Genomic DNA, 60,948 nt, shown 5'->3' with positions numbered 1-60,948 from the left:
TGTGCTCTCTGTCGCGTCGTCTGTTTAACTCCATGTCAGTCTGCATTATTCTGTTACCTGGTATTCATTCTGCGTCTCTCTGCCATCTCTCTTTGTGCATTTCGCTCCTCCTCCCGTGAGTGTCTGGTTTAAGTTTTGTTCTTTAGTTTTCCCAGTTTAGGTTTGTTTACTCCCCGCTCTGCTCTTCCTGTTTTGTCACTTTATCACCTCTGCAAATAAATTTTCACTCGCACCCCAGTCAGTGCCTGCATCTTGGATCCTTTTCTCAATTCACCACACGACTGCTGTGCAGCCGTGACACATTCACCATTAAAATGATATTTCCACATATAAAATAACTAGATTTAGCTTTTCTCTTTTTTTCAAATCATTGAGAAAATCATTATTTCAGTTACAGTACATTATAGTGTATATAAAATCAAGTACAAACTGGTGATTTAATCTATTTCACATAAAATAATTGTATTTAATAGGTATAAGTGTTAAATGTTGTTATTTACTAAACCATTAACATTACTTTAAAAACAATATCACTCCTTTAATGCAATACTACTGTATTACATTTGAATTAAAAATATTTGCCTTTAAAAACACTTTGAATTTTAAAATTTTACTAAATACACACACACACAGACACACGCACACACACACACACACACACACACACACACACACAGACAGATAGAAATAAGTTATAGAATGATGAGATTTAGCTTGGCACTGTTCAGTGAAAGTGCTCTGATGCTAAATGGCTTTTAAAGAGTCACAGAAACAAAATAAAATGACAATTAAAAGCCTCTAGCTTTTAAAACAAGAGAAACCTGGAGCAATCCCCCTGGAGCTGCAGACACTCTAGAAGAAGGGTCACAAAACAGTGTTTCACTCCAGTGTGCCAAATATATATTTTCTTCACTGAGCACAGAATGAAAGAAAACACCTTTTCACAGTCATACCTACTAATTCTTGCTTCACATAAACTGCAATGAAAAGCTACAGATTACAAGTTACATTAAAATAACGACTTTGCTATTGCCATTTCACTGCTATACTAATGGTTTATATAAAGATATGCATTTTTCTTAGCTTTAGGATCATTGGGGGAAAACTTAAACTTTAGCTACACCCACTTATTCCTGCCACTAAAACAGTGTCGTATTTCAAACCAGAGCTTTAATCCAAAGAGCGATCAGTGGACTGAGTCATCTGACCATCCATTTCATCTGTCAGAGCTCTTTTATAAACTCTCATTACACTCTGCCTGAAACCCTCTCTCGCTTTTAGACCTAAGCAGAAGTACAATAGCGGGTTCACACAGCTGTTAAAGTAAGCAACACCTTTTGCTACAGGGTACCAGATTTTCACTACTGCATTTTCATTGTCCACCATCTTCACCAGTAAGAGGCAGTGGTAAGGTGCCCAGCACAGGAAAAAGGCAATCACCAAACAGGCTAGTATACGCAGAGGGCGGGACTTTCCTGAGAGGCGGGTGCGTCGGATTCCCACCCCAGCCAAGGTGTAGCAGATCAGAATGATTGTGAAGGGAAACATGAAGCCACACAGGAAGCGGATGGAGTAGAGAGCTACTTTGGTGCTGTTGTAGCCCTCTGCCTTCTCTTTCGGGTCCACAGAACATTTAGTCAGGTTGTTGTTGTCCATGTACATTTGGCGATGAATGAAGTAGGGAATGCTGAAGAGGATCGCTGGGATCCAGATGCAGACTGCCACCACCCTCGCTGCCCACAGGGTGCGACGACGCTTTGTGAGGACGGGCTGCCAGATGCAGAGCACTCGATCCAGACTAATCACAGCCAGCAGGAAGACAGAGCAGAACATGTTGGTGTATTTGAAGAAGCCGTTGAACTTGCAGAGAAAGAGGCCAAAAGGCCAGTGGTCGAAGAAGAGCATCTGAATGAGGGAGGAGACTCGTGTGAAGCAGAAGATCAGGTCTGCTATCGCCAGATTCACCAGCCACACGTTGGTGACACTCAGCTTTAAGGAGGAGAAAATAAAACGAGATGGAAAAGAGAAGAATGGAAGAAAAAAATGTATTTATATGAAGCAAGTCACCAGATTGTGATATTATCAGCGATATTAGCAATTTTAAAATATTGGCCTTCATCTTAATCTTGTATCAAACTCAGTAGGTTGTTATTATCAGTAGCATCAATAAACATCTAGTGTTTATGTGAAAAAATACATTAGAAGAAATTGTATCACAAGGCAATTGCTAAGTGAATTAGCAATTCACTTAGCAATTCAGCTAAGTGAAATAAACCTCTGCCCAGCCTCCAAGTGGGGATTTGTGTTCCTATTTTAACTTGCAAACACACCATCCATTACTACCTCTGAGAGGGTGACCAGCTCTCAGTAGGAGGAAGAGGTGAGACAGATATTGACTGATAATGATCACTCATTGGGCTGATAAGGCCAAAGGCTGATGGGGATGTACTTATTAAATTTAGCCACACTGTGCACATTGAGACCCAACACATTGTGTTTCAACTTGTACAGTCATAATCAGTGCTTTAACTTATTAAGTCTTGGTCAAAAATAAGTTTAATCACACCAAATCAATGGATATAAGAAGTTTATTAACAGCTGGATTTCCTTATATGCTGATATGACTAGAAACGATGACAGAAGGGGTTCATTAACAAAAGAGAAGAAAAAAGAGGGTTATTTGGAGTTATTTAAGCCAAGGGTTAGTGGGTTTATTTATCAAGAAATCACTCAAGGACATTCACAGAGTGGTATCGAAGCCACTCCTTAGTTATCTTGGCTGTATGCTTAGGGTCTTGTTCTCTTGGAAGATGACCTTTCACTTGTGTCTGAGGTCCAGTCGCTGTTGAGCAGGTTATTAGCAAGGATGTCTCTGTACATCATGATGAGCAGTGCCCGGTTTATTACAGACATGAGGCTTGGCATTCAGCCCAGTGAGTTCAATCTTTCTTTTCAGAGAACCTGATCATTTTGTGTTTCATGGTCTGAGACTCCTTCAGATACTTTGGGGGAAACTTCAGGTCGGGTATAATTCCCTGGACTTCCTGTCTTGGTTTGCGCTCTGACATGCACTGTCAGTCTGGGGCTTAAATCTGACAGCTGATCAGTGGAAACAAGATGCACCTGACCTCAAAGGCTGTAAATATTTATGCACATGTTATATTTTTGCTTCTTATCTTTAATAAAGTATTAAGATTTTCAGACAAACTCAAATATCTGTACTTCTACTTAAGTGATGAATGTATGTTCTTTTGCCACCTCTGCATTTTGGCACGCAAAAGGAAATATTTCACTAAGAGGTGAATGATAAATCTACCATTGAGTATTTTGTAATCAGTATACTGGTTGCATTCATGCACTGATATGTAACATTAAAAAAACCCCAAAAAACACATTTACTGAAGCTGTCTCAAAAACTCTTGCCTATAAAATATTGTACAAACTAAATATGAGAATTTCACAGAGATACTTAAAACCTCAGAAGGTATTTGAAATACATGTTTCACTTTATATCTACCTTAAGTTTGAATCCAGCCACCCAGATCACTATAGAGTTCCCTGTGATGCCGAGCACAACGGTCAGTGCATATAAGATAATGGTGACATATTCCGTTATGGCATTGATGCCCATCATAGTTGTCTGGTTCTCCTTTGAAAACTTGAGCATCTGATTGGGCAGAGAGACATTGGAAAACATTGTGTGGCTGTAAAAGAGAGAACAGAAAAAGAACAAAATATTACTCATCATGTAACTCCTGATCTTCCAGACAGTGAATAGGAAGTCATAAGATTACCTCACACGCCGCTGTATATTATCATACTCACTGACTCCCTAGATGATTTTTCTTTGGCCAGCTAAGGCATTTGCTTTGATTCACATTGGCTGCTATCTTCATCTATTTAGGTCTTTGTCACGCTGCTCACAATGAGATATATATTACTTTTACAGCCATTGTAAAGAAAATTATGTTGCTTTATATATCAAGTTACAATAGAAATAACCAGTGGGTCTTCAAATGGGTGAACAGCTCAAATGAACAAAAAAAATGACATCATTATTTATCTAACAAAAACCAAGATGCAGAAGCAGTGAGTCAGAGACTGAGTGTTAGTCTTACTGCTTCCATAGGAGGACATACACAGCAGTGATCTCAGAGAAGCAATTGTTTCTGCCGATTAGTCTGTGAAATGGTTACAAGGCAATTTTAAAACAACTTGACTTGTTTTGGCTGTGTATGGTTCTTCCACATGCTACTAAGGCTGCTGTTTCTTAAATGAATAAGCTGTTACATTTCCACTATGTTTTATTTCATTAGACTTCAATAATCCAATCCAATAAACACGACTCAATGACAGAATAAGCTGTTTGGCAAAAAAGATTTGACAAGTTTTTTATGGTCGCAGCCGACACACTCAGCTCTACTGCTCAACCCATAAATGCATTATCCTTACAAATGTGCAAATGTGGCACCACTTATGGGGGTAATAAACAGGTTTTGCAGTGGTAAGAAATATTCATCCAAACATACAAAATATAGTATATATAAGTGTGTATAAATTGTATATGCATATATGTATGCATAGGGGTGTAATTCTTGACCAACTGTTGGCTGAAGGTTTTGTTGTATTTTAAAGTGTGTGTGAAATGGTTAAACTTATCGAAACAGGAAGTATGTTATGAAAATGGATCAGGTCTGAAAAAAGATTATGACATTAAGCAAATTTCATCATCTGATAAAGCTCATGTTACAGAGTCAAAAGCTTAAAAACAAGTAACAAGTGGTATTTGTGATGAGATCATTTCCTTAGACCTTAATCTTTGAATACATGTGACTCTGGCAACAATTCACTAAGGTCTAACAGCTTAAATATACTAGTTTATATAACTTAACAATAATCTAATTTCTGCTATGCAGAAGATATTAGATTAAAAGCTGCTAATAACATATTAAACTGTCACCCTGATCTGTAAAGAGGCCTGATCTTGTTCTTGTTCATTAATCAGTGCAGATACATAATAGAATCCTGTCATGATCCTGGGTCGTTTGACCTAATGTTTTGGAGTTTTGGTTTATTCTGATGTTTATGGTATGTTTAACTTATTTAGGTTATCTAAGTTCATTTGCTTATTAGTTTCCCTTTGTGTTTTCAACCCCTGTTAAGTCTCCCTTGCCCTTCATGTGTTTCATGTCTGTGTGTCTTATGTTGTCAAGTTCATGTTCTCATGTCTGCGTCTCATTATTTTTCCTGTTTTATTTTGAAAGGGGTCCTGTGTTCCTATGTTCAGTGTTTTTAGTTTTACTCTCCCCTTGTGACATCGTTATGTTCATGTGTGTCAGCTGTTTTCCCCATGTGTTCCCACTTCCCTCATTAGCCTTCTGTGTGTATTTAGTCCGTGTGTTTTCAGTCATTCCTTCTCAGGTCTGCCTCAGCCAGACTGTGACAAATCTAGCCTGTACTCACACTTGTAACACAAGCTATCCCCTGCTTTTAGGAAAAAAATTGATTTTTCAATTCCTCCACAGGTTAGTGGCAACTACTTTCACTCTGTTGAGGCGTCAGGACATATGGTGACATATGGTTTTCTTTATCACTATATTTTTGCCTGTTGCCAAAAAATGTATCAGGCTATAACTTAATGTGCTGTTTTGGGTATTTGGACCCTGAAGTTTTAACCCATAATGTAGTTGAACATGAAAGATTTGAGCGAGATGAACAAATTTTGAACACTAACTACAAAGAAATTCATTATATATGGAAAACTGTCTGGGTTTTAGTATTTGTTAGTTTGGTAAAAAGTTGTTATTACAGTTGGCCCCATCATGCTTTGATGCACATGTTTATTTACACTTTAGATGCCTACAAGACCACAGGTCAGCTGCTTTAGAAGAAATTCTAGTTTCATTTCTTTATCCATGTTAAGGTTCCTAAAACTTTCCTTTGGAAAGGCAAATTAAATTCTCACAAAGACATCCTGTTTGTTTAGGTTAATAACTTTCATTTCCATCAAATAATGTAGCATTCATTTGAATGAATGTGTTCATTCCTAACACATTACCTAGTCGATATCAGTATAGATATTGAGTTGGATTTTCTCCCATTGTGGGAGATCTGATGTGGTTTCTAAATATTTCTTGATTTCGTTTTTTTAAAAAACTGCATGTAAACAATTTTAATTCATCATAAGCTCTTTTCCAATCAACTATACATAACCAAAGCTCTCTATTAAGCAGAAAAACCTAATATTACATTTAAACAGGCAGGAAAAACAAAAATGCAAAAACACGAATTAAAAAAATAAGAATTTAAGTATCATCTGAGAGATCTAACCAAGAAAGAAAAATTGAATTTCTTACCTAAAATATTGAGCTAAAGTGAGCAGCTTCACTCTTAGTAGTCAGAGGCAGAAGTGAGGATGTATTTGTTTGTCTGTCCTGTAGTTACTTCAAGTTTGGCTGTTACATAGTTTGTGTCATGGCTCTCACACATGTGAATACACACTCCCAGACACAGTAACACACCCTCCATTTCCTCTTTTTTCACGTCATGTGTCTGGCTTTATCTTCCATTCTGAATATAGTTGTTTTTTTTCCCTCACACAACCATACCCACATTTCCCTCCCATTTTTTCTCAGACATAGATTCACACACCAATTGAGCATAAGTCCAGAAGTGTGAATAAGTTATTTAAATCCAATTGCAGAATTGTTTTCTGTTATAAACTGTTCACAGCTGTTTCCAAGAAACAAGGCCTTAATTGGCATCCAGCAATGGAAAGTTGATTCATCCATCCATCCATCCGCCCATTTTCATCCGCTCTGTTGAAGAGTGAGATTTTTGTAGGTAAAATCTCAGGACTGAGTGGCCTACTTACAGATGGAAGGGATGGAAGGGGTTCTGTTTAGGCAGAAGGCTCAATAGGGAATGTCATCAGTATGTGCATAGAAAATAATCATATTTTAAGCAGAAACTAAAGTCCTGGGAGGTGACTGACTCCAGCAGTGCCTTCAGCAACTAGACTATGCTGAAGGCACTAGAAACTTCTGCAAACATCTGCCTTCTTTCTGTTAGCTAAATAAAACTCTAAAACCATTTTTGCATATAGTCTTTCTTATAGTCTTGCTTAATATATCAAAACAAGGAAAACCAAAATGAGAGTAGAAAAATGTTCTTACCCATTTAAACCCATGCCTTAATAGTTGTTAATAACCTCTGGCTCTCTTCCACAGCATGTCTTTTGTCCCATTTTCCACACCTTATCTCTAACTGGTCGTGGCAGATGGCCGCCTCTCCCTGAGTCTGGTTCTGCCAGAAGTTTCTTCCTGTTAAAAGAGAGTTTTATTCCTGCCCACTGTCACAAAATGCTTGCTCATAGTGGGGTTTATCTGATTATTGGGACTTTCTCTGTATCAGTGTAGGGTAAATGCCTAATAATATAAAGCACCTTAAGGCAGCTGGAGTTGGCACTATACTCACCATACACACACAGCAGAACATCCAGTTAAATTGGGGTGAAATGAGTCCAATGTTTTGTTGTTGTTGTTTCTTTCTGTCTGATTGCCATGGTGAATTGTGTGTGTGTGTGTGTGTGTGTGTGTGTGAGCTTCACTGATGATGTCATTTTTTCTCTACTCATGCATGTGCTTCACCCAGGGTGAACAGGACGGAACAAACTCTGATCAGTTCTGGAGCTGATAATTCGGAGTTACTTATTTTGGAGTTGAAGTACGTTGATTATGCTTCCTGGAACAGACTCCTGTCCCAGGTGTGCATGCAGAGGATAATAATGGGGAATCCTACAAAAAGGAAGTATAGTTTCCCTATTGTTAATGCCTCAAGCACCAAAATGCATACAATATATCCAGTCTAACCCTGACTTTCACTGTCAGGTAAAGCTGTTACAATGTATTTTCAGGCACTCAAGGGAGAGTTAAGCATTGATCCAGGAGAGTTGTATCCGTTAACAGTCTAAATATATTTTATTTTATTCTTTACTCTATTTAATTTGTAAAATATGTGTACACACACACACACACACACACACACACACACACACACACACACACACACACGTAGAAAAACATTTAGTATATACATCCAGAAATGCATATACTATTATATATTGTACATATATTTATTAGTTTCAGATGTAGCCATTCTTTTATTTTGCTTGTTTACATTATTGTATTTTGCACAACTCTGTTGCTTGTGAAGCTCGCACACAAGAATTTCACTCACATGTACTGTACCAGTGTACCTGCACATGTGATGTGACAATAAAAGTGATTTGATTTGATTTAATGGTGTAGACTGTTATTAATTTGTGTTATTAATATTTAGACAAAGAATTTGTATGCACTCATTGCATTTATAAATTGTAGTCCCTACTTCATACACAGGCAGTATGTGCATTCGACAAAAAACAAAGTAACGTCACACACACACACACACACACACACACACACACACACACACACACACACACACACACACACATATATAAAAATCTGTTTTTTGTTACAGTAACTATATATAAGATCAAGTATATTAATCTTAGTGTAAAGCATTTTCATTTTAATTGCATTACAATGGTTTGCGTTGAGAAATCACAACAGATTGATCAAAACATGGAAATTTATTCTTCTGAGCTTTAGGATAAATCAGAGAAACACAAAGATTAGCTACACCCACTGCTGTCAGACTCTTTTTTTGGCACAGCAACAGTGCTGTGTTTCAACCCAGAGCTTCAGTCCAAAGAATGTTCAGTGCACTGAGTAATTTGGACATCCATATCATCTGACAGAGCCCTTCTATAAATTTTCATTAGACCTTGTCTAAATCCCTCACTCATTTTTAGACCCATGCAAAAGTACAGCAGCGGGTTTACACAGCTGTTAAAGTAGGCAATGCCCATTGCTACAGGGTACAAGATTTTCAACAGTGCAATATTATTGTCCACCATCTTCACCATTAAGAGGCAGTGATAAGGTGCCCAGCACAGGAAGAAGGCAATGACCAAACATGCTATTACACGCAGAGGGCGGGACTTCCCTGACAGACGGGTGCGTCGGATTCCCACCCCAGCCAAGGTATAACAGATTAGAATGACCATAAAAGGAAATATGAAGCCACACAGGAAGCGGATGGAGTAGAGAGCAACTTTGGTGCTGTTGTAGCCCTCTGCCTTCTCAATCGAGTCCACAGAACATTTAGTCAGGTTGTTGTTGTCTATGTAAGTTTGTCGATGGATGAAGTAGGGAATGCTGAAAAGGATGGCTGCAATCCAGACGCAGACTGCCACCACCCTCGCTGCCGACAGGGTGCGTCGGCACCTTGTGAAGACTGGCCACCAGATGCAGACCATTCGATCCAGACTGATCACAGCCAGCAGGAACACAGAGCAGAACATGTTGGTGTATTTGAAGAAGCCGGTGAACTTACAGAGGAAGAGGCCAAAAGGCCAGTGGTCTGACAAGAACAGCCGAGTGAGAGAGAAGATTCGTGTGAAGCAGAAGATCAGGTCTGCTATCGCCAGATTCACCAACCACACATTGGTGACCGTCAGCTGTTGAGGAAGAAGAAAAAAAATACTATGGAAAAGAGACAAGAGGAAGACAAACAGAAGCTCACATTTGCTAGATGCAAGTAACCAGACTGGGATGTTATCTGTGGAGATTTCTTTATGTTAAAAGCCATTGAAAACATTAAAAACACATAAACACACAATCTTTAAGTTCTCCAGAGGCCTGGTAATGAACTAATCATTTGATTCAGGTGTTTTGAAACAGGGTGACATCTAAAAGCTGCAGGACAGTGGCCCTCGAGGCCTGGAGTTTCTCACTGCTTTAAACTCTGGCTCTCTCTCATGCTATCCTATCTCCTTCCTCCCTTCACTTCTCTTTCCCCTCATCCCCAATTATAGTCTTTGTATCCAGACATCTGATTGTCAGGGTTTTCTCTCTATTATTGTACGGTCTTTACCGTACAATTTATCAGGGGTCGGCAACCTTTCTGATGATGAGTGCCAACTAAAATTTCCTCAGAAGTTAATGTGCCATATGATTGCATTAGCAATAAATGTAATAATGGTCTATATTAACAGTTAAACACTATATAGAACAACTTTAAATAATAATATTTGTTCGCAGATGTTGGCAGCTATAAGCAAATAGTTATCAGCTATTTGGAAACAAAAAAACAAAACTTTTTATCCATAACAAGAACTGTACAACAGAACATGCAAATGCAAATTTAAGGTCTCCTCATACCAATGAAAAATACAGTCAATAAGGCATCCGCAATGTTCTGAAGACAGTTAAACTTGTCAGGTAGTGATGTCCAGCAGGTGAAAATGCAGCTCCATGAACACGCACAGCTATGGATTCCAGCTGCGTTCATAGTTCTGCAAACTTTGACCCTCACAGAGTCAAGCTTTTCAGTTCAATCAGCTGCATTTTGATATCCTCTGTGTGCAGCCAGTTAATGCCAGACAAATCCAGCTGCTCATTAAACCTTTCTGGTTTGATCAGAAAAGAAAACATTGGTCCATAGACCTGAAAGTCCTGAAAGTGCATTGTGAATTCTGTCTCGAGTCTATGGATGTAGGCATGTACTTCCGCGGTGCTGAGCGCACAGTTCCTGAATATATTTTTTATTGCACCCTCTCAGATTAATTCACTGCATGCCGTGCCAAGGGTTGGACTGGGACAGAAAATCGGCCCAGGCATTTTGACTAGAGACCAGCCCACCAGGTATTATAGGAAAAACCAGAAAGCCTTTGAATGAAAATGAACGCTGTTGTGACAGTCACGTACACTGTCTTGTTGGTATATGTATGATTTCTATACATTTTACATCAGATAAAAACGTTGGTCGTAAGATTCAGATAATTATCTATTAAAAACTAGACATTTTAAATGAGAATAAGAAAGAAAAGTATTTCTTTGTGCCCCCCTCTCCCAGTTAATGCCCAACCTGGCCCCCTGGCAAAACTTTGCTAGACCCACCCCTGCACAGTTACCAGCTGTCAGCTACTTAGAAAAGGGTCCTGGGGTTATTTGTCTCTCAGAAACAGTTCATAACTTCCCTTCAACTCATTCATGTGACCTAAAAGGTAAACCTGTTTCTCCATCACCTGTTCAGCTCTGATGGTTCAGTAAGGACATCTCCTGGTTTCATCTTCATGTTTCCCTCTCACCACATATCCAAACCGACATCATGACCAGCAGCTTTACAGCTGTGGCTCCAGCAAACATCAGCTGATACTAGAAATTAATATTAAATAAATTCTAACAACAGTTGATCAAGCTTAAACGTGCTGCTGTTGTTTGGCGCGACATCCGCCGGTTTCCTGTTTCTGACGCAAAGTGGGCGATAAACAAACAAGAGAGAAAAGCCGATCAGCTGATCATTGATCAGTTTCATGATTGAAGTAGAAACAGGAGAGAGAGGGGGAGAGAATGAGAGAAGAAGAGGCAGCTGTGCACCGTAAAGACAGGATGACTCCAGCTTTGTGTCTTTTTTTCCATTGTAGCTTAAGTACAAACTGTGTTTCTTTTCTGCTCAATACAAAACGTTTAATATTTTCTCTGAATACGGGACGATTCTGTTTTTTACATGACGGTTGGCAACTCTACTAATGAACCTTATGAATAAAATAAAGTTCACTATCAGTAACATCATAGCACCCACCCAGCTGTATAGAAACTCCGTCATGCTAGCTTCACAGTACGAGTTATTGTAACTGACTGTAAAAAGTCAGCGCAACAAAAATAAACTCCACCTAAACTTGGTTTATATCTGACCCAGATAGACTGCAGGTCATAACTTCTTACCTGAAGTTCAGTTCACCTGACACTAGGACCGGCGGCCGCCTCGGGTCTCTCCTCCTCCTGCCTCCCCTTTCCCTCATCCACCTGCTGGCCTCTGTGGAAGCTCCGCCGTAGCCACCACCAAACAACTGAGTTATTTTAATACAGTTACAGCCCCCTAAACAAAAAAAAAACAAAAACATACAAAACAAAAACCATAGGCCCGTAAAAATTAAAAATCACCATTGGCCCATGCCCGATGGCACTACCAGTCCAGCTATGGCCGTGCCATCGGTTAACCCTTTGTGTGCCAGCTGTGGCACACGTGCCCTGGGTTGCCAACCCCAGCCCTATCCGGTTTTTCAGTGATGACGCGACGAATCCTACTTCCGGGTCTAAAGTAGTCTGCGTTTAATATGGCTTTTGTGTTGTTAACATGTTTAATGTTACGTATTTTCTTCTATTTGATCTCAAAAAGCTCCTAAAACAGTCAGTGATCACTGTTGACCTCCCTCGGCTTTTATTACCGCTAATCATTTATTTAAGCTCAGTTTTTAAAACCTTAGGATGTAGCTACAGCCCAGCCCATGCAGCAGTATATGAATGACTAACCTCGTATTGTGGATGGATTATCTCAGTTGTTCTCCTGGCTGAAGTTTGGTCCTTTTACAGCATCCTGCCATGCGATTACATTTGTTCCTGACCACCGACAACACTCACGTTAACTTTTATCGAGTGGAAAATAAGTTAGCTTGTTTATATTATGCTAACATAGCTGTGTCGCTAGCTGTCACGTAGCACATCATTATATACCAGCTAGCCCAACTTCAGTAACCCTACAAACGTCACTGCTGTTTAGTTTTCTGTCTTCATTTATGCTGGAAGTGATAGCAGAGCTGTACGTTTTAATTTGTTTCCAAAACCCCGCAGTCAGGACATGCTATATTGTATTTAGATAGAAGCTAGCGAGCTAACTCCCTGCTAACTTCTAACTCCGTTAAATGTCATAAATTCCGTTTTCATGGATGCCTGGATGTTAAACTCAATTGTTACACCTGGTAGAGCAGAACGCCGATCATTTTATTAAAGATGAAAGACTTTAGACAGTTTTTCAACTCTCAGTAATGCCATGGTGATCGTTTGATATATGGACCTGCAGCGGAGTTTAGACCCAGACACGGCTAGTGACGTCAGACTGAACAACCGGATATTACAAAGCAGTGTTCCCCAACCACTGTGATGTGACACATAGGTGTGCCCTAAGAAATGATCAGGTGTGCCATGGAAGATTATCTGGTTCCACCTGATTAGTACTCTAAGCATTTGGTGTGAGTAATGGGCAGAACAATTACATTCTTTTCCACTAGAGGGCAGTAAAAGTATATACTCTAATTAAACGGGTTGCCAACTGCCAGTAAAACAGAAGATGACAAAGAAGGAATTACATTCACATGCTGTGAAACGACCAGCGCATAGTAGCAATAGATAAATATTTGAAAAGAAAAGCAGTCAATCTATCCTGGCTCCTGGAGAAAATTCCAATCCAGATGAAGGCCCTAGCATGAGTAGTGAAGAAGAAAGCAAAAAAGGTATATTGGGGACAAACTGAGCCAATTCTGCTATTCATGGTACACAGGGAAATATTATCAATATGCTTTTCGTGACGTTTTTGTTTAATGGTGTGCCGTGTGATGTTTCCAATGTGAAATATGTGCGTGGCTCAAAAAGGTTGGCAAATATTGATATAAAGTATCCTGGTTACAGTTTTTCTGCACATGTAACAAAAATCGTGGCTGTCACCTTTACTTGACTGAAGGTCACAGTTTGCTACTGCAGAGTATATTTACTGTCTTTGCTGAAGCTGCTTTGTGGGGAGTTGTAAAATGGGGTGCAGAATAAATCAGATTTTTTTCCAGTGAGCATTTGTTAAACAGATTACTGACGATCTCAGAAGGTATTTCAAACATATTCTACACTTTATATCTACCTTAAGCTTGAATCCAGCAACCCAGATCACTATGGAGTTTCCTGTGATGCCAAGCACAACAGTGAGCGTGTACAGGATGATGCTGACATTGACCAAGCCAGCACTCACCACCTTAGTTTCCTGGTCATCCTTAGAAAAGGTGAGTATGTGCGTGGGAAGAGAGGCATTGGGAAACATTGTGTGGCTGAAAACGACAGAACAGAAGAAAAACCAGTTACTCAGCATGTCTCTCATGACTTAACAGGAAGCACCCAGCAGTTTTTGTGACTTTTTGCATTTTAAAGATGGGTTAAGTTCCAATTTTACAGTCAGAAACATAGAACCAACTTAACTGGAGGCAAAGTTTTCTTGTATGCCTAGTTTATGTTTTATTGTGTTAATTTCCCCTTCTTTCTCTATCATCCCTGTGAGAGTCTGTCTTGTCCTTTGTTTATGTGTCCTCAGTCATGTTTGTGCCTTACTTCACATCTCTTGCCCCCTCCCTCTGTATCTCGTCTTCCTTTTCTGTTCCCATCCTTGTGTTTCACACCATGGTAAATTGACTGATTCTCATATAGCACTTTTCTACTCTCCCGGAGTACTCAAAGCGCTGTATACAACATGCCTCATTCACACCCACTCATACGAGCACTTCTAAACTCAAGTGCAAACTAATCTACATTCACACACATTCACACTCTGATGAATGCATCAGAGAGCAACTTGGGGTTAGTATCTTGCCCAAGGATATTTGGCATGCAGACTGGGGAAGCCAAGGATCAAACCACCAACCTTCCAATCAGTAGCTGATCTGCTCTACCATCTGAGCCACAGCCACCCACTACCATGTCTCTCCTGTCTGTCATGTGCATCCATGTGTTTTCTCCCCAGCCCATCTTGTTCTCTCACCCTCTCCATCTTCTCAGTCTGTTTGTCCTCATGTTTGTTCTCCCCCAGGTCCCAGTGTCAAACCTGTGTGTTTTAGTCTTCCTCCCAGTATATTACATGTTTTATTTTGACAGTCTTTCATCCCATGCTCAGTGTGTTCTGTGTTACTTTGCGATGTCATTATGTCTACTGTCCCAGCTGTGCTCCCATGTGTTCCCTCGTGCGAGTTTCCCTGTGTTTGTCCGGCACAGTTTTCTATGTGTCTCCATGCCTCCAAGTATTTCAGATTCCATGCATTTAGTTCTTCCCAGTTTAAGTTTTTATGTTAGTTCTCATCTAGCTGGTTTACTCATTTCATTTATGTTTCTCATCAGCCACAATAAAGGCTCACTTTTTGCTAAGTTCAGTCCCACCTTCGTTGTCTGCATTCGTCCACACCTCACACCAGCCAGCTGTCTGTGACCGGCTTCTACTTTGCTTCATATGAGGGGACTTCTTGCCCTACATATGGGTGCTCCTTACACTGCTCACAATTGCACATCGATTACTTGTAAGCATTGTAAAAAAAAAAAAGTACAGCCTCTTTCAAGGTTCAACCCTAACTGATGGATTATTTGTAGTTGAAAACATTCTTCTCCAGTCTTCATAGGAGTTGGAAATTAAATATCAGTCCTTTCAGCTACTAAAGTTTCCAAAGATTTAGGAATTCTTTTTTCATGACACTTCCTACATGTTTGGAGGTTAATGCAAGATTTTTTTTAAAAAAAAACTCTTGCTGTGAGAGCTTAAAGGAGTAAATAATGTTCTACAGTAGTCCTAAATTATATAAAATTCCCCCAAAGAGCCAAAAAGATAACATAAAGATGTTAACAACACTGATGTTGGTAAAAACAAGATTTGTTCAGAAAGTTAATATGTTATAAACAAAAACAGTAGCAGCTCAAAGGAAAAGAGCTGTTAAGTTAAAATGTGGTTTCTGCAATCAAAGAGGGAATCCTTTGTAAGTTCTGTGAAAATATTTTGTTATTCGCATTCCGGTGTAGTGGACAAAACCATGAATGGCACAAAAATCAAATCCCATCACCTGACCACAGTCCAAATATCAAACAACAATCTGATAAGAGAAATCTAACACAGAATTATTTTCTTACCTGAAATATTAAACTGCTCTCACAGAGCTGTGGTGAGCTGCTTCAGTCTTAGTGATAAGAGGAAGAAGTGAAAATGCAATCTAACGATGTCTGTCATGGGAACTATAGCTTTATTACCGTTAGTTTCTGTTATGTCACTCACACGCACACAGCTTCCTTTTTTCACTGTCTCTGACTTTGTCCTGGTTTTTGCATAGCGTTATGTCACTTTAGTTTACACAGAAACACATTTATATCACTTGCCCGTTTGTCACTCACACACATAGATGGCTGTTAGATCCTGCAGGATTAGCTCAAGTCACAAGAATAATATAAAGATGAAAATGTTGAACACAGACAATGGGGACGTGGCACATTTGAACATAAATCTCTTTACCAGAGATTTTACGAGTGGAGGCAAAAACAGTAGCATTTCAAAAGAAAAGAGCTGTTGAGTAAAAGTGTGGTTTCTGCAATCAAACAGGAAATGATGTCCTCAGTCACATAAATCCGTCATTTCTGATTGTAGCGATTCCCCAACTCTGTGTGAATGGTGCTCATGGCCATTGATCAGTGATGACTATCCAGCACATCCACACTTGTAGCTGCAACAGGTTGCTGCCCCATAGCTGTTGGATTCAACAGAGTTCTGATGGTATCTGCTGAGGCTTAGGCCTTAGCACTTATCTGCATTTTGAAATATGCTAGTTTGTCTTTGGTCACTGTCCTGTTCACCTGAAACGCCTTGGTTTTCAGTAGTGTGTGTGGAAACGTTTCAGTAGTAACGGCCCCAAATAACATAAAAACTGCATGTCAGGCGTCAGATGGTTATGAGACAAACTTTGAAACCACACACACAGAGACACGAATATATACATATACATAATTTATTTGATTTTTAGATATTGTTTGAGTAAATTGTTCCAACAGTCATAGAGATTACAAGTTGCATTGATGGACAATAGATATCAAAGAATAATACTCTTTCATAAATTTGAAGGCATTTAAAAAATGGTCTACTATGTTAAAGAAAAAAATCAAGATCTATAACATATTATATACATATGTACATTTTTTGAGCAACATTTACGATCTTTGTGCCTTCTTCACAATACAATGAAAGTAATAAAAATAATAATAATTTGATTTCCTGTGTAGTAACAGACAGATCAAAGTGTCTGCACTCCAGTTTACATTTGTTAAAAACTAAAAAATGGACACGTAATCTTCCGAGCATCACAATTACTCAAAAAAAACTTTGCACCCACTGCTGTCAAACTCCTTTCTGCTTTTACAAGATTGTTGTAAACACAGAGCTTCAATCCAAAGACTGATCAGTGCACGGAGTAATTTGGCCACCTGTATAATCTGTCAGAGCCCTCGTATAAACTCCCATCAGACCGTTTTTAAACCTATCCCTCATTTTTAGCCCCATGCAAAAGTACAGCAGTGGGTTCACACAGCTGTTAAAATAGGCAATGCTCTGTGCTACAGTAAACCAGATTTTCATCACATCATTATCACCATTGATCATTCTCACAAGTTGGAGGCAGTGATAAGGTGCCCAGCACAGGAAGAAGGCAATGACCAAACATGCTATTACACGCAGAGGGCGGGACTTCCCTGACAGACGGGTGCGTCGGATTCCCACCCCAGCCAAGGTATAACAGATTAGAATGACCATAAAAGGAAATATGAAGCCACACAGGAAGCGGATGGAGTAGAGAGCAACTTTGGTGCTGTTGTAGCCCTCTGCCTTCTCTTTCGGGTCCACAGAACATTTAGTCAGGTTGTTGTTGTCCATGTACATTTGTCGATGGATGAAGTAGGGAATGCTGAAGACGATCGCTGCAATCCAGACGCAGACTGCCACCACCCTCGCTGCCGACAGGGTGCGTCGGCGCTTTGTGAAGACTGGCCACCAGATGCAGACCATTCGATCCAGACTGATCACAGCCAGCAGGAACACAGAGCAGAACATGTTGGTGTATTTGAAGAAGCCGGTGAACTTACAGAGGAAGAGGCCAAAAGGCCAGTGGTTTGACAAGAACAGCCGAGTGAGAGAGAAGATTCGTGTGAAGCAGAAGATCAGGTCTGCTATCGCCAAATTCACCAGCCACACATTGGTGACCGTCAGCTGTTGAGGCAGAAGAAAATAAAAGATGGAAAAGAGATAAGAGGAAGAAAAAAATAGAAAAAATGGAAGAAGCAAGTAACCTGACTGGGATGTTATCTATGCCAATTTATTTATGTCAAAAGCAGTGTGTTAAAAAAGATATAACCACAAGCAGATAAGATAATTTTACAGGTTTAGGTATTATTACCACATATGAAGTTACATTTGGTGTGTGTCAGTTCAAATATCTGCGCATTTAGAACTCAACCACAAAGAAGCCATTGCACACCAGAGCGTCACTTTGCGAAGGCTACAGCAGATTCATGCTCTGCGAACACGATTCCACTCAGAGGGATGAGAGGGGTTTTCATCCACCCCACACATGCTTCCATGTAGTTCTCCAAAATCCTGACTACATGTCACTGAAAGTGGATGACGTAAGCAAGCACATGAGGACAGTGGGATGGAAAAACTCCCGTTTAACAGGAAGAAATCTCTGACAGAAGTAAGCTAAGGGAGGTGCGGCCATTTGCCAAGACCAGTTGCAGGTGATGTGAGGAAGATAGGACAGCCAGACTAAGCGTGGAGGCTTCCTGTGAAGCAAAGGAGGATCCAGAGTAACATGATCAAGTTCTGATATAAGCCAATCTCGAAAATAGAGATTATACAAGATTTGATGATTATTCAAGATCTTGTATTCAAGAAGAAGGATTTTATACCAGGTTCTTGATTTAACAGGGAGCCAATGAAGTGAAGTCTGTATGGGACAAATGTGCTCTCTCTTTCTAGTCCCTGTCGGTACTTGTTGCAGCACCTCTAAAAGCTGTTTCTTTTATAAGCTTCTCGGATGAGACAGGAAACATCTTCAACTTAGTTAATGAAGATCATCCTAAGTTAGTCAACTTGTTAATTTGTACTGCAAAAGGATGTATTTTGGTCCATTCTTAGCCCTAAACAAGTACTTTTGATACATAAACCTGAAAGATAAGGGCAGGCTTGGATCAAAAAGTAAGAGGTTTGATCCCTGGCTGCTCCAGTCTGCATGCCAAATCTCTTTAGCCAAGATATTAACCTCAAGTTGTTGTTGTTGTTGTTTTCACAGAGCTTTTGTTAAAAAGATAAATGGCAAGCTCAGAAGGTATTTGAAACATATTATATACTTTATATCCACCTTAAGTTTGAAGCCAGCCACCCAGATCACCATGGAGTTCCCTGTGATTCCGAGCACAACGGTGAGCATTAAGAGGACGATGGTGATATTGTGCACTATGGAATTGATGCCCACCGTAGTTGCCTGGTCATCCTCAGGTTTGAGAGTGTCGGTGAGCAGCGAGGCATTGGGACACATTGTGTGCCTGAGAAGGAAAAAAACAGAAACAGAACAGAAAAAATTAAAAATGGCACCTTTAAGACAGACACAAAAAAAACTATGCACAAAAGAAACATGCAACTTTGCTGCGTTGCTTGAGTGCCTCTCTCTGCATTGATCATATCTTTAAACCACAGTGAAGAAAACCTCTAACAGCCTTTCCTGTGCCTAACAGGAAGACAGATGTGTGCAGCTCTTTTAGGTTAGCCAATAGGCTGGATCCTATGGGCTAAGAGAGATAGAGAAACATCCTCAAACCCCCATCCCAGGGCTTGAGCCTGGGGTGGGACAGGGTTAACTGCCCAGAACCAGTTAACCCAAGTGACCAGTTAAGCAGAGTAAACTGTTGCAGTGATGTCTCTGATGTCATAGGGTTTGTGTTTTTTAAGTTGTTTTTTTTTCAGTGACTCTTTGTCTGACCCCTCATCCATGACTAATTTGCCTTGGGAGACCCTATAGCAGGGGTTTCCAAACTGCGGCCCATATTTAATAGGCCCACAAGAAATTTTATAAAATAGAATATGGCCCCCACTTCAGCTTTTGCTTGAGTGTATTGCATTTCCTAGTTTTAACACCAGGGGGAGCTACTGTTGATCAAGGCAGTTGCTCCATCAAAAAGGACAATCACAGAAGAAATTTACCTCAAGTTACTAAACATGGCAGAACCAAAGAAGCGAAAGGTAGAAAGTGAGTGCAGAAAATTTCAGACATGGTAGGAGAGTGAATATTTCTTCAAAGAATTCAAGGGGAAGTGTGTCTGTTTGATCTGCACTGAAACTGTGGCGGTTATGAAAAGTGTATAATGTACGACGTCATTATGAAATCAAACATCAGGCCTATGCATCCTACACTGGTGCTGAGCGAGAGCAGAAAGTAAAGCAAATGGTAGCTATCCTGCAGGGTCAGCAACAGTTTTTTTTTTCGTGCTCAAAGGTCCAGGAAAAGGCTACAATAGCCAGCATTGAAGTCGCCCAACTCATCGCAAGACATGGCAAGCCTTTTTGAGATGGAGACCTCATAAAATACTGCCACATTAAAGTTGCCTAAATAATGTGTCCGGAAAAAGTGCAGGATTTTTACTCCATTGCATGTGATGAGAGCACTGATGCCACAGACATCGGACAGCTGCTAATTTTTTTGTGGGGAGTGGATGAGAACTTTGGAGTTTCAGAGGAGCTGCTCGATCTTAAGAGTCTAAAAGGCACAACAACGGGTATGGATATTTTTGAAGCTGTCAGACTCAATTCACAAAGTGGGACTTAAATGATGCCACTCAAAAAAAAAAAATATCAGTCTATTTGGCTCAACATACATATGTGAGCAAAGAACCAAAATGAGCGATCTCCAAGAGGTCCTTCGCATCTCAACCACTAAGTTTACTCCAGACCAACCAGCCATCCTTCGGTCCACAGCGCAGCATCAGTGCTCCAACTGAGTGCAATGCCGTTCCCACTTTAGGTGAGTAAAAAATATATTCCACAGTACCTGTGGGTTAATAAGCATGCATGTGCAGGTACACATGCTTTAAATATCAATCACGCGCATCAATTCTGTCACTACCCTGCTTTTTGTGCACCACTTTCTTATATGTGTTTTTTTGTTAACACACAGACTACACACCGCTGTGCACAGCGCACACACAAAGTCAGTTGATGTCATCTGATGCAGATTTGCTCTTTGATCAAGTGACATTCTTCCTATTTGTGGCACAAGTGGCATCGGATCAGCACCGCAGCTGGATGCCCCGATTTACATACCCAGTGCAGATGACACTCACCAGAATAATTTACTAAAATTATATGCACTCCTGTTATTAAGTCCAGTTCAGTCTGTTAATGTTGATAACTGTTTCAAATGAACGTTAATAGGTGTGTTGCTAAGCCTAATAACTTAAATATTGTTGAATATATTTAAAGTTTTGTCTTTAATTATATTCAACAATATAACATATTTGACCACTTTTAATTGATTTTTCTAACTTTAATACACTAAAGTTTAGACTATATACCTAATTTCTAGTAAGTGGCCCAGCCCCTCCTATATTTTTTATGTATGTGGCCCTCGGTGAAAAAAGTTTGGACACCCCTGCCCTAAAGGGACCCAACTGGGCCTGAGAACATAGCTCCTGGATCCTTATGATACACAAACCCCTCTACCACACTTTGCCAAAAATATTAGTTCAATCTTATAAAGTCCAGTAACGCGCTTCTCGTGTTCTTTGGCAAACTGATGACATTTTCTCAGTTGTCATTTTCCATGGATTTTGTTACAGTTTTGAGGAAGGAAAGATGTAGTGTCCACAAATATTTTTCAGTGAATAAATTATTTTTGGACATCTATCCTCAATGTAACAATATATTAGTGACTGAGCGAATGTACCGACAAAGTGTTTTTTTTTCTTCCCTCAAAATCTTCTAGCAGAGACTTGTGGTCTCCGTTAAACTACAGTGAAAATTTTCATATCTTTCTATTTTTTCTTTTTAACTTACTGTCAATTAAATGTGTACCGGACTTCAATCAAAGAAACAAAACACAATGCCTTCTTTGGTTAGTTTAGGCTCACGGTGAGCATCATTGTTCTGATATACCATAGAGAGGAAGATTATTTTGAACAGGTGAACAAGGCAGGAAAACTCACTGTTTATAAACCCTACAGTAACGGTAGCAAGTATTTGTCTTAATGGAGGAATAAAAATTGAGAAATCTGACCAAGACAAAGTTTCGTACCTGAAATGTTGAACTGATGTTAGAGCTGAGGCGTTGGTTAAGTCTTAGTGAACAGAGGCAGAAGTGGAGATACACATCTGTGCTGTGGTTACATCAAGTTTGGCTGTTATCTACTTTCTGTCAAATTTGTGTACTATACACACGAACACCACTTCCTCTTTTTCTTCTCATCATGTGTTTTTCTTTATCGTCCTTTAAAGACATGAACACATAAAAGACCTTTCTTTCTGCATGCATAGCATTTTTGTTTTATTTTATTGTTTCCTGTTTACAACCACATTCATGCCACCTCCCTGATTGTCAGACACACAGCTGCCCAAGCATAGATAATGTCAGAGGTTGCAGAATTAAGACCCAAATGCAGAAAAATAATAATTGAGGGGTATTGAGTAATTGAGGGGTCATTTCCGCGATGCACGTATCGAGGCTTGCTTCATTTATGGGAGGAGCTGAAAATGACGTCCGAAGCCTCGTTGCCCGGCTGTACCACGTGACTGGTTCAGGAAGTGGTTCGAACTTTGCCGAACCTTTGACAGCAATATAAAGCCCTCAGACTTCATTCAAAATGTGGGTGTTTGATGGAGAGTTGCAGTTAGTGAGTTTGGAGACAGTTTGGAGGTTTATGAGAGTGAGGAGAGAAAGTCAGGAGAGAATGGAGCCAGCTAAGAAGAGGAGGATGTCCTCCCCTGTGTGGGAACATTTTGATCTTATATCTCCCAACAAGGTATGTAAATTTCTACAGAAGATGTATTTTCATAATACTGATGGTGCAATACAATTTATGTTAAGCGCCTTTACTTTTGTACAAGGTGAAGTGTTTGCTATGTGCCAGGGAGCTGGGATATAACAACAACACCTCATCCATGCTTAGGCACTACAGAGCTTTGCATGAGAATAAGGGGAACACCGATTGTGGAGCAAGACCAGGTGAGCCATCAAATGATAATATAGCATGCAGTAATGTAACTAAATGATATAACAATATTATACAACTGTAATAAGTTACGTGTGTGATATTTATATTAGCGCTTTGTTTTTGTTGTCTTTCCTCAGGAGAACAATCTCAAATAGATCAAAACCTGGTTGGCAAGGTGATCGAGGACTCCAGCCATTTAGCATTGTGGAGGACAAAGGATTTAAAAGATTTGATAAATCATTAAATCCTAGCTATGTTCTCCCCACTAAAAAGGTCATAAAAGCAGTGAAAATTTAGTTTTTACAGAATAAAATGTGGGCAGGATTGAGGCTCAAAGCCTCAGTCTGTAGCTGTACATACCTCAACGTTACAAAAGCACAACCACTGTCCACACCACAACCACACCTCACAGTAAATGATCATTTCCATTTTAAGCATTTCCAAATGATCATTTTCCGTACTGCCAGTATAAATATACACAGTATACTGCCATCACTACAATATACATGTTTTACACACTCCTTTTGTTGTTGACATTTACAGGCTGTGTGCGAAAGGCCACACCCGTCAAATTCATGCCAACTAATATTTTTACGTCCTGTAGATGTCCTACTAGAGCAAATGAAGCTTCAAGACGCTTTGCGCTGGGGTGAACCAATTGGATGAAAAGCTTCAGTGCTTCAGGAAGCTTCATCTGCCCATCACTAGTTGCCGGAGCAAGCCGTGTGGATTTAACAAAGGACCCAAGATGCAGATATGCAGTGAAGTGAGAGGGCTTTATTGACACAGAACCCGAGTGATAACAAACAAAAGGCGAAAAACCAAAGTTAAAAATACACTACACTGGGAAAACTAAAACCTAAACAACAAACCTGAACACGAGAGAAAGCAACTTGCAGGGAGAATTCACAGGATGCCAGCGGGAGATTCACAGACAAGAAAACACCAAATAACACAGACGAACCAGCAACTAACAGAGGCAGACACGAGGTTTAAATACACAGAAGGATAACGAGGGAATGAGACACAAAAGGAGGGCACAGCTGGGAGTAATCAGACCTGACGAACCAGGGGAAAGTAAACTGAACACACTGAGATCAGACACGGACCTTCAATGTAGAACAGGAAACACACACACACACACGGACACAGACTCAGAGACGCAGACTAACACAGAGACCTTACAACACAAAAGGGGATACACAGGCAAGGATGACACCAAACAGGGAACACAACTAAACCCAGGGAAACCAAAACACCCCATATGGAAAAGATATATATAAATCTTATAAAGTTTGTATCTGTCTTGTGTGAAACTTGTATGAAAAGCATACAAGAGTGAAAACATATATAAGATCCCTTGAAAAATTATATAATGAAACTTGTATGTTTTGGATACTTACTAAAACAATATATGAAAGTAATAAGAAAGTGGCCACTTTCATGAGTAATCACATATAAGTTTTTACTATTTCTTTTCCATATGGGACCACAGTCACAATACATAAAACTATCAAAAGTAAAAGTACCAGGACCATGACAAAAACAAAATGAAACTAATGGCTCATGTTGAAATCTATAAACCAAGATCTCTAAATATTAAAACTCAGGTTATAGTCTAAGGATGGTCTTACATCCCACCCCAAGTGAACGCAGGTACCACCTCTGAAAACTGAGGAAGTTCAGGGTCTCTCCAGGGATGCTCAGGACTTTCTATACAGGTGCTGTGGAAAGCATCTTCACGCAGAACATCATGTCCTGGTATGGAAACAGCTGTTTCCCAGATCACTTGTAAGGCATTTTAAAAAAGTACAGCCTCTTTCAAGGTTCAACCCTGATTCATGGATTATTTGTAGCTGAAAACATTCTTCTCCAGTCTTCATAGGGGTTGGAAATTAAATATCAGTCCTTTCAGCTACTACAGTTTCCAAAGATTTAGGAATTCTATTTTCTTTTTTTAATGCAAGATTTAAAAAAAAGAAAAACTCTTGCTGTGAGAGCTTAATGGAGTAAATAATGTTCTACAGTAGTCCTAAATTACATAACTTTCCCCAAAAGAGCCACAAAGATAAGATAAAGATGTTAACAATGCTGTTGTTGGTAAAACAAGATATGTTCAGAAAGTTAACATGTTATAAAGTAAAAGAGATTTTACCAGGGAAGCAAAAACAGTAGCACTTTAAAGGAAAAGAGCTGTTAAGTAAAAATCTGGTTTCTGCAATCATAGAGAAAAACCTTCATAAGTCCTTTGCCTAACTAGAGGGAACATGACCAAACAGAAAAAGAGGAAACATTTTACTGTGCATGAAGGATTAGGATTTCGTGCATGGTTAAACAAAAACTTTTTATAACGTACAGAACTGATAAGATCAGGTGCTGCGCAGTGGAGGGTAAACACTGTAATCTGTATGAGGAAATAAGTGAGTACGCTGTTAGAGTGATTTCATGAAATGTTGTTATTGTTGTGCTTTAGGTTGTAAGCCTTGTCTTAAAGAGTATGTTCAGATATTCTTTTGTTCTCCTCCCCAGCCTTTAAATTGTGGGGAGGCCGTAATGTTTAACTACAGGCACATTACATGCGAGATCCTGGTTTCCTTATCTTCCGAGGAATGGTCACTCCCGGCCACTTAGTGGCTCGCCTATGCTTGTATATGGTGAACCGTTAAAGTTGAGCCATATACTGGAGGAGCATAGATGACCCTTTTGTAATCAGCAGGAAGTCACACAGAAATACACACACACACACACACACACACACACACACACACACACACACACACACACACACACACACACACAGACTGATGTTGTTTAGATATGCCTGCTTAGGCATGTCACATGTATTTGTAAAATGCATATTCATGAGGCTAACCAATGAAAGCAGCTTGCAGAGGGAAGGTAGTTGAAGTAGTTCGGAGGCAGCTACTTCCTTTTCAGCAAATGCAATAAAGAGTGCTGTGCTATCTCGTTCTTGAGTGAGTGTCTGCTTATCCAGCAGTTTCAGGTATATATCCCTGATAGGGATGGGTGCCATGATGGCACCGGTTCGGACATAAACGGCAGTAACCAGACCGAAAAGCAGCGCACATTTCGGTGCTTTTTTTTCCTGAGATGTCATACACTTTGAATTATCACCAATCATTTTACGTTTACGAGGATAGTGGGCGGGTCCAGGTACGTACATTCTTTTAGAGCAGAGCTACAGATTAAAAATGCCCAAGGTGAAGCAGTCAAAGTCTTGTTGTACTTCACAGCAAAAGATGCAAACTCAGCAGCCTGCAACAAGTGCTTTAAGCTGATACTGTGATACTATGCAAAGGAGGTCACACCTCAAATCCAATGAAACACCTGGCAACGCATAGCGGTTTTTTTAAAAGCCGAAAAATGCGTCGTATTTGATAGCTTGCTGCGAGACCTCACACCGAGCGCATCTACTGCGGGTGTGGTGCCTGTTATCGGACCCGGAGTTAGCAACATCCCCCAGAAACCCGAAGAAGAGAGTCCTGGCCCCTAGCCCTGCCGGTGTAGCAGAAATGATGAGGATGATGATGCAGCAGCAGCCGTTCTTCTCTGCGTAGCTTAATGTTGTTCGTGTGTAATTTACGTTGAGTAGGCTAACCACGTTATTACATTAATGCATGTAAGGTGAACTAGCAAACATCATCATAGCTACATGCGGCTGCCTTATTGTTTGATGGCAGATACTCCCTTCACCCTGGCCAAAAAGGCTAAAATGACCAAAGACAAAGTGGAAAACAGCTAAACATGAGAGGTTTTTGGACAAAGTTTGTGTTTTTTCCATTGTTTAAGCACTGCTTCCAGCCAAGAGTGATACCATATATGCCCTATAGCTGCAGAAAAGGCTAACATTGTTATCTTTTTACAAAAAAAAACCAGCTGAACATGAGAAGTTTTTGGACCAATTTTGGGTTCTCCATTCTTTAAGCAGCGGTTCAAGCACCGTTTAAGCACCGGCACCGTTTCAAAAGTACCGGTTTGGCACCGGTATCGGATAAAACCTAAACGATACCCATCCCTAATCCCTGATATTTAATTGGTCCTTCGAGGCGGATGTGGGATCTTAGTTCGCCGAGGAGGGGAACGACGGGCCGAAGCCTGACATCAGCCAGGACCTTAGGTGGCCTGTAGAGAAGTTCCAGGACGTAAGGTTTGTTGCTGGGCCAGTTGTATAGTGTCTGTCTCCCCCTCGACGGGCACGGATCCACACTTCCAAAGCAGATCTCATCTGGGAACAACTTTGTATGACTATACTTTCAGTTTCGTATATACGGAGTGTAGTTGGGAACTACTTAAGTCTCTCGGGGAGAGCCATGATCGGGGATCGTGAGGCCCAGTGTCGGGCACACATAGAGAAGGGGCCCATCACCGAGGGTGACATAAAAGCCTTTACCAACGTGCAGGGTAAAGCTACATTCAAGGACTGTGTGGAGCCTCGTGTCAGGACACGCGAAGGGAGGCTCGTTATTGACGTCAGAATGGGCCTGTGTGTGTGCACGGGTGTGAGTGAGTCTGATTGTTGTTTTGCATGCAGTCACTTCTAAGCTGATGAGCAAGCTACACATTTTCAGAGCAGGAGCTGCTTGAGAACGCATCAGAGGGAGGGAAACAGAGCTATGATTACTCGAGCATGCAGCTATCTGTGAGTTCAATTTCTTCCTCACACGTTCGATATAAAAAAATTTATCGTTTCATTTTACGCTATCGTTTGTTTAGTGGTGTCACAAAATAAACGTTTGCAGAAATACTTTTTCACTGTTTTGATGGTCACTGTAGTGGCTATATTAATTTCTTACAGTTCTCTCTTTCTCTTATATTTAATATAACCACACTTTTTATTTTTGTTACTTTCACAGTGCACTGAAATTTTAGTTTGATAATCTCGCCATCATTTAAGCAGATCTGAACAATTTGGACTGAAAGAGTCCCTGAAAGTAGGGCTGTTCGATATAAGGATATATATCGGATGACGATATAAAAACGTCTATCGTTTCATTTTACGCTATCGTTTGTTTCATGGTGTCGCAAAATAAACTTTTTACAGCAATATTTTTTCATCGTTTTGATGGTCACTGTAGTGGCTATATTAATTTCTTGAAGTTCTCTCTTTCTCTTATATTTAATATAACCACACTACGGACGTTGTCGTTAGCAACAACGACGGTAACACCATCGCGTGTCCGCTTGTTTATGTTCCACATAAACCTTTCACAATAAAGCTCAAGATCCTGTTGAGACTTTTCAAAATAAACTGAATCACGTGAAAGAGCAGATTATTTACGGATGAGAAGTAAAAAAGAGCCGACAGGTGATAAAAAATAAACCTTAGACTGAAACGTTAGAACAGGCTTTTCCCCGCAGCACGCCGTGTAATAAATACTCACAAAGAAAACGGTGGCCATTCCAACTTATGTCTAAAAATGTATAGTTTCATGCATCGGTTGCATTTGTTTACCTTTTAGCTAAACCACTTGTTCAGCTAACTGTTCAGTCAGGGGTCTCTGCACCTTCTGACCCTGCATCTGTTCCTACTGGAGCCTCAGGAGAGGCCATCCAGTACGCTCCCACGCCGCCATCTGTCTCCGTTGGCAGTTCAGGAGAACTGTTCCAGCTATCTGTCTCATCTTCGCCAGAGGTCCCTACACATGCTGGTCCTTTGTCTGTTCCCACTGGGGGTTCTGGAGAACTGCGCCAGCTGTCTGTTTCCCCTGGGGGTTCGAGGGGCCCAGACATGCGTCTCCGTTGGAGCGTCTGAGGAGCCGCTCCAGCCATCTTCCGTCTCCGTTGGAGGCTCCGGGGAGTCCATGCAGCCAGCCCTGGGTCAGCTTCCTGAACTGCCTGTGTGGATTCGGTTTTGGTTCTGCTCCAAAAAACATTTGGCAGAGGTGGAGAAAGCTCTTGGTGTTACTCATCTGTGAAGCATTTTACCATCCAGCATTGCAGGGCATTGTAAAAAATGCTAATCGAACTTTCAAGAGTAAAATAGCCAAAACAATATTTGTATATAAGAAAAGACATGGCCGATTTGTCACATCCAAAATGGATTTATGTAATAGCAAGAACTCGTCCACGGGACTGTTTTTTTTTTTTCCTTGAAGGTAGTCAATCAGTAAAAAGTAGAATACAACTAGTAAGGGCATATGTTATTGATGTCGCAAAAAAGAAAGACAAAATTTAACTCATTGAGTTTAACCCTGATAGATCCAATTATAATGTACCATTATACCCAGAAGATCGAGAGGAATTTAAATGTATACTAGCTTTGCATAGTCAACACATGACTGATAACTGTTCTGTCCTGAGCTTTTGTTTCCTATAGCACCCGACTTGACCACACCATCAGTTTTCACACCAAACGAGGGTAATTATACATGTCTGACACGGAGGAATCTTACCAAAGTGGGAGAGATAAGCCCTGACTGGGGTAACAACACAATGAATGTGACTTTATGGTCAAATTCCTCAAGATTTTGATATCATGGGTAGATTTGTTTTGATATTGTGGAGGGAAAAGGCTGTTAAATTTCCTCCCTAGTATCTGGTTAGGTACCAGTTGGGACTGCCAGTAACAGTTATAGGACATAGGCAAAAGGTACAGCAGTCCAGAAATCTAAGTAGACAGTCTATATTAGACAATTTTGATCTTACACAAAATTCTCCAACATGTATGGATGCAATGGGAATACCGAGAGGAGTTCCAGATGAATATAAACTGGCAAACCCAATAGTTAACAAGTTTGAATCCACAGTACTTTGGTTAACACCCAATAAGATTTCTTGATGCATGCGCAATCATCCAGCTAAGTAGATTCCAAAAGGTTGATCCTGTACATCTGTTTTCAGTGGGAGAAACGTTTCAGCACTTATCCAAGTGATTTCTTCAGTCTCAGCTGACTGCAGGTTTCCCCAACCTCATAAACAGTACATTTGCACAATAACTGAAACAAGCCCACTGAAAGAACAATGGACTGTGAGGTCAATTCCTTGATCAAGGAAATTTTGCTTCTGGTGTCCAGGTGCCGAGGCATTGCTGAGCTTGATAAAACAGTGCACATTTCCTCTTCAGTGACTGATGCTACTGATATGGGCAAGCTGCTATGCGGATGTGAGGAAAAGATAGATTCTAAGTGACTATCCAGCGCATCCACACTTTTACTTGCAACAGGATTTTGTCCACAATTGTTGCATTTAACAGAATTTAGGTAAAAAAAAGTGTTCAAAGACAAACTTTGAAAGAGATCCACAAACACAAATATGTACATATACAGAATTTATTTGATGTTTATATATTATTTGAGTAAAATGTTGCAATAGTGATACAGATTACATGTGTGATATATATTGCCTGTCAATTTAAAAATTATACCATTCCATAAATTTGAGGGCATTTAAAAAAAATGTAAATAGTCTATGGTAAACATATCTAGATCTAAACATGATGTGCATATGTGTATGTTTGTTTTTTTTTTTTTACTTTACAGCAAAGAAATAGTTTACTTTAAAAATATACACTTACCTAAACTTGATTCAGCCTTAAACTTACAGATGTAGCCAGGTGACAGGTCATTTATGATCTTGTCAAAAATACACACTGTAATTGCATTAAAATGAAAAAAAAAAAAGATTTGCAGTTCAGTAACAGACAGATGTCTGCACTCCAGTTACACTGGTAGAAAAAAAAAAAAAAAAAACGAAAACATGGGCATATAATATTCTGAGAGTCCGGATTACTGAGAGAACCTTCAGCTTTATTTACACCCACTGCTGCCCGACTCATTTCTGCTGCTAAAAGAGTGCTGTAAACACAGAGCTTTAATCCAAAGACTGATCAGTGCACTGAGTAATTTGGCCACCTGTATCATCTGCCAGAGCCCTCGTATAAACTCCCATCAGACCTTGTTTAAGCCCATGCTTCATTTTTAGCCCCATGCAAAAGTAAAGCAGTGGGTTCACACAGCTGTTAAAGAAGGCAATGCTCTGTGCTACAGTAAACCAGATTTTCAGCACAGCATTATCACCATTGATCATTCTCACAAGTTGGAGGCAGTGATAAGGTGCCCAGCACAGGAAGAAAGCAATGACCAAACATGCTAGTATACGCAGAGACCGGGACTTTGCCACCAAACGGGTACGTCTGATGCCCACACCAGCCAGGATGTAACAGATGAGAATGACCATGAAGGGAAATATGAAGCCACACAAGAAACGGATGGAATAGAGAGCAGCTTTGGTGCTGTTGTGAGCCTCTTCCATCTTTTTTGGGTTCATAGAACATTTAGTCAGGTTGTTGTCGTCTATGTAAGTTTGTCGATGGATGAAGTAGGGAATGCTGAAGAGGATCGCTGCAATCCAGACGCAGACTGCTATCACCCTCGCTGTCCACAGGGTGCGTCGACGCTTTGTGAGGACAGGCTGCCAGATGCAGAGCACTCGATCCAGACTGATCACAGCCAGCAGGAACACAGAGCAGAACATGTTGGTGTATTTGAAGAAGCCATAGAACTTGCAGAGGAAGAGGCCAAAAGGCCAGTGGTCTGACAGGAACAGCCGAGTGAGGGCGAAGATTCGTGTGAAGCAGAAGATCAGGTCTGCTATCGCCAAATTCACCAGCCACACATTGGTGATCGTCAGCTGTTGACGTAGAAGAAAATAAAAGATGGAAAAAAGAAGAGAGTAAAAAACTAGAAAATAGTAAGTAACCTGACTGGGATCATGTTATCTATGGAGATTTCTTTATGTCAAAAGCTGTGCATTAAAAAAACATATAACCACAAGCAGATAACATCACTTCAAAGGTTTAGGTATTATTACCACATATGAAGTTAAATTTCTTGTGTGTCAGTTCAAAAACCTGCATGTATAGAACTCAACCACAAGGAAGCCATTGCACACCGGAGTGTCTGCTTTGCGAAAGCTACAGATTAATGCTCTCAGGTAATGCTAGTTTTATAAGATAGGACAGCCAGACTAAGCCTGGAGGCTTCCTGTGAAGCAAATGAGGATTCAGAGTCACCTGATCAAACGCTAACTGTATGCTTATATAAGCAATCTTGAAAATCGAGATTTTTCAAGGTCTTATTCAAGATCTTGTATTCAAGAAGAAGGATTTTAAAGTAGGTTCTGGATTTAACAGCGAGCCAATGAAGAGGAGTCTGTATGGGACAAATGTGCTCTCTCTTTCTAGTCCCTGTTGGTATGTGTTTGCATCACCTCTGAAAAGCTGCTTCTTCAATAAGCTTCTCGTATGATACAGGAAACATCTTCAACTTAGTTAAAAATGATCTGTGGTTGCAAATGTCATCCTAAGTTAGTCAACCTGTTACTTTTTACTGTAAAAGGATGTATTTTGGTCCATTCTTAACCCCAAACAAGTATTTTTTATACCTAAACCTGAAAGATAAGGTTAGCCGCAGATCAGGAGGTGGTTTGATCCCTGGCTGCTCCAGTCTGCATACCAAATCTCTTTAGCCAAGATATTAACCCCAAGTTGTTGTTTTCACTGAGCTTTTGTTAAAAAGACAAATGGCAAGCTCAGAAGGCATTTGAAACATATTATACTTTTGTTTTTTTTATATCCACCTTAAGTTTGAAGCCAGCCACCCAGATCACCATGGAGTTCCCTGTGATGCCGAGCACAATGGTGAGCATTAAGAGGACGATGGTGACATTGTGCACTATGGAATTGATGCCCACAGTAGTTGCCTGGTCATCCTCAGGTTTGAGAGTGTCGGTGAGCAGCGAGGCATTAGGAAACATTGTGTGCTGAGAAAGAAAGAACAGAAAAAGTGCAAAATGTTACTCAGCATGAATCTCCTGAGTAAACAGTGTAGAAAATCATTTAATGGCCTCACTACCTCAATCAAAAATACTGAAATTCCTTACCGTGTTCCCAAACTGTTTCGTTAAAGAGAAGGGGAATACAATTTGAGCTGGTAGTTAACATTAAAACATCCATGTACAACATTAAAAAGGTTTTGCTTTTCTGGATGTGGAGTGAAGCTGTGGAACAGACTGGGGGAAGAAATATTCAAGCATATTTCAGTTTTAAAAAGTGGTTCAAAAATAATGATTTGCAAAGTACAAGGAAAAGGGCTTTGACTGGATGTTCTCATCAACTACACACCAAGTTTGTGTACACGTGTACGCATGTGCATATGTATACATATGTAAATATTAAATATGTGTAGAGCTCATGGTGGGTTACTGCGGTTATAAAACCAAATACATGTAACACAAGAAGAAAAAGTGCTGATTAGCAGTCAGTAAATAGGGGAAAGGGGGTGGGAGCTTATGCTAAAGCCTATGATTCTTCCCACTTCTTTGTGTGTCACAGTCCTGGGTCTTTGACCTGCTGATTTTGTATCCGGACTCTTTGGATTGTGGTTTATTCAGAGATTTAGTTTGCATTCCTGGTTTTAGGTCTTATTTTTGTGTTTCTGCTTTGTGTACCCCCAATCGCAGTGTCAAGCCCGTGTTTCTTAGTCTTTGTCTCCATGGTTATTGTACTTTGTCTGTTGTTTTGACAGCCTTTCATCCTGTGTTCAGCGTGTTTAGTTTTGCTTTGCCTGCTCTTAGTCCGTATTTGTTCCAGCTGCGTTCCCTCCTGTTTCCCATCCTTTTGTTATCCTGTGTGTATTTAAGTCCTCTGCTCATCCTGTCATCCCTTATTTGTTGTGTGTGGGGTTTTTTTGTACACCTTGTTTCCTCAACACAGCCGTGCATGACATTTTGAATATTTGACGGCATTTATTATCATTTTGTTTTTGCTATATTATTTTAACATGTTTAAATAAAGAAACATAATTATGTATATAATATAAGGTTTTGTCTGTGAAGGTTCTCAGTCATCCAGGTCATCGCAGTCTAAGGAGCTTGGAAAAAAAGCGTCTAGACTTCTTTAAGTTTCTTGAAGACGTTTCACCTCTCATCCGAGAAGCTTCTTCAGTTCTAGGGTCAAATGGTGGAGAGTCCCAGATTTAAGCTCTGTGGGAGTAACCCACCTAGAGGGACAAAGGACCCCCTAATCATCCTCTACCTATATCACATGAGCCAAGGTGTGAAAAAGGGTGGTGGGAGTCAAAGAGGAGGTACTGGTCCATATGTGTGGGCTTACGGTAAACTTCAATGGTGAAGCTTCCATTGTCTTCAATGCGCACGCCGCAATCCAGGAAAAGCAAACAGTTATCCTTTGTGTCTTCTCTGGTGAACTTGATGGTTTTTATCCACAGCGTTGATGTGAGTGTTACGGGTCCCAGATGTGAAGACCACAATAACAAAAAGAATACAAATCTGTAAAAATAAAGGTAGAGTCTCAGAGAAAGAATCACAGGAGCACTCGTGTCTTTTCCCGAATTGCATCTCTTATTTCAGATCAACAAATATAATTTACATCCAGTGCTTTCACTTGTCAGATATGCTCAATAACTGTAAAAGGTAAATAAAAGGCATTTGGCAAATATATGCATCTATGGTCATTACATTTCTCCAGTTTACACTGTTAACCACACTATTCCTTCACTCATTTACATCAGCAGTGCAGATAGCATATAATGCCTTAAACGTCTTATTGCTCTTTCTCACATATAGGGCAAACTCAAAATAGCTTATCCACAAATCTGATATAAGTGCATAAATCTTACTAGATTAGACAAAACACACCTGGATGTATTACTTTGCAATGTAACAACATAAATGTACATTCATTCTTAGCTTATTCTTAACATTTCCACATCACTTGAACCATAAAGTATATATAAGATATTTTAATCTCAAATAATCTGATGTCAGGGCTTTTACAGTTAAATTGGAGCACCACACACACATATTTGCTTGTTAAATGGAGTTTACCAAGTTTAAATACATCCCGCGGGCTGGCGAACTCTCGCGGTAACTCTCGCGGTAACTCTCGGTAACTCTCGCGAGACTTGGGGCTGCGCGGCTCGGCTTTACCACCGCTGCGGTGCCGCGCTTCAGTAATTTTCAACTAAACCCCACTTAAGGTTACATCGGCGGTGTCAACATAACTCTCAGTAAACACCGAAGTAGAACAAGGCACAAAACCCTCATACACTGTATTTTTAAGACGATACTGACCTGTAAAAATAAAGGTAGAGTCTCAGAGAAAGAATCACAGGAGCACTCGTGTCTTTTCCCGAATTGCATCTGAGAGGACAGGAAGTTGGTCCGCTCTAGGCAACCGCGGGCGAACGACTACAGTGTCAACAGTTCCGCTTATTATTTCTCACTTTTACTCTCCTCAATTGTTATGGACTACACGTAATGAATGTAAAATAATAATCGTCTTAATTGCTGACATATGTTTTTCTTAAAAATAATAAAATTTCCCAAAATGTGGTAGCACATTTGTGTTCACCACACGCTCCCCAACAGCAAAAGTGGCTCCTGACACTTAACTTGAATTATAAAAAAAACCTTTAAACTAACAAAGTCTCTTTACAGAAGTCCCTGGAATATTCCTCTTGCCCAGGTGTCCTTAGACTTCAGGCATTCTTCTTCCTGAGATTTCTGTTCGATTCAATAGCAAGGAACAACATATGAAACAGGTAAGTAAGGGCTAAGGGTGAGGGGAGAGGGGTAGGGGGGTTGGGAGTAGAGAAGAGGGTAGTAGAGGGAAGGATATGGCGAAGGTTGGACGTTGATGGTGTTCACCGCAGGATGAGCCTGATAGGCTGGTTGACCCAAGGATGGGTAGGTGAAGAATGTGGTGGGACGTCTCTGCCTGCTGGACTGCCTAAGATGAGATGGTGGCTCTGGATGGATGTCATCCCCTGGCTCCACCCTGGGTTCTGGCTCTGGGTCAGGAAGCTCTACTGGATCAGGACTGGACTCAGTGACGTCAACTTCTTCTTGAACCTGAGGCATCTCCTGATCGTCACTTAGTTGAGGTAGGTCTGGGTCTCTTAACACAATTAGATCCTCTTCCGGAACCATGGCACTTTTTTTTCTAGGTTGGACACGAGCCCTTAAGACTTGTCCTAGTTCACTTGGACCGGAGCTCCGTTGCGCTCCACTTGGAACTGGTGTGACTGGAGAATGGCCCCCTCGAGGGTATCTGGGTACACCAAGCCAGTACAATGGCTCACCCTCTTCCGAGTCAGTTGTGTCAGGGTTCGGCTCTGGTGTCATTGGTCTTCCGGTGGACTTCTTGTTTCTCTTGTGTGGTCTTGTAGCCTGACTTTGGATAATGTCCACTGGCAAGTCATTCACTTGTAACAACAAGTTCCTGTGCAAGGTGCGAACAGGACGGCCTCCCGCCTCTGGACTCACTTTGTAGACGGGGTTGTCGCCCACTTGCTCCCTCACAATGTAGACCGTTTGCTCCCAGTAGGGTCTCAGTTTGCCAGGGCCCCCCCTTTCACTCAGGTTTCGTACCAGTACTCGGTCTCCTGCCTGCAGCATTACTCCTTTGCATCTTTTGTCATAGTTTGCTTTGCCTTTGGAACTTGACTGTTGACTGTTTGCATTTGCAATGCGGTATGCTTCTGTCATCTTCCCTTTCCATCTTTCTGCATACCCATGTGGTGTCTCAGTGTTGTTTTCTGCCATGAGACCAAAGAGAAGGTCTACTGGAAGACGAGGGTGTCGACCATACAAGAGGTAGTACGGAGAGAAGCCAGTCGATTCATGCTTGGTACAGTTGTAAGCATGGATAACATGGGGTAGATGTTCCTTCCAATTTTGTTTCTCCTTTTCTCCCAGTGTACGCAGCATCTGTAACAGGGTGCGATTCAGTCTTTCAGTAGGGTTGCATTGGGGATGGTAGGGGGATGTCCTTGAGTGACCAACGCCTGCGAGTTCTCTTAGGGAGTTGAATAACTGATTCTCGAACTCGCGACCCTGGTCGTGGTGGAGCTTGGAGGGGTAGCCGAATTTGGGAATGTAGTCATTGAAGAGGCGGTCTGCCGCGGTCTTTGCGGCCTTATTCTTGGTGGGATACGCTTGTGCGAACCTGGTAAAATGGTCTACAACAACCAGTATATATTCAAACCCACCTTTACAAGACTCTAAGTGCAGGAAGTCAATGCAAACAAGCTCAAGAGGGGAGCTGGATGTTATGCTACCCATGGGTGCTCTCTCGTGTGTCGTTGGCTTCTTCTGCTTGATGCACTGACACTTCCTTGTGACGTACTCTTCAATTTCTCTCTTCATGAAAGGCCAATAGAACCGCTCTCGAGCCAGGTTCAAGACTTTCTCCACGCCGACATGGCCCATGTTTTTGTGGAGGTGTGTGAGAGCCACCTGTCTGTAGAGAGTAGGTAGGACCAGCTGCTTGCGTCCTGTAGTCTTTCTATAGAGAAGGTCATTCTCCATGTGCAGCCGACTCCACTCTCTCAACAGTCTCTTTGTGTTAGTGTCAGCCTTGTCATCTTCTGTTGGTCTTATGTCCTTCTCTACCATGTCAATGACTTTTCCGATTGCTGGATCTGCTCTCTGCGATTGTACAAGTTGGTCATGACTGATTGACTGTAGGGGTTCTTTGATGGGTAGGTTTGGTGCGGTGAGGTTAAGGGCTGCAATCCATGCTACGTCTCCTTGCTTCGCTCTTCTGCTCCCTTCCCAAACTGCACATACGGCTTCCTCCGACAGTTCCTCTGAGCACTCTCCCATGAACCTCTCAATGTCAAGTGGGCAACGTGACAGCACATCTGCATCAATGTTTACTTTTCCCGGCCGATATTTGATGTCGAAGTGGAAATCTGCCAATTGTCCGACCCAACGGTGTCCAACTGCATTGAGCTTTGCTGTGCTGAGGACATATGTCAAGGGATTGTTATCTGTAAAAATGGTGAAATGTGGAGCATAGTAGAGGTAATCCTTAAACTTGTCACAAACTGCCCACTTGAGGGCGAGAAACTCTAGTTTTCCGCTGTGCAAGTGGTAGTTTTGTTCAGCAGGTGTGAGCGTGCGAGACCCATACCCAATCACTCTCATCTTGCCTTGTTGGTTCTGATATAGGACGGCACCAAGGCCCCTCTGGGATGCGTCCGTGTGCAATATAAAAGGGCGGGTGAAATCAGGGTACGCTAACACTGGTGGCTGAGTGAGCATGCCGATCAAGCGCTCAAGGATCTCTTGGTGTTCTTTGTTCCACTGTATCAGGGCTCGAGAAGGCTGCTGAGTGTGTTTTGCTCTGCCTCTAGTTGGCTTTGGTGGCAGTGTGTTGGACGGGACTTGGAGCAAGTCATACAACGGTTTGGCTATGCGGGAGAAGTCCTGCACATACGTCCGATAGTAGCTTAGGAATCCCAAAAGCTGCCTGACTTCTCCGACGGTCTGTGGCCTTTTGTGTTTGAGTGCCTGTACTGCCTCGGTATCTTTGGGATCCACCTTTACTCCATCTGCAGATACCAATCGGCCGACATAGTGAACCTCTTTACGGAACAGCTCACACTTCTCGGGTTTTAGCTTTACACCATGCCGTTGTAGGGCTTGGAGGACTTTCTGTAGCACTTGGACATGTTCGTCAAACGACTTGGAAAAACAAAGCACGTCGTCAAGGTAAGGGATACAGCACTCGTCTCTGAGGGTGTCAAGCATTTCTTCCATGCTCCGTTGGAAGGCTGCTGGGGCATTAGACAGTCCAAAGGGTATCCTCACCCATTCATAGAGGCCCCACGGGGTAGTGAATGCCGTCAGGTACCTTGAGCCTTCTGCGATGAAACCTTGATGATAAGCTTTACCCTGATCCAGGATCGAGAACCAGCTGTAACCACCTAGCGAGTCTGTGAGATCCTGGATCCGGGGGAGTGGGTGTCTGTCTGGCACAGTCTTGTTGTTTAAGAGACGATAATCGATGCACAAACGTAAAGACCCATCCTTCTTCCTTACGCAAATGACTGGAGCAGCATACGGCGACTGTGACTTCACTACCCATCCCTTGACAATCAGCTCTTGAATATACTCCTTTACTTCCCTGTAGAGGGGTTTAGGGATAGAAGCATAGGCCCTCTGGACTGGTGTATCATCTTTGAGCCTGATTTCCATTTGTAGTGAAGGGATACAGCCTATGTCTGTGCTGCTACGAGAGAACGCCTCACACTCTTCCCTTAACACCTTTTCAACTGACTTCTGTTGGTCCGGACTCAGGTGGCTAAGATCAACTGGGGGTAGCCATGACTCAGTGGACAGTTCAGAAACAGGGGTGGCTGCGCTTACCTCAGCTATGGTGATGGGGCTCTGTGTGGGTTGAGTCAGCTCTGATGTGTTTGTGGGTCGGTCTGCCTCAATAACTTTAGCGACATGTTGAATAGTACCCAGGGCTGTTCTCTTCGGTAGAATTATTTCGTGTTTGGAGTGGTTAGAGATGGGGACCTTAACAAATGGCCTTTGAGGGTTGTTGATCTCAAGGAGCCCTTCCCCAACACTCAGGTGTCTCAAGGCAGTGTTCTCGTCGGGTTCGTACAGCACCAGGGGGTCACAAATGTCAAAACTTTGGGGTACTCTGCACCACACTTGGACTGCTTTTCCAGCAGGAATGGTCACATTGCTCTTCCCAATTCTCACTGTGGCTGGGTCACATTCTGCTCTTTGTGGTACTTGTATGAAGTTTACCATAGCCATCACTTGCTCTTCGTCTGTACCAAAAGCTTTGCGTAGGAGACTATACAATAGAGCACTGGCCTCTCGGTCTGACTCTTGTGTTTGGATAATGGCGCCAAGCACGTTCGCTCCCAGGAGGGGCTGAGGGAGTGACAGCTTACTGACAAGGAAAGGGGCTTGCACAGTAAGATTGGGATCTTCGTGACCAGCGAGAGTGACTGTAAGTTCAACCCACCCATCATAAGGAACTGCTTGTCCGTTAACCGCATAAACTTCAAGTCCATCATTTAACAGCTCTTGGAGGGGTCGCACCTGATAGTTAGGAATAAACCGCTGAACCCACTGTCTGTCCACTAAACTCACTTGTGAGCCAGAATCAAATAACACTGTCACTGGATAGCCACCAATCAAACACTTGAGGAGGCTTTTCTTTCCAACTAGGGGGACTTTACAGCTGTTTGGTGTTAAACTTTGGCAAGAGGTTACCTGTTGCTTTCTCTGGTCTCGCTTTGGCTGCTTTCTTTTTAGCTTACTGCGACGTCTTGCACACTCAGTAGTAAGCTGTGCAGAGGAAGACCTTACTGGCTGGGACTGTGACTCTGCGCCGGCCTCTGGCTGTCCCTCGACAGAGACCGATTCCAGTTTCCCTGAGTTTTGGTCCGCTTTAAACATCCCACCGCTCGGTGTCCTGACTCGCAGCATACAAAGCAATGACTACAGTCCTGCAAGTTCTGTTCAGTACACTTTGGACAAAGGAACGCTTTCTTTTGAGGAGGTCTGTTGGGGTTGGCTGGGGTTTGGAAAAGCGGGTTGGGAGGTGGTTGTGGGGGCAGCTGGCAAGGCTTTGCCTCCTGTTGTTTAATTAGGCTGGCGACCATGTTAGTTAGAGTCTCTACTTGGGCGGCGAGTTGTTTGATTGTTGGTGAGGATTGTTCTTTGGCTATCTTGTTGTTTGCTTCGATCCCAGCACTTTGGGCTTGTGCACTCTTTTGGCGGGCGACTTGGCCTAACCTTCGCTGGTGTTCATTTTCATCACTGATAATCTTTGTGACCTCACTAAGAATCTCTTCGTCAGTGACATTGTTGTTTGAGGTGAGAGGTCTTAGTCTTTGTCGCAAGTCTGCGTACTTAGCCCCCAGGCCTTGATAGATTGTGTGGAGGAAAACTTCCTGGACAGTTCTTGGGTCATAGGAGATCTCAGTGTTGGCCTGCTTCGACTGAAAAATAAGCTTCTGTTTAAGTCCAATCATGCGATACAGAAACTGCTGGGGCGTCTCTTGTTCACTTTGTCTAGCACACATTAACTCCTGGAGCATTTCAGTTGTCGCTTTTTCTCCGAGATGAGACCTCAGAAAGCCCTGAAGTTCATGGAGAGACAGGTCATCTTTGAGCATTAACATGTCCCGGAAAGTGCCAGGCTTCACAATTCTCAACACACCTCGAACAATTTCAGCCTCCACAAATCCTTCTTGAACTCCTTCATTAATCTGCTTGGTGAGACTGTTGTAGCTGATTTCGGAACTGTTGTCTCCAATCTGTCCCCCAAAAACTTTGAATTCTCTGCGTGGTAAGTACGAAAAGTCTCTTACAGTGACTGGCTGCTTAGGGCTAATCTGTATGATTGGTTGTGGTTGCAAATTGCTCTGCTGGCGTGCTACAGCAGGTGACTGGGCCCTTACAGTTCCACATAGTCTTAGCCTCTCACCCAGTGTCTCATACGCTTTCCTCAACTCTTCTGACTGTTGTGTTTCTGCGTTTGCATAGGGGTTTGGTGATATATCTGGTGGATCTTCCGGCGGTTGTGGGTCTAGCACGGTATTGGATGGTTGTGGACTGGGCATGGCATGTACTTCATTCTCACCAGCTGTTTGCACGGCAGGATTACTTCCCTGGATGACTAGATTAATCAAATCATTCAGCGTCAACAAATGACTCATGCCCTCATCTTCAAGTTGCAGTAGTGTGTTTGACTGTATGTAGGAGGTGATATAGTCCATACAACCTTCTTTATCATCCTGACTGAGCTGTGTAGTGTCTTTGTTTTCTGATGCGAGGCTCTTAGCGAGTTCGAAGAGGTCTTGACCTTGGAGTGAAAACAAGCGTCTCCTGATATTCCAGGCGAGTTCCTTTCTCTCGGTCGACATGTTGTATGTATTTCTGATTATCCTTCAGCTCGATAGTGACTAGGATGCGTCACACTCCCCTCACTGAAGTACGGTTCCACGTTGAGGCAAAGGTCCCCTTTTCACCTCACTGCCTGGACACCTACTCGCTGGCTTGGCTGGAGTAACGGCCTTGTCACGATTGTGTCGTGGTTCTGGTATCACTGGATCTGCCCTCGACGACTGTAGAGGAGAGATCCCGGACGAGCCCCCACAGTTTGTTACGGGTCCCAGATGTGAAGACCACAATAACAAAAAGAATACAAATCTGTAAAAATAAAGGTAGAGTCTCAGAGAAAGAATCACAGGAGCACTCGTGTCTTTTCCCGAATTGCATCTCTTATTTCAGATCAACAAATATAATTTACATCCAGTGCTTTCACTTGTCAGATATGCTCAATAACTGTAAAAGGTAAATAAAAGGCATTTGGCAAATATATGCATCTATGGTCATTACATTTCTCCAGTTTACACTGTTAACCACACTATTCCTTCACTCATTTACATCAGCAGTGCAGATAGCATATAATGCCTTAAACGTCTTATTGCTCTTTCTCACATATAGGGCAAACTCAAAATAGCTTATCCACAAATCTGATATAAGTGCATAAATCTTACTAGATTAGACAAAACACACCTGGATGTATTACTTTGCAATGTAACAACATAAATGTACATTCATTCTTAGCTTATTCTTAACATTTCCACATCACTTGAACCATAAAGTATATATAAGATATTTTAATCTCAAATAATCTGATGTCAGGGCTTTTACAGTTAAATTGGAGCACCACACACACATATTTGCTTGTTAAATGGAGTTTACCAAGTTTAAATACATCCCGCGGGCTGGCGAACTCTCGCGGTAACTCTCGCGGTAACTCTCGGTAACTCTCGCGAGACTTGGGGCTGCGCGGCTCGGCTTTACCACCGCTGCGGTGCCGCGCTTCAGTAATTTTCAACTAAACCCCACTTAAGGTTACATCGGCGGTGTCAACATAACTCTCAGTAAACACCGAAGTAGAACAAGGCACAAAACCCTCATACACTGTATTTTTAAGACGATACTGACCTGTAAAAATAAAGGTAGAGTCTCAGAGAAAGAATCACAGGAGCACTCGTGTCTTTTCCCGAATTGCATCTGAGAGGACAGGAAGTTGGTCCGCTCTAGGCAACCGCGGGCGAACGACTACAGTGTCAACAGTTCCGCTTATTATTTCTCACTTTTACTCTCCTCAATTGTTATGGACTACACGTAATGAATGTAAAATAATAATCGTCTTAATTGCTGACATATGTTTTTCTTAAAAATAATAAAATTTCCCAAAATGTGGTAGCACATTTGTGTTCACCACATGAGCAGTGAAGGATTCCACTTCTTGTCTTTTGATTTTGACCCAAGTGTCGTCTACATATCTGTACCAGTGGCTGGGTACTCTCCCTTTAAGGAGCCAAGAGCTTTTCTTTCCACTTCCTCCATGTAAAGGTTGGCTACAATAGGTGACACCAAGTGAAGAGAGAGACTACATCAAAGGTTTCATCTGAATCCAGGGTAAGTTTCTGGACCTTGTCGGTGAAGTCGGTGGAGTTCTTGATGTGATGTGGGGTGTTCCTCACAAGAGGTGCAAGGATGGTAGCAAGGTGTTTCGAAATGTTGTAAGTGGCTGAGTTTATGCTGCTAACAATGGGTATGACTGTCCTCAGGTTTGTGTTCTTCTCTCTACAACACCAACTGTCTGCCATCTATAATCCAGTTTTGAGATCCCTTCCCAGACGCCGTAACTCCCACTCACATCCTGGGCCATCTGACCTCAGGAAATCACATATGGGGTGGGGGCTAGGTTTCACAATGAGCTCACCCAAAACCTTGGCTGATTGTGACCTACACCCATTTTCACACCTTGACTCATGTGATATAGGTAGAGCATCATTAGGGGTCCTTTGTCCCTCTCGGTGGGTTACTCCCACAGAGCTTAAATCTGGGACTCTCCACATTTGACCCTTAGAACTGAAGAAGCTTCTCGGATGACAGGTGAAACATGTTCAAGCAACTTAAAGAAGTCCAGATGCTTTTCTTTTCCAAGCTCCTTACACAATATAAGGTTTTATGTATCAAGATTTCATCAGAATAATCCAGCCATCAGTGGGTCCTAAAAGTAGCTCAATACAACCGGAGATGAACTACAAAACATATTGCATGTATGATGCAGCTGAATGAGTGTGTGGAGGGGGGAAAAATAGAAAGAGGGTAAGTAGCACTTCATAGGAAAAGAGCTGTTAAGTGTGTTTTCTATTGGGAAACAAAGCTGCTGCAGTTAAAGGCAAAACAAACAACGAACGATTTGACCATACAGTTTACAAGATGAGAAAACATGTGGTTTTCTGTCCCTACCAACCACTCAAATTAAAGTTTACATCCATATCTGATCAGGTGTCACTATTATAGATTAAACTGAAGACTCTAAAGAAATGGGACAAAAATTTGTTTCACCATATCAGTGTCTGTGAATGTATTATATGTTTTTTAATAAACCTGTTATGTTCAGTAACTTTAGCAAGCAGAATTATGGTTTTAATGCAAATTAGCAAAAAAGATGTGATAATAAAGAAAGAAGAGAAAAGATTTTGGCTGGAATAACACATTCCAAAAAATCTTTTGGCAACTTAAAGACAGAAAAAAAAACCCCACAAAATAAACACACAACTTTGAGAGTGCCTCTCTGTTCACATAGAAGTCTGACTGCTGACTAAACTAGAGTGCATCAAACCTCTAACGGCCTCTCCTGTGGCTTATATTAGTGACTGAGCTAATGTTTCTTCCCAGAAAATCTTCTGAGTCCTAATGCATGATCAGACATATGTTATTTTTCCAGTTTTTTTTAAAAGTGTGTTCTGTTAATCTATAGTTTAAATTTTCACATCTTTTTCTTTTTTAATTGTAAAATTCGCTTCTGTTGTGTGTACGCTGTCTAGACTCCATTGAAGACATTTCTGAATACATTTCTCTAGAAACAAGCTCTAAATTATTTTTTTCCGTTGTTTTATATTATTTTATTGATATTTCTGATTTTATTGTGAAGCACTTTGTGATTTTTATATATAAAAAAGTGATATATAAATAAATTGTACTTACTTATGTGTTGTTAATAAAATGTGTGCCAGACTTCAGTCAAAGAGTAAAAACACAATGTCTCCCCTGGTCAGGTTAGGCTCCTGGTTGAGCACCATTTGATGACATAACATAGAGTGAAAAAATATTTTAAGCAGGAGAAATAGGCAGAAAAAAACATACTGTTAATAAACACTACAGTAACTGTAACAAATGTTTGTCTTAATGGAGGAATATAAATTGAGAAATTTGACCAAGATAAAGTTTTTTTTACCTGAAATGCTGAACTGATGTTAGAGCCGAGGGGAGTTGCTTCAGTCTCAGTGGTCAAAGGCAGAATTGAAGATGCATCCGCTCATGTTCATCTGTGCCGTGGTTACGTCAAGTTCGGCTATTATCTACTGTCTGTCACATTCGAGTACTCTATGCACATGCACATCACTTCCTCTATTTCTTCCAATCATGTGTTTGGCTTTATCTTCCTTTTAAGAAATGAGCTAAGAAACCTTCCTTTCTGCATGCATACTGGTTTTGTTTTCTTTTATTTTTTCCTGAACACAACTACATTCACATAACCTCCTTGGTTATCAAACACACAGCTGTTCAAGCATAGATACTGCCAGAGGTTGCAGAATTAAGATCCAAATGCATAAATAAATTATTAAAACATAAGCCCCTTTTTCACAGCTGGCACAGAAGCCACAGAATACAAATGCACACAAACAAAAGAAAACAGAATCCAGAACATAGAAAAGCACACTAGAAGGGGAAAACAGGATGCAGGACAACAGCAAAAACAGGGCGTAAATCCTCACACTGATGCGAAGTGGTGACGAGTGTGTCTCATCACCCTCTGATGAGACACATTACCTTATTATTACTGTATTTATTTATTTTTCTTCCAGTGATGTGTTTGCAACATTATTGAGTTTTGATTTTCCTTTTAGCCTCATGATTTTCCAAGAACTGAATTTCACATTTCTCTGTTTCAGTTCCTATTTATTTGTATGGTGTATTTGTATGGTGACTTTCAGTTTTTTTGGCTTAGCTGCCTCGGTTGTACTACTGTTGGGGTGGTTATAGCTCTGGAGTAAATAGGTCATCGACCAATCAAGTGCTAGTAAGCCTAGTTAGTATTCTTATTTGTTTTGCTGTTGTCCTTCCATGTTGCCCTCTCAATTGTTGTTTTCTTTTTCTTTTTACTTTTTTTTTTTTTAAAGATGTAATAACTGACACCATTTGTGGTTTTAGAATTTGGGAAATGATTTTTGGTATCAAAAACTGCTGCGCACATCTGATCAGTTGTTTGTCATTTACATGTCTTTATCATTGCTGTTTCAGAGAAATGGCTCTTTTTTTTTTATCAAGGAACCATCTTTTCAATGCTCTGCAGTTAAGGGGGAAAACAGAAAGTAGGCTGCTCATCTCAAAAACCGTCTGCAGAAATTCTTCAGAAAAGCAAACAGCTTTTAATGCAACACCACCAGTTAAAACATTTTTCAGATTGTATTTTTAAGTGTGTGGAACTGGAGCCAGATTCTTATTTTGTTAACTAGTAAATATGTGCCAAAGCATTTCATCCATTTTGAGAAAAAAGTAAATTAACCGTACAGAATCCAAAATTTAATTTCCTCACATATAAAGTTTTACATAACCAGGCCCCATCTTATCTTATAGATCTCAAAGCATCATAGTATCTAACATTTCATTTCTTTCGGACAGCAGGCTTACTAGTGTTTGTTCGAGATAAGTGATCCATTAAATATGCTGCAACAAGCATTGGCTTCTGGGGGACATCCCATGACGCAGTGAGTATTTCTTCAGTAATAATTCATTATTAAGTGTGCCTCCTCTTGTCTGTCCTTTGTCCTATATCCTTCTGCTTGCTATTTCCTTATTCCTAACGGTTGATGGCAGACTGCCCATCCATGACCCTGCTTCTGCAGGAGGTTTATCCCTGTTAAAAACAAGTTTTTATTTTTTGCCTTCCCTCCATCACCAAGGGCTTGTTGAAAGGAGGTAGTGTAAGGTAAAGTCAAGTGCTTTGATGCAGCTGGTGTTGTGAATTGCCACTGTGTAATTAAATTGAAATAAATCGATTTAAACAAGTGGGACACATCTGGGTGTTTTAGCAGCAAGTGTAATAATATGCCACAGGATGTGTTAGCACACCACCGCGGCTCTTTGAATGGTAGTTCACCACAAACGGTTTCAGATCTGTCCTGCTCAGAAAGCCACAAATTGCTGTCAGAGCTACATTATTCCGACCCCTCATGTGTCACAGCATTGTTTTGAAATTTGCAAAACCTAAAAAAGTTGTTTGAATGCCAGTCAAGTTTCCAGTATAGTTTCCAGCCACCTCCCTACGTAAACCCTGCAACCTTGTGTCACCACTGGCACCAGTCTGAGATATTCAGATCAATGTTTGTTTGCTGTTTCCTGATCTAAGGTTTTGAAAATAAAATGGTTAAACGTTTTATTACTATTATTTTTTAACAGAAGTTGTAGGATATGCCTGTTGATTCTCAGAGATGAAAATTACATAATTATTTTTATAATAATTAACTGTTTCCAGGAGTAACATGAAAGCCTTGGTTGAAGACATGTTAATGGAGGAGTTATGTCATAAATTAGAAAGTGATCTTACCACTGGAAGCAAATACTGGAAAAGGTCCCAGCGATTGAGCACAAAGACTGTCTCACTGCTGTTTAGAGAAGCAAAGCTTTTGCGGTCAAGAAATGAACATGGCTCTGTAATGAATGCACAGCCCACGTCAGCCTGAGCCGAAACCACATTATTGTGGCTCCAACCAAATGACCTGCAGCTTTCACTCATGTAGTCATGTATCATAGGTGCTGAACACTTTGAAGGAAGTGAGTAGAGCGCCATAGATTAGTGCCACCAATTCAGTATGCAAGTGTGAAATAAGATCAAAAGGCTATTTTGCTAAAATCTAGAGTTAAATTGATGCCCAGAAAGTGTTCTTCCAGAATGATTTTAGTTTTCAAGTTTAGTTTGACCTTTTGTTTACAAGATGCCATCAGTCTAACATTTTATTCTTTTTTCTTTCTTTTAGTCTTTTTTTTGTTTTGTTTTCTTTTTTTTCTATACTTAACATATATTAACATAATTTTTGGAGCATGCCAGTCAAGTTCACAACATAAACCAGATATAATTACATGTAAATACAGTTTGGTCCATAAATATCTGGACAGAGACTTTTTAATAATTTTGGTTCTGTACGTTACTACAATGAATTGTAAATGTTTCAGGGGCTCTAAAGTATTTGGACTAATTAAATAACTGAAACTATGTACAATACTTGGTTAAAAACCCTTTTCCAGCAATGAAAGGCTAAAGTCTTAAACTCATGGACATCACCAGACGCTGGGTTTCCTCCTTTTTAATGCCCTGCTAGGCCTTCATATCAGCAGGTTTCAGTTGCTGTTTGTTTGTGGGCCTTGCTGTCTGAAGTTTAGTCTTCAACAAGTGAAATCTATGATCAGTTGGGTTAAGATCAGGTGACTGACTTGGCCATTCAAGAGTATTCCACTTCTTTGTTTTAATAAACTCCTGGGTTGCTTTGATTGGATATTTTGGGTCATTGTCCATCTGTATTATGAAATGCAGCCCAATCGATTTGACTGCATTTAGCATTAGCTGCATTAGCTCAATTAGAACAGACAATATGTCTCTGAACATCGCAGAATTCATTTGGGTGCTTCTGTCCTGTGTCACAATAAACACTAGTGTCCCAGTGCCAATGGCAGCCATGCACAGCCAACCCTTCACACTGCCTCCATCGTGTTTTACAGATGATGTGGTATGCTTTGGATCATGAGCTCTTCCACTCCTCATCCATTTGAAAGGCACCCTCTTTCAGGTGCAGTGGATAAATGCCAATGGCATTGTTAAAACACAGCTAGATCTAGCAGTGATGTGTGACACCACTGATTTTCATTCCAGTCTAATATCAAGTAAAATTCAGGCTGATATCAACGATACTGATCTGAAACAAATACTTTCTACAAAACCTTAGTGTGTTTGCAAAATCCAAAGCAAAAGTAGGTTACTTCAAATGATACATTCATAATGAATACTAGACATCAGACTACTTGTTCTTATTGTTTCATTATGAAGAATTATCATACAAGAATGCAGTCAGTCAAAACAAATGTGACTGATAATAATAATAATAAAGCTGGGAAACATTTTCTATTTACATATTATTATCTATCTATTTTATATATAAAATATTCTTAAGTTGTATTTTTATTTTTGAAAGCCTAACCTTCACTGCAGATATACTGTATAATTTAATGAAAGCTATTCTATATAATCCACTTTAAATGCTCTACAACATTACCTGACTAAATATTGACCAACTGAATTGATGTGAGGCGGTAGTGCCTGCAGCACCAAAGGACTCTACGAGTGACACTTCTTTCCTCAGCAGCACCTATCCCTCTCAGTTTATCCCTCTCTTCAGTTTGCCTCGTTATCTCATCATCATGTTCTGTGTTATGATTTACTTTTGTTTGTGTTTGACAAGGTTTGTGGTCTTGCCACATGTGTCATAAACTGTGTCTTGGCCGTCTGTGATCAGCCATTATTGTCAGTGAGTGAGTGAGTGAGCACACATGAACCGTGATGACTCTTCACTGTCATATTTTGCATATTACTATGACAGGTGGAAGAAGAAGTGGTTTCCACCACTCATTTAAATGATCCCAATTATATACTTTCCACTGTGTTCCTGTTAATAATAAACTACAAATGTAATCATGGTGTACCATGATTGTGCAAATGGTGCCACAACGTGTCAGTATTATAGAAAGAAATCCTTTTGAACAAATGAAAATTAAGCTCTGAAAATCATTTTTTAACGCAATAAAATAAATTGGTTCAATTCCCTTCAATTCAGTTTATTTCTGTTGTGCCGAATCACATCTGTCGCCTTGCTACTGTGCATGGCATTTGGAGTGAGTATGACTGTCACAGTATTTTGAGTCATGGATTGCATCATGGATTGTTTTCTTGTTCTCTTGTTGTGGTTGTGATGATTATTATTTGAGTTTCATGTTTCTGTTAACCATGTTTAGGAATTGTGGTTTCATATATAGTTCAGTTCCATGTGTCATTTTCTGTCGTTCTGTGTTGAGTCCGTGTCTCTGAGTTGTGATTCATGTTTCCTGTTTTATTGTGAAAGTCTTTTTCTTATGTTAGTGTGTGCAGCTTTGTTCCCCATGTCTCGTTAGCCCTGATCTCTCCCAGCTGTGTCTCCCTCCTGTTGCAGATTCCCCCGTTACTACCCTGTGTATATAAGCCCTGTGTTTTCCCTAGTGATGGGCAGATGAAGCCCCATGAAGCACTGAAGCGGTTCATCCAATTGGTTCACCCCAACGCGAAGCTTCATGAAGCTTCATTTGCTCTAGCAGGACACCTACTGGATGTAAAAATAATAGCTGGCATGAATTTGAAGAGTGTGGCATTTTGCACACAGCCTGTAAATGTCAACAACAAAAGGAGTGTGTAAAACATGTATATTGTAGTGATGGCAGTATACTGTGTATATTTATAGTGGCAGTATGGGAAATGATTATTTGGAAATGCTTGAAATGGAAATGATCATTTACTGTGAGGTGAGGTGTGGTTGGGGTGTGGACAGTAGTTGTGCTTTTGTAACGTTGAGGTATGGAGTCCTGCCTGTTCACATTTTATTCTGTAAAAACTAAATTTTCACTGCTTTTATGACCTTTTTAGTGGGGAGAACATAGCTAGGATTTAATGATTTAACAAATCTTTTGAATCCTTTGTCCTCCACAATGCTAAATGGCTGGGAGTCCTCAATCACCATGCTAACCAGGTCTTCATCTATTTGAGATTGTTCTCCTGAGGAAAGACAATAAAGATAAAGCACAAATATAAATATCACACACGTAACTTATAACAGTTGTATAATATTGTTATATCATTTAGTAACATTACTGCATCCTATATTATCATTGCATTTGATGGCTCACCTGGTCTTGCTCCACAATCGGTGTCCCCCTTATTCTCATGCAAAGCTCTGTAGTGCCTAAGCATGGATGTGTTGTTGTTGTTATATCCCAGCTCCCTGGCACATAGCAAACACTTCACCTTGTACAAAAGTCAAGACAGCTCAACATAAATTGTATTGCACCATCAGTATCATGAAAATACATCTTCTGTAGAAATTTACATACCTTGTTGGGAGGAATAAGATCAAAATGTTCCCACACAGGGGAGGACATCCTCCTCTTCTTAGCTGGCTCCATTCTCTCCTGACTTTCCTCACTCTCATAAACCTCCAAACGGTCTCCAAACTCTCACTAACCGCAACTCTCCATCAAACACCCACATTTTTGAATGAAGTCTGAGGGGTTTATATCGCTGTCATATCTCGCGGCAAAGTTCGAACCACTTCCTGAACCAGTCACGTGGTACAGCCGGGCAGTGAGGCTTCGGACGTCATCATTTTCAGCTCCTCCCATAAATGAAGCAAGCCTCGATACGCGCTTCGCGGAAACGCCCCCTCCATTACTCGACACACGCTCCGAAGCCTCGATACAGAACGTCCCATCACTAGTTTTCCCATGCTTGGTGTTGCGTCGTACCATCAGATCATGCATGTGTGTTTTTGTGGCAGTTTTCCATGTTCAGTACCATTGCTCAGTTTCTTCTTTTGTTTTATGCCAGCAATAAAGCTGAGGTTTGATTTACAGTTCAGTGTCTGAGTCCTGCGCTTGGATCCTAGTGATGGGCAGATGAAGCTTCATGAAGCATTGAAGCTTTTCATCCAATTGGTTCACCCCAGCGCAAAGCGTCTTGAAGCTTCATTTGCTCTAGTAGGACATCTACAGGACGTAAAAATATTAGTTGGCAAGAATTTGAAGTGTGGCCTCTTGCACACTGCCTGTAAATGTCAACAACAAAAGGAGTGTGTAAAACATGTATATTGTAGTGATGGCAGTATACTGTGTATATTTATACTGGCAGTATGGAAAATGATTATTTGGAAATGCTTAAAATGGAAATGATCATTTACTGTGAGGTGAGGTGTGGTTGGGGTGTGGACAGTGGTTGTGCTTTTGTAACGTTGAGGTATGGACAGCTACACACTGAGGCTTTGAGCCTCAGTCCTGCCTGTTCACATTTTATTCTGTAAAAACTAAATTTCCACTGCTTTTATGACCTTTTTAGTGGGGAGAACATAGCTAGGATTTAATGATTTAACAAATCTTTTAAATCCTTTGTCCTCCACAATGCTAAATGGCTGGGAGTCCTCGATCACCATGCTAACCAGGTCTTCATCTATTTGAGATTGTTCTCCTGAGGAAAGACAATAAAGACAAAGCACAAATATAAATATCACACACGTAACCTATTACAGTTGTATAATATTGTTATATCATTTAGTAACATTACTGCATGCTGTATTATCATGGCATTTGATGGCTCACCTGGTCTTGCTCCACAATCGGTGTTCCCCTTATTCTCATGCAAAGCTCTGTAGTGCCTAAGCATGGATGAGGTGTTGTTGTTATATCCCAGCTCCCTGGCACATAGCAAACACTTCACCTTGTACAAAAGTAAAGGCGCTTAACATAAATTGTATTGCACCATCAGTATTATGAAAATACATCTTCTGTAGAAATTTACATACCTTGTTGGGAGGAATAAGATCAAAACACAGGGGAGGACATCCTCCTCTTCTTAGCTGGCTCCATTCTCTCCTGACTTTCTCTCCTCACTCTCATAAACCTCCAAACTGTCTCCAAACTCACTAACTGCAACTCTCCATCAAACACCCACATTTTGAATGAAGTCTGAGGGCTTTATATCGCTGTCATATCTCGCGGCAAAGTTCGAACCACTTCATGAACCAGTCACGTGGTACAGCCGGGCAGCGAGGCTTCGGACGTCATCATTTTCAGCTCCTCCCATAAATGAAGCAAGCCTCGATACGCGCATGGCGGAAACGCCCCCTCCATTACTCGACACAAGCTTCGAAGCCTCGATACAGAACGTCACATCACTATTGGATCCTCCTCGCCGCCTGCTCGCACACAGAGCCCTGACAATGACACTGATTTGATTTTTAACTTACTTTAAATGTTATTTTTAGCTTTAAAATTGGATCTGGATATTTCCTGTATTTATAACACTTCATGACTCGAACATAATAGAAAAATAATATTAGTTAAAGGTGCTGATGTTCACCCAACTCCAGGTACTTTCAAAACAACACCCAACGAGCAAACAACATTAACTCATTCACAAAAAATGTAAAATATGTTAAAGGATTTGTTACGAGTCGAAGTAGAGCATTTTCCTCCTCCCTCCTTCACATTTGAACCAATTTATGTGGCAGCCTTCACGCCAAATAATAGTATTGGCATAAATATGAAAATTTTGGTTTGGCTATTGTTACCAAGTCAGAGGTACTCCAAACACATTTAACATTTTACTTTTAGTTACACATAAAATCTTTGACTGTTTTTATGTGTAAACTACAGAAACTGTAATCCACTACTTCATATATAGGTGGTAGTATGTGCACATGCATTATATCTAAGAAGGGGACACCAGCCACTGTGACATATGGCTTCAAAGTCTTTAAAGTCTGATTCAGTGAAAGTAGCAGACAAGAAATATCCAAAATGAGGACAGTGTCTGTAATAATGTTCTTCTAAATAAAAGCTTCCTCTTCTCCTGAAAGCTTCTTCTGAACAGTGGTTTCGCAGAAATAATCAGATCACATCCTCTTTGCTTTTTTCCCCCATTTCATTTCACATATTATAGCTTTCTGTTTGAAGGCAAGATACTTGTCAATACGTAGTTTCGTTTTGATTTAGCCAGCTTGTTTAGGGCTGAGCCACACCACAATGAGGCCAGTGGGAATCTAGAGCTTAGCTCAATTTCAATTTTTCAAGACAGAAAGTCAAGTTGCTCATTTAGAGATTTATTTGAAGCAAAATAAAAAGTGCCACTTTTGTCCAGTTTGAGTAGTTATTTGTTCTTTAAGAAATGTAACTGACAAAGGGCCAAATAAAAGTTTTTACATTGTACTGCCCTCCAGAATTCATAAATGGCAGTTCAACACAGTAGAAGAGTCTGATAACCCCCAGCTTCTCTTCATGATGCCAAAAGCCAAAGAACCAGGTCATGTGATGAAGTATGTCTTAATCTTACATCATTGTAATTTATGTCTTAACCTACATATCCCCAGACAAGAACACTGATGTTGTTCATCTCCACAAAGGTATAAAATATAGTTTATAAGCTGAATGTTAGTGTTATTGTCTGTGCATGTTAGCTTCAGTATGGTTAAGGTTATGGTTGTGGAAATTCAGTGGCAAATCTGTAAAAGGAAGCAAACTCTGGTGCACTATGTCAAAGAGAAATAGCTCCGTCCATATAATACAACTTGAACACGTTTACTTCCTGTGTGATTTACACTGAATGTCAGAAGGATTTCAATTAGTAGTTGAGCTTTTTATTGTAAACATAAAACACAAAAGCAATTTTATTTTTTCAGTTTTTAATGAACACTGTGTTTCTTAAAGCACAGACATATTGCAGACCTTCGCACAATGACACTTCAAAATTAAACTTTATCAATATAATCCCATAGACAGTGCTATTTACAAAGTCATATGTTATATTTCAGTTATTTACAAAAACCCACGTGCACATCATTGCAGCTACTCCGTTTAGCTTTAATCATATTTTTATGGCAGAAATGTTATTAAACAACAGGAACAGCAGGTTTCAGATAAACGGTTTTATTGTAAACAGAGTTAGTGATGTGTAAGCAGCTGAGTAAATACTCTGGTGCTGTGTTTTATAAGCTGGTTGCTATGGATTAATATTAACTAGATTCCATGTTCATAATATTTGACTGCCATAAAAGTCTCAGCCCACTCTCCCTCTTAAGTAGCAGTAAGATACACACAGGATGGATGAAATACTTTTGACGCATTTCTCATGGTAACGAAAAACAAAAACCACACGATGCAGCTTGGTACACTGCACAGTTTCCATTCATCTAACTTTCAGAATGACCTCTATACACAAGACAGAGTCATGACTAAAGCTATTACTGGCTTTTCTTTTAGTAGTCTCACTTCCCTCTGCTTCATCACAGTTCCACTTTTCTTCTGTGACTTCAATTACATGTTCAAAAACACAACTCAGAAATGTGACATCCAGGGCTCTACTAACACACTCACATCTATGGGCAATATAGAGTCACCAGTTAACCTAACACCACTATCTGCATGTCTGTGGACTGTGGGAGGAATGCAGAGTACCCAGAGAGAACCCACACAAACACAGGAAAAACAAGCAAACTCCACACTGGCCTGTGAGTGAGGCCACAGTGCTAACCACTATATCACGTGCTGCCCACTTTGAACAACATAAAATGTAAAACAGCTTTGCAATATATCAACACAATAGCTTTTTCTTAAAAATAAATATTTTCAAAAATGACTTGCTCACATTTTGGAATTTTTCAAATGCACCACCAGGAAATAAAATCCGGTTTGAGAAGGAAAATGTGAAAGAAGGAGTGTCCCAGTACTTGCATTACAACATTAGTTGTTTTAATATTTTTTGCCCACTATGCAGAAATCAAGTACAAAGTGACCATCTTTATTTTTTTAAGTACACTTTTCATCTGGAGTCAAATAAGTCCTGCTCAAAACCGTATAGGTACAGATGAACTATTCTGCTTATATGCTTGTAGAAAAACCTAAAGACCAAAAGAGGAGTGGACTGCATTAGACTGCATTCTACTACTTGGCATAATTTAGATCGCTATCCTTCACATCTTACTTTTACACTTTACTGATATTAATCAATGGATAAAATAAATAAATAACCCTTTGTTTGGTGGTTGGATGCTAATTATGGCTTTAGTTACAAAAAAGTTGCAGTTAACATAAAAATTCCATATCAGTAAACAACAGTAGACTATTTTCTCTTTGTTGAACAAACAAAACAAACACGAAAAATAAAACTGTGCAGTAACTGTACAAGCAGGCTGTCCAAGACGTCTGTATATCATTGAGCATTGTCTGACAGGCTTCTGTGTCAGTGTGTGACCCCAGCTATTCAAGCTTGTTAGCATTAGCTGATTATTAGTATGCTGCCCTCTTGTCTAATCTAAACATATTTTTTCTTTGTTTTCTTGAATTATTTTATCCATATAAACTTACCTGTTTAAATCTGGTTCTTTAGTCCCTAGGTTGGTGTGGATAGTAATACCACAATCGTGTAGTACTTTGATATCATGGAGGGGTGTCAGTTTGATAATTTATCTAATATACTCATTTTGTCCTTATCCTCTCTTGTGATACATCAACCCAGCTAATCCAGGTTAAGGTGGACACGAACACTTCTCACAGCTCCTTTTTTTTTTTTTTTGAGCCACTGTGGATCAATCCAATCATAGGTGAAGACTTTCTATTTATTTCATTACCAGTGTACGTATCATATAATGATGATATTGTCATAGGTTTGAAACATGTCCTGCAAGCTTCAGGATCAATAGAGGGAAAACTTAAACTTTAGCCACACCCATTGCTGTCAGACCTGATCCCTCCGCTATGAGAGTGCTGTGCTTTGACACCGAGGTTTCATCCAAAGAGCGATCGTTGGAGTGAGTTGTCTGTCCATCAACATCGTCTGCAAGAGCTCTTTTGTAAACACCCATCAGACTCTGCCTGAATCGCCCCCTCACATCTAGCCCCATGCAGAAGTACAACAATGGGTTCACACAGCTGTTAAAGTAGGCAACGCCCTTTGCTACAGGGTACCAGATTTTCACCACTGCATTTTTATTGTCCACCATCTTCACCAGTAAGAGGCAATGGTAAGGTGCCCAACACAGGAAGAAGGCAATGACCAAACTTGCGAGTATACGCAGGGGGCGGGATTTCCCTGACAGGCGGGTGCGTCTGATTCCTACAGCGGCCAAGATATAACAGACCAGAATCACCATGAAGGGAATTATGAAGCCACACAGGAAGCGGATGGAGTAGAGAGCAGCTTTGGTGCTGTTGTACCCCTCTGCCTTCTCCTTCGGATCCACAGAGCACTTACTCAGGTTCTTCTTGCCCAGGTAGACTTGGCGATGGATGAAGTAGGGAATGCTTAAGAGGATCGCTGCGATCCAGATGCAGACCGCCACCATCCTCGCTACCCACATGGTGCGTCGATGCTTTGTGAAGACGGGCTGCCAGATGCAGAGCACTCGATCCAGACTGATCACAGCCAGCAGGAAGACAGAGCAGAACATGTTGGCATATTTGAAGAAGCCATTGAACTTGCAGACGAAGAGACCAAAAGGCCAGTGCTCAAAGAAGAGCTTCTTAGTGAGAGAGAAAACTCGTGTAAAGCAGAAGATCAGGTCTGCTATCGCCAGATTCACTAACCACACGTTGGTGACCTTTGGCTGTGGATGAAGAAGAAAATAAAACAACAATGATAACAGGAACATAAAGAAAATCAAAGCCATTATTTAAATTAAGCATATAACCTGATTTTGATGGCACTGAATTGCCATTGTCATTTGTGCATCACTAGTACGCGCCCTCATCTGCTGTTTTTACCTGGAAACAGTTTGGCCTTAAACCTGGTAACCACCCATTACTAGTGCTGTCCTGCAGGGGTAAAGTAAGTACCTTGAGAAAAGTGTTAACCATGTCCTATTGGGTCAGGTAGAGGGGATCGATATGTTTGCAACAATAACAACTGACTACTCAGTGGACTGACCACATTCAAAACTGTTAGTTAAACACATATATATATATATATATATATATATATATATATATATATATATATATATATATATATATATATATATATATATATATATTTAGCCACACTATCCACTTTTACAAGCAACAAATCCCCAGTCAGGCATAATGTGTTGTGAGTAATTCCTCATAATTTCTTCTTCTTACAGATTCACGGATTCCTTTAGGATTCACCACAATGATTCGCCTCCTTGGTGGGTTTCCTCTTTTCCTCATCTTTTCCCCCTTTGCCTCCAAACTGCTCAGCCCCAGCTGTTTCTCTGCTGCATTAATTTTTAATCTTGTTCATTCTGATCACTCCCAATAAAAATCCTGGCATCTTCAGCACTTCACTCAGCCTCCTGCCTTTTCGTTAATGTCACTGTATTCAAACCATTAATCATAGCATGTCTCACTAAACCTTCTCTTGTAAATCTCCTCTTTCACTCTTGCTACTTTCTTCTTCTCTGTTTTTTCTTGTTAGTTTGGATAGTTGAACACAGGTAGTGAAGGCAGATGAGTTCAAATATCTCGACTCCCTGCATGTCCATCAGTTTCACACACATGTATTTGGTCTTGATTTTACTGACTTTCATTCCACATCTGTCCAGAGCATACCTCCACCTCTCCAGGCTCACTTGCTCTCACTATGATCACAATGTTATTTGCAAACATCACTGTCCACAGAGACTCTTGCCAGACTTCATCTTTCAGCCTGTCCAGCAGTACTTCAAACAAAAAGGGCCCAGATTCCTGATGCCTTCAACCCATCTGTAACTCTTATCACACATCCTACCACCATCTCACTGTCCTCATGTCGTCATGTCCTGCACCACCCTCACATACTTCTCTACCATTCCTGACTTCCTCATACAGTTTCACAGTTCCTCTCATGGAACCTATCATATGCTTTGTCTAAATCCACAAAGACACAGAACAACTACTTCTGACTGTCTCTGTACTTCTCCATCGACACTCTCAAGACAAGACAAGACGTGACATTTTTATTCCTCTTTCTCTTCACAGAGCCAAGTTTCTGCTCACTGATCATTACTTCTCTTGTTAACCCTTTGCCAAACTCTTATTTCTTTAGCTAGGACACACTTGGACATAAGCTTTTTAGGACTTAAGTTGATTTCCTTGCGTGAGTTTTGCCTATTTTGAAGGTTAAATCAAAATAGGATTGCGTGAGATAAAATGTTGACTAGAATTGCATTTTTAATTTGTATCACTTTTCATGAATAACCCCATATTTTAAACCATCTTACAAAGTTTTAGCATTAGTAAAAACAGCTAGTGTTTATATGAGTGTGAATCTTATGTTATGTAACAAAGAAAAGAGCCCCTATACTCAAGTGAATTATCCCGGTTACAGCTCCCTGCAAAAGTTACAAACAGGGGACAAATTGTTGTTGTTTTTTTCTTTTATTTTAAGTTGCTTTGGGTTTCCTGTGTTGGTGCTGTGACACTGACACTGACAAAGTCACATATCTGTGCTGTCTTCTATCCCAATATGTTATTACCCAAATGTTACTGACGCTTATCAATCAATCAATAAATCCCGCCTTTATTTGTCACATGCAATGTTACACATACATGTTACCTGCAGTGAAAACCTGCAGTCTTATAGGGAGTTGTAAAATATTAAACTGTAAATATTAAGTTATTTCAAATATATGACACACTCCATATCTACCTTAAGTTTGAATCCAGCCACCCAGATCACCACAGAGTTCCCTGTGATGCCGAGTACAACAGTCAGTGTGTACAGGATGATGCTGACATTGTCCATGATGGCATCAATGTCCACCGCCTGGTCATCCTTAGAAGACTTGAGTGTGTGGGTGGGCAGAGAAGTATTTGGAAACATTGTGTGGCTGGAAAAGAGAAAACAGAAAAGGGCCAAAATGTCAGGCATGTTACTTATTGTGTAATTCAACCGAGAGACGGGAAGAAAACACAAGAGTCTATATTAAAAACAAATATAGATTAACAGACTCCACCTATAAGCCAACTTTTTTCTGATTGACGGAGCCTATCTGTATACAGTTAAGCATGAGATCACCATATGACCTCGCTGACATCCTAAAGACTAAAGAGCAGGAAACATGTTTAGAGCAGGTCCATGGTTTCACATGGCTCTGCAGATCCCCGAGTTTTAGTTTGTTTTTTAGTTTTGGAGCCCTGTTTTATACATCATATTCATACCTATAGGAAATATAGAATAACCAATTAACCTAACCCCAAGCTGGAGTACCTGTGAGTACCCACACAGACACAAAGAGAACATGCAATGATGCAGATGGTGGATTTAAACCCAGGACATTTTTGCTGTGAGGCAACAGTGCTAATCATGAGCTCACCGTGCTGCTTATGTGTGTATATGTATATCTATATATATTTTTTCCTTCCACTCTTTTTCAGCTCTGTCTTTATACGTTATAATCCTGTTCTCCTATAGATGGTTTTAAATGTTTAATATTCCTTTTTCTGTTTTACTGTCTTCTTTTTTTTAGTATTGCCTGTTTGCTTGTCTGTTCACTTCCTGTTTTACTTTGGTTGTTGGTTTTGTTTTTTCTCTTGTTTTCAGTTTATTTCTGTGACTGTCTGTCTCGTTTTCACTCCTGTCTTTTTTTTAGTCCGTATTCCAGGAAGCAGACTGAACAATCTGAGTTTAATCAGCAACTCTGAGTTTTCAGTTCCACTGCAAGGAAACTGTCCGATAGTCTGAAGATTTAACTCTGAGCTGAGAATAAATCTGTGATGTAATCATTGTTCCCACACTTACTATTTTTATTAACCATGAAGTTGTCAGTGGAACAAACCCACATTTTACTGGGATATCAGGATCAATTTCTGCAGAATAATTCACCTCGGTCTGAACTTTGACAGCGGCAGGAGCAGCAGGAAGGAAGGAATCAGAGGGAAACTCAAAGAGAAACTATCCAGTTAAGTTCACAGAGTCTGTAACGCCGTAACTGACTCAGAGTTGAAGTAAACTCTCTTTCTGGAACACACTAACGCTCTGCTCTGGTTGGCTCCTGAGTTTTTCCAAAGTATTAGTTTAGCTCCTGTGTGTTTTATGGATGCCTGTGTTTCCCTTTAACTAAATAAAGGTTTTTGGCTTTTTGGCTGTGTGCTTGTCTCGCTTTACAGTCCTTTCAACACTGCTTATCGAGACACAGGTTACTTGTGTATATACAGAGACAACTGTATTTGAAGTCATATTAAAGTTGAGCTTGCATGATTATAACGGTATAAGACAGAAAATAATGAAAAGCAGAATAAGAACCACTTTAAGTAGATAAATGTATACATTCATTAGTCTCATAGGTATACGATTAAG

At 40.6% G+C, this 60,948-nt stretch overlaps 4 protein-coding genes and 1 pseudogene across 4 annotated transcripts in view; all 5 read right to left on the bottom strand.

Moving 5' to 3' along the window:
- Positions 1 to 709: 709 nt before the first annotated feature.
- On the bottom strand, positions 710 to 3,911 carry LOC146682491 (N-formyl peptide receptor 1-like; annotated as a pseudogene).
- Positions 3,912 to 8,568: 4,657 nt separating this feature from the next.
- LOC146682490 (C3a anaphylatoxin chemotactic receptor-like) lies at positions 8,569 to 15,877 on the bottom strand. Its single transcript, XM_085446602.1, has 3 exons — positions 15,816 to 15,877; positions 13,798 to 13,981; positions 8,569 to 9,565 (listed from the first exon to the last, which is right to left on the bottom strand). Exons 2-3 carry the CDS (start codon positions 13,972 to 13,974, stop codon positions 8,747 to 8,749), a joined length of 996 nt encoding a protein of 331 aa, XP_085302728.1. The 5' UTR covers positions 13,975 to 13,981; positions 15,816 to 15,877; the 3' UTR covers positions 8,569 to 8,746.
- Positions 15,878 to 16,709: 832 nt separating this feature from the next.
- On the bottom strand, positions 16,710 to 22,076 carry LOC146682489 (formyl peptide receptor 2-like). Its single transcript, XM_085445978.1, has 3 exons — positions 22,007 to 22,076; positions 19,082 to 19,265; positions 16,710 to 17,931 (listed from the first exon to the last, which is right to left on the bottom strand). Exons 2-3 carry the CDS (start codon positions 19,256 to 19,258, stop codon positions 17,113 to 17,115), a joined length of 996 nt encoding a protein of 331 aa, XP_085302104.1. The 5' UTR covers positions 19,259 to 19,265; positions 22,007 to 22,076; the 3' UTR covers positions 16,710 to 17,112.
- Positions 22,077 to 30,629: 8,553 nt separating this feature from the next.
- Positions 30,630 to 32,696, bottom strand: LOC146682488 (C3a anaphylatoxin chemotactic receptor-like). The gene is made up of 2 exons (XM_085446288.1): positions 32,520 to 32,696; positions 30,630 to 31,571 (listed from the first exon to the last, which is right to left on the bottom strand). Exons 1-2 carry the CDS (start codon positions 32,694 to 32,696, stop codon positions 30,753 to 30,755), a joined length of 996 nt encoding a protein of 331 aa, XP_085302414.1. The 3' UTR covers positions 30,630 to 30,752.
- A 21,643-nt stretch (positions 32,697 to 54,339) lies between these two features.
- The window catches only part of LOC146682487 (N-formyl peptide receptor 1-like), a 13,376-nt gene continuing 6,767 nt past the window's right edge, over positions 54,340 to 60,948 (bottom strand). Inside the window, exons 2-3 of the mRNA XM_085446645.1 lie at positions 59,299 to 59,479; positions 54,340 to 57,256 (exon numbers count right to left, since the gene is read on the bottom strand). Of these exons, the coding sequence (XP_085302771.1) occupies positions 56,363 to 57,256; positions 59,299 to 59,472 (1,068 nt within the window). The 5' untranslated portion in view covers positions 59,473 to 59,479 and the 3' untranslated portion in view covers positions 54,340 to 56,362. The remainder of the gene's footprint in view (positions 57,257 to 59,298; positions 59,480 to 60,948) is intronic.

The sequence above is a fragment of the Copadichromis virginalis genome, linkage group LG22, assembly GCF_057382275.1.
Source record: "Copadichromis virginalis isolate Kocher_CV1m ecotype Utaka linkage group LG22, C_Virginalis_male_GT1.1, whole genome shotgun sequence".
NCBI lineage: Eukaryota > Metazoa > Chordata > Actinopteri > Cichliformes > Cichlidae > Copadichromis > Copadichromis virginalis.
This window is presented reverse-complemented; position numbering and strand designations above follow the sequence as displayed.

Coding starts and splice junctions, on each gene's coding strand:
- LOC146682490 (XM_085446602.1), bottom strand. CDS start 13,974: ATGTTTCCCAATGCCTCTCTTCCCACGCACATACTCACCTTTTCTAAG. Junction 9,566..13,797: donor TTGCTGGATTCAAGCTTAAG/GTAGATATAAAG, acceptor CTTCCTCAACAG/CTGACGGTCACCAATGTGTG.
- LOC146682489 (XM_085445978.1), bottom strand. CDS start 19,258: ATGTGTCCCAATGCCTCGCTGCTCACCGACACTCTCAAACCTGAGGAT. Junction 17,932..19,081: donor TGGCTGGCTTCAAACTTAAG/GTGGATATAAAG, acceptor CTGCCTCAACAG/CTGACGGTCACCAATGTGTG.
- LOC146682488 (XM_085446288.1), bottom strand. CDS start 32,696: ATGTTTCCTAATGCCTCGCTGCTCACCGACACTCTCAAACCTGAGGAT. Junction 31,572..32,519: donor TGGCTGGCTTCAAACTTAAG/GTGGATATAAAA, acceptor CTACGTCAACAG/CTGACGATCACCAATGTGTG.